A 72,089-nucleotide genomic window follows, 5' to 3' on the forward strand; every position below is an offset into this window, starting at 1 on the left:
GATAAGTGCGGACTGCCGTTAGACAGTGCTGTGAAAATTATTGAAGGGGACAAAATTTCAATTACGGAAGTGTCAAATGAAATCAATAATTTAAAATCAAAATTACGAGAAAGAATTGATAACGATTACATTCCTTTAATTATTCGAAAAGACATCAATAGGTTGGAAGAACAAGGTGCCATTAAACGACCTGATTTTCTGAAACATGTCAAAAAATTTTATAATAACTGCTTGGAATATCTTGAAGAATGGACATTTAAATTCGAAGATATTAAAAATTTTCATTGAGTGACATTAAAAAAGGAGATTTTAAGGGAATATGTGGAAAAATCTTTTGAATATATTAGTAACCATTTTCCGAAAAATAATATTTGCGAAAATGATCTTTTTGATGAGGTGTCATTGGTAAAAAGATATGTTACAGATGAAAAAATTAAATGTTGGTTGTATGCAAATGTGGAAACAGACAAAAAAGGGATGGAGTTATTCCTTCAATTTAAACAGCATAATATTCCTTATCAAAATATTTTGAAAATTGTAGAATTTGCGCTCTCCCTTCCAGGAACAAATGCAGCAACAGAACGTGTTTTTTCTAGTATCAATAAAATATGGACAACTGAAAAAACGCAGTTGAACATTAAAACTTTAAAATCTGTATTAAGTGTAAAATATAATTTGACCAATTCATGTGAAATATTTCACGACATTTTAATAAATGATCCCTCGGATCAAAAATATGACCGTGAAAGAAAATCATAATTTTTTTAAATAAAAAATTTAATTTGATTAAAAATCATGATGTTCAAATTATTATTTTTTACAAATATTTTTATAGTTACCAATAATTAATAATAAATACATTTTTGTACAAGTATATGAATGTATACAATAACATATATAAAACTAAATTGTAATTCTCATTTCATCCCATTTGTCCCGCTTTGTCTCAATGAAAATGTGGTCACTTTATCTTCAGGGCTCAAAGTGTTTATTTTCTGCGTAATTGTGCCATTCTTGCGTATGGTGTTGAGAGTGCCCAGAGGACAAATTACACAGAAAACAAACACTTTGAGCCCTGAAGATGATCTCAATAAAGATCGAAACGTTAGCACGACAAAGAAAATGTTTTTCTGAAACCTCTTAATAATCATCGACAAACGGTCACTAATCACCACACATTTTTCAGTTTTCCTTATTTCCACTTTTGTGAATAGGGAATGATCCATATTCTTCTGATATGAAAGTGACCTATCACACCTGTCAGGAGTTGTTCAATTTGTTGCCTTAGTGGCACATCTGTTCCCTCTGAACAATTATTTTCCAAAGCTGGACAGTTTATTTGGAAAACCAGAAATCGCTTAGAGGATAAATCTACGTTTTTTAAATTGCGTTCCGGAGAAGATGTCGGAGTGTTTCATTGCAAAATTTGGATACATTAATTCTAATAAATTACGGATATGGCTGATTTTAGCTACGTACGTGTTAAACCTTTCAGCAAGAGACAGGAATTGGGTGGGTTATGGATATTTTCTAAAGTATTGAAGAAAAACAGCGAGGTATTTTGAATCAAATTCACAGGCACACAATACTTTAACAATAAACAAACCCCAACAAAAGGTGGGGTTGAGATGGGAAGTTAGTGTCCGAGTGGATCGAAGTCACGATAGCTCAATTGGTAGAGTAGCGGCGTATCAAGCCGAAGGTCGTGGGTTCGAATCCCGCTCGTGACACTGACTTTTTTCAACTAAAAACCTTAATTAATTGAAAGATATTAATTGGTCAAGGGGACCACGAAAACTAGTGAATTTAACAATAGACGTCTTTTATTTAAAAGGGACCGAGAGATCAATGTACAACTATAAATGAAACCAAAGGCAATAATAATTCCTAATAAATGATATTAAAAAAATAAAATAATTTATTAAGTTCCTAATAAAAGTTCTGAAATGGCGAAATTTCAAAAATTACCTTATGTTTCTAAAGTGGCACATAAAAAAATGTATGCTTATGAAAATAATTTGTGGTTTGAGTAATGAATACTCAAAAAACCATCGATGTGTAGAGCGTGGATTCGATGGTAGTACCATCATCGGTGGTGAGGTTCCGATTTTTTTTTACCGACGCTACTTTTTGTTGGTGAGATATTTCTTCCTGAATCCTGAGTACAACCGTCCTTGATGAGGAGGAGGTTACTAGGAAGCTCTGTTTTGGTTTATTAGTCTTTTCCTAGTTTCCACCCACGGGGGATCTCTAGGATCCGATCACCATGCATCACGACTGGGTATACAAGCTGCATTAGATTATTTAAATAGAATACGATTGTCAATTTAGCAGATGAATTTTCACACGAGGTTTACTTGACCTAAAATAACACGATCCTCCATAATTTCCGCGAAACTGCGTCCTGCTACCTTTCACGGTGTCAAAACCGTATAAGACTCAACTCGACCAAATGTCAAATAATCTATAATAAACATATAGAAATGAGTTGGAGCCAGTGGGAAGTTGTCGAGCTTAGACAGGTGCTGGGCTATTGCAATACTGGGTAATGTCATTATGTGTTTTCCGTGTAGTCGTTACGGTGCCGGAGCCATTACAGAGAGCGAGATTTATGAGAAAACCAATGATTTTCCCGTTCCTTTTATTGTTACCGTAACAAATAGGTTATTAGGGACGGTTATGGAATCATGAAAAATGTTCTTGTAACCACGGGATTTACCGCTTTACTTCAATTCCCGAAAGTAATTTCACCGTAATTCGATCATTTCCTCAATTAGAGAAGTTAACCTCTTTTTTCTTTTTTCTAGTCGGTTAGGAAACGTTGATATCGTGAAAAATTAAAAAAGTTAAGCCTGTTGGGAAGACGTTTAATTAGCTATTAATACATTGGTATAATCCACTCTTTCATCCTTTAAAAATTTCGAAATGTAATATTACACGAGATGAAAACTGTTTCCTGAGATGGCAGAAAGTCTGCCTGTTCTGGCTAGAACGTCTCGCTTTGTTGGGTTTGACTAGGTACTTTTCATCAAAGTTTTATTAACTGTTGCTTAAAACAGCAAAATCTCACTGGCACTCTCAACACGACACACAAGAATGGCACAATTACACAGAAGACAAACACTTTGAGTGAGTAGAAATACTTTGATTGAATATAAAAATAAAAAAATATATTTTGCATTGTATAAATTCACTTTTCCACATCCTAAATGTATTTGTTAAATGTAAACAATGTTTGTAAATCCCAGGCCCTGAAGATGATCTCAATAAAGATCGAAACGTTGGCACGATAAAGAAAATGTTTTTCTGAAACCTACATCACACCAGACCGCATCTCACGATTTCTGAATAATTAGCAATAAATAAGGGCGACCTTGGGGTCTGCGTGGTGAAGGACCAGTTTGATATTTTAGGAGCATTTTGGCCTACAATGAACCAGAAATGAAGATGTCGAACAGCCGACAGACCAAAATGATCGGAAACGACCAAAATTACAACTTTTTTAAACTATTTTTATAAATGATATTTCAGTGTAAATTGTTTAGTTGCTTAAAACTAAGTTTATATTTATTTTGCGTTATCGAACATTTTTCTGTCGACAACTCACCACCTGAAGGCTTGAGAATGGCGTGTCTTATTAAAATCAGACAGTTACGCCTTGGCGTGATAGACAATCCGACTGTAACATGAGGTCTCCTTACAAACCAGGTGCAGATAATGGATTCAACCGCTGCTTAACACTGTGAAACAATTTACACGAAAAGACATCGTGTTCGGCATGACATGCGGTAAACTCACTCGTTTATTGTAATTACAGAGTCGTTATGAACCAATTATTTATACGGCACGTCAACTTGTCTTCCTCAGTTCAACATTAGAACATTCGAAGCTCGAGAAGAAAACTGATGGAAAAATAAACGAAAATATGGACACAATTATATTTCCTGGCCGAATAACGTTCACACAAGAACGTCTTTCACAAGTTCCTCAAGCCAGTGCCCGAAGAATCCAGAAGAAATCGATGTTTGGACCACTTTACAATGATTATGTCTGCAAGTTTAGAAACCGTAAAAACAGACTTTTAGTTCAACCAATAAAACTAATACAACGAACATCAAGATCGTGAGGATGAGTTTGAGTTTATTTATAAAAAAATTTATTCGAAACATTTTCCATCACAATGTGTACCATTTTGCATGTAATGCGCGTTTCTGTTCCGCTGACATAAAAATCTTTATTTCGAGTCACAATAGAGGCTTGGAAAGCGTTTTCGGCTTTACCGCGTCCTCTAAAAATGCTATAGAAGTGATCAAAACGCCTAAAAACGTCGAAGTCTGTAGGCGAGAGGTCGGTTGAATATGGAGGGTGAGGTAAGGTTTCATATCTTAAGTCCTTAAGTTTCTGCAGGGTTAGCATTGCGACATGTGGCCTGGCGTTATCGTGAAGAAGAATCGGTCATTGCTTACCAATCCTGGACAAATACGTTGCATTTTCCTTGTATTTTGTCAATTTCTTAGCAGTATTTGTCGATAGATCTGATAGTTTAAATTCGGGAAATTATAGTGAACAACCCCAGCAGTATACTACGAAACAGTCACTATAACCTTGCAGATTCGTGCAGATTTGGTTTCGGGAAGTGTTTTGGCGCATCATCTTTGTCCAACCACTGACCTGTACGCGTCCTGTTATCGAACAGAATCCATTTCTCATCGCACGTGATGATTGGATCGAGAAATGGATCATTTTAGTGGCGCAAGCGAAGAGATGTGCAATTTCAAAACGTCGATTTCTTTGGGCTTCTTAGGCACTTGTCAAGCTTCTTTATTTACTAATTTTCTCCAGGTGGCGAACGACAGTTGAGTGGTCAACACTAAGCTCTTCCGCAATTTACCGTGGGTCTTACATGATTTGTTTCAATCAACGTTTTGAGTTCGTCTTGGTCCACAACGGAAGGCCGACCTTACCTGTCTTCGCGATCGAAATCTCCGAGACGAAATCTCTGAAAGCATCGCTGCACCGTGCCTTGACTAATGCTTCCCCCCCCCCAACTGTATTGATGTTACCCGCGGTTTGGGCCTCACATGAGAACGTGCTGACCATTGTGGTAATCCATACAACCGCCAAGTAATGGGGGACAACTCTAGCTATATCATTATCAAGAATTAACACAAAGTTGCCGCCAATAAATGGATAGAATAAGACTACAACTTGCAGAAGAACTTCATCGATGTACCTTAGTGCAGTCAAAGTTCCATTCTGTACTACCAGTTCGGTATTAGAATGGGTGTTGATTCCACCCCACACCATAACTGACTGTCTGAAAATGTTGTGACTGACTCGTGGCATATGAAGCAAGGCATTCCAGGTCTTCTCCTGTCCTTCCTCACAGGGTCATCTGATTGTCACAAACTATACCAGCACTGACTGATCTGTAAAGAGAACAGCCTCCGTTGTTCAAGTTTGCAAGCGAGATTCTGGTTTGAGAATAGTCGCCATTCTACTCGATGCCTCTCCAGTAATAGAGAAACTGATGTGGGACGTAGACAAGAACGCTATACTCACGAAACTTTCTGATGACTGTTTTTGATCTCTTTTGATCCTACATAAAGTTGACTACCTATGAAGGAAGCCGTTAAATGACGCTTCTGTAATGTGGTAAGAGCAATAAAACGATCGTCTCTAACCATCGTACATCGCGGTCTACCACTGCTTCTCGTCGATGGAAACTTCCGGTGGTCCTAAACCGCTGAAAACCATCGTTGATGGTAGAGCGCGCCATACAAAAGTCTTGGGTTATGTAACGGATGTCTCACGTACACTGTTGCCCAAAGCATCGTGCCCTGATGTCTCGATTTAAAACCATGCTTTTAGGAAAAGAAAAAGTTAATTTTTTACTCAATTTATTGTTTCATCAAAGAAAAGAATTTAAAAAACCATTAAACTCGACAAAATGGCTCTGGAATGTAAGAAATTGAAGTGATTTTCTTTATTTCTGATCTAATGTTTGTATCAATTTTATTATTTTCTTCATTTTTTTAATCTTTATTTTTTGTGTTTGTAAGTTAATGTTAGAAAACGTTTCTTTCTTTAAATACATTACTTATTTACGTTTATTTGGCGTTTCGAAAATTTGCACCCATCATCAGCATCTATATTTTTTATAAAAAGACATAATTTATACATTTATATTAATATTTTACTATATTTTATTAAAAGCTTATCTTATATTGTATTAAATTTATAATTGTATTGGTTTTTTAGGGTGGGGGTGGGGGTTCGCAACAGCAGAGGTCATATCAACCCCCGGGATGTTGGTGTTTTTAAAAAGAAAAGCACATTTGTAAGCAAGTCAGGTTGGAATGCAGGACGTTGGATTCGCACCCGAGACTTTTATCTTAGGGCCAACTGGTGTAATTTTATGACCAAAACCAAAAATATGTACATACTTACTTATCCTACGATGAAGTTTGTCACATCATCTATGTTTTCACACAAGGCACCTCTTTAATCAGATGTGTACCCTACTGATTTTTACGCCAAACTAATTTCAATCTGGGCAAGGGAAACCATGATTGTTGACAAATAAATAAGAGAACAGCCTGTTGGTCAACTGTGACTAAACCAATATAATTTATTGGAAACACCATGTTTAAAAATTGAAGTCAAAGTAAGCTCAGCTACTTCATCTAAGCTCATTCGCATCCTCTATTTGGGCTTATATTTGCTCATTTTTCTGGACCTTATTCAGATGTGGTATATAATGGTAAATATTGTCATTGTCAACTTTGTAAAAACAATTTATTACGATAAAATCTAATACATAGTAAATCTACATTTTGATTCAATTGATTACCAAGCACTTATAAATTTTAACCATTGTCTATAATTCTATGGAAATTTTTGAAAGCTCATAATGTACAGCGGAATTCTGTTAGTCCAAACTAATTGTGATTAGGAGAAATTCAGATTATCTGAATAACTGCAATAATGAAGAATCGGTAAAAAAATGTCAGGTTTAATAAGGAATAAATTTATAGACAAATCGGATCAGCTGGATTAGGGTGAATGCAACTTGGTCTGCCTATCTTCGTTGTTTTGGTCTGTCAGATGGGTTTCAGCTTTTTCAATTTTAACCCTTAAATGTCACAGGTTACTATATCTTGGTCTGCCACGAATTCACTTCTTAATCGCGATTTACTCAGCAACTCAATCCCAATTATTCGGTATTTTTACTAATATTTCTACAATAAAAATTGTAGACATATTTCAATAGTATTAATGGATGATAGGTGAATTATGTAATTGTTTATTTAAAAGATGGAAAGATAGTGGGCATAAAGATGAGTATTTACACGACAAAGTACACGATAAAACTTCTTAATGTATTGACTATGAATCCACATTTTACCCTAAATCAGGCAACTGTTTCAACATGCATGATTCATCAGGTATGTATAAACGCAGGCAGGTTTTGTTGAAGCAGTTAAAAATATAGTTGCACCACACCCAAGGCTGAGCCGACTATGCCCGGAGTCTATGCCCTTGTCCAGAGCTATGTAAAAAGCCACTCAATCCAAGGTTCATGAAGTGAGGTCATGTACACATCTTTGTCAGCAAAGACCCAGGATCCAAGGAGGTTGCAAACATGCTTCATCAGAAAAATCTGAGGTCATTTCTGGCAGAGTCAGGGTAAAAGCGGGCCTGGACTTCAGTCTCAGAGAAGTCTCAGATACAGAGACACAGCTTCAGAGGCAGTCTCTGAGTCCGAGAATGAAATGCCCTGGCACGCATGAGGTGATTCTGCGGATTCTGAGTTTGGGGGTGGAGCCTCCCCGAGGGGTTTGTTAGTAAAAGAGGGCCTCGAGCGATCCACCTCCTTCTCTACGAAGGACCACGCCCAACTATGTTCCTTTCCCACATGAAGACATTACTCTGGGAAATAAAACCAATTGAAAATAAGCAGTGCCACTCCTTAAACTTGAGCGTTTATTTCATTAGGCCTTTTTCCATCAAAATACGCCTGCTGTACCGCATTAGGAAGATATCCTGGGGCATAAGATACAGAGAGATCTGTGCCACAATCACAGCTGCTAAACCATTCTTGCCTTTGAAGCCGATCATCATAACACAATGCCATTTTAAGAGCTACAAGTTGGTGTATGAACCCATCATTAAGAAATAATTTATTTTTTTTAAGTATTACACAAAAGTAAACAATGATACAGAATGCAATCAAATATTCAATTCTTTTATTTGTCTTTCCATAAATTGCAAGGAGGTAATGAAAACTTCCTAACCCAAGAGACCCAAAGGCACATTTTGAAAACGTGTACCTCTTGGGCTACAGTAGTGTCTCACATACTGACTAACATTTAAGAAATGATTAACCTATATCAAACGGAAAACTAAGCTTGAAAGAAAAATCCTAGAAATATTATCTGAGATTGACATGGGCATCTGTCTAATGTGAAACCAATACTTGTGGCAAAACCAGCTACGATGTACCTGTAGCATTGAGCGTCAACATGAATGTTTTTGGGTTAGATTCATAAATTATTTTGCATTAGCATTTTTGTGTCATCGATTTCACATTACCATAATTCAATTTTCTTTTGATGTCTATTTTTTAACAATCAAGCCCACCATTGAAGATGCTGAAATTCTTCTGACAGACCAAAAACGTGAAGGTAACAGACCAAACTAGGTAGAAGAGCTTGGAGTGCCTGAAGCAGGGAACACACTCAACGCTATACGACTCTACCCCGATGCTACCCAACCCCTTGTCAAGTTTTGGTAGGGTGTGCACGTCTATGCGACGTCAAGCGCACGCCATATAGTCACACAGAGTGTATCACAAAAGTATCACAATCGCAACATCTCTTTTGTTCTTAATGCATTATTTTGGGCAAAACCATGTAATAAATTTTTAGTTAAATTCATTATATCAAAAAATGGTATTCTGGTGTCTTGATCAATTTTCTCCCAAACCCTTAAAATTATTATTATTATTTTTTTTTTAATAAAAACTAATGAATTTTTGATCTCAGCTAATTTGGTTTATATTAAAATAAGTAGTTGTAATTAATATAATGACAATAATACATGTAGTTTGAATAAAAATATGAGTGTCCGGTTCTTTTGTCTTCGACTGTACTCGACGCAACCCGACGAAAATCTGGACAGTGGGGATCACAGAGCATAGTGAGGTAGCATTGCATAGCATTGGGCAGATGTACATGGGGGTAGCACAATCTTCCGGAAAATTGGACTTTGGATTTGCGTCGGGTAGCGTCACATAACGTTGCATCGGGTATGTGTGTTCCCAGCATAAGGCCAAAATGACTCACCATTAATTCACATATCACTTAAATTTATCCGAAAAATACAAAAATGCATATTTTGCATGCTAAAAAATTTCCACTTTCCTGACCAAAATGTGTTCGAATAAGGCAGACATTCTGATTAATGGGACTCCATTGTATTTCCTTGTAAGTTAGGCCTAGTACGCACTGGGATTCTCTGAGTCGACTCTTTGAATCTCCGGAGAGTCTCGGCTGCGTCTAGCCTGAGTCCGGGCCACCATGACTCATTGTTGCGATGAATCTGGTGTGTTGCGGGCTAGCATTTTCCGACTCTTTTGAATCCCATCTGATGTGGGATTCTTTGACTCAATGTTGCGCAACATTTGCCAGTGCAGACGTGAATCGGAACAAGCGCTCTTGCTTCATTTGTTTAGTCGATGTTCTAGTGAGTGTTTTTTTGAAGATGTTGGTACTGCCTTGTATAAAGGTATGCTGTGGAGTACTTCGTTGACATTACAGTTTATCGAAGACATGCATTCCCATCGGTGTTTGTGGGATGTATCATTCACGGAATACAGAAATCGGGAATTGAAAAGCCAAACATTGAACGGTTTAACCCAAAAATTCAGTGTTTCCGTCACTGAAATTGAAAAAAAAATGCACACTTTAAAAGGACAGTTTTTTTAATGCACTTCCAATTGGATGCACTACGTCCATTGCAAAAAAGAGCAAGGGAAATTCCTGAGAGCTAGTTCCTTCGTCATTTTCGCAGGCACTGATGAATGTGAACTGAATCTTGGTCTGGACACGGTTCTTTGTCACAGAGCAGAGTCGGGGCTGCATCGCAACAATGAATCTATGCAGCCCTGAATCTACCCCGCAACATGAATCGATTCAAAGAATCTCAGTACGTACTAGGCTTTAGATTCGCCTAATATTGGGTGTACTTGCAATCCCTTTAAGTACAGTTGAATATTATTATATCAACTGTTATTTATGTTTTATACATTATAACATAATAAATGTTTTCTAGTAAAACTATTTATACCTCTGCAGACATTCTACATTTACGCATAAATAAACTCATTCACTTAATAACATGTTACTTTATATGAATTCTCCTGATTTATTATCCTAAAAATTTTTGAACATTTGTGTAATTGACAAAACACTTTTCATTTTGTTATTTGCACGTTTAGCTATAAATCAAATTACATTATTCTTTCAAATTTAAACCATAATCTTTCAGTTAGTATAAGGCTCTTAATGTATAAATAACAAATCCCTGTTCAATCGATTCTTTGCAATTTAACCTTTTCTTAACTTTAGGTTTTACATTTCAGCCATTGTAATCATATACACCTGTGCCCTTTCAGAATATGGGACGTTAAAATGTCCCAACTAATTTAGACAACCCATCCTACCAACTAACATAGTAATAATTATTTATATAAGGACTTAACTATTACAACTTAAATAGGTAGTCTTTTAAAAGTTGAAATTCACTTTCAAAACTTGTCTCCTTCGATATGAATTCATCTTTGATCCTGTGAATGCACAATTGGGATTTTTTCAGTGACATGGCCTGGAAAATTATTAAAATGATAACAAATGTTGAACTTCAGACTAATAGTTAGTATATACCAGATAAGGAAATCGTGAATCACAGGAAATGTCCATGTTGGTAGCTGATTTTCGCTTCAACGGAACTGAGAACTGAGGGAAAACGTCACCCTTGCAAATATCCCAGACGTAAACGCTTGAAAAAATAAATTCAATGTTATGCAAGAAAATAAAGAATTAATTAAAGTATCGGGTGGTAAAATAAATCCATAGCAGTTTTTGACGGTAAATTCATTGAAAATGTCATGTCCTTGTAAACAAATGTAATGAACAATGTATGAACAGTTTCGTTCCACTCCCAGTTGCCATCCATCATGTAATTTACTAATTCTACCCTCCCAAAATTTCTCAGGTTTTGAAATGTGAACTCCTCAATCTGCAGTTCTCAAGCAAAGTAAAGTTTTCCCCATTTTGAGTTTATCAGAGCCTGGAATAAGTGAAAATCTGAGGCAATGTCAGTCATTGGGTGGGGTAGCACATCAGAGCCAACCTCCAACTATTTGTGGTGAATTTGCAAAGAAATATTGGGGCCAGCATTATCCTGGAATAACAATCCCATTGCAATTATCCAATGCTGGTATTTTTGGCCTTATTACTGAATTTAATCACACTGAATGATTGCAGTATTCACTAGAATTAAGTTTCATTGAGAGGAAAAGCTCATAATAAAGCACCCCCATCCAATCCCACCCCTACCTTCTGGGGGTGTAACCCAGCTTTTGGAATTGTTAACATTGGGTCGCTGCATTTTCCCCAGGATTTTCCTCTCTGAACAAAATTCATTATTTTTCGTGGTCCGCTTGACCAATTTATATCATCCAATTAATTAAGGTTGTTAAGTTGAGATAAAAAAGTCAGTGCCACGAGCAGGATTCGAACCCACGACCTTCGGCTTGATACGCCGCTACTCTACCACTTGAGCTATCGTCGCTTCCATCCTCTCGAGTACTAACTTCCCATCTCAACCCCACCTTTTGAATTTTCCCTCCTTTTTGCCATTTTTCAAATGTCATGTAATCTATTTGATTCTCGGCGACAATGAAATGGCCACAGAGAGCTTTAGTGAAGTATACTGCATTTTAATTCATTAAATTCACTATTTTTCGTGGTACGCTTGACCAATTATATCATCCAATTAATAAAGGTTTTTAAGTTGAAATAAAAAAGTCAGTGTCATGAGCGGGATTCGCACCCACGACCTTCGGCTTGATATGCCCCTACTCTACCACTTGAGCTATCGTGGTTTTGATCCCCTCGGGCACTAACTTCCCATCTCAACCCCACCTTTTGAATTTTCCCACCTTTTGAATTTTCCCTCCTTTTTGCCATTTTTCAAGTGTCATGTAATCTATTTGATTCTCGGCAACAAGTGAAATGGCCACAGAGAGCTTTAGTAAGTATACTGCATTTTAATTCATTAAATTCACTATTTTTCGTGGTCCGCTTGACCAATTAATATCATCCAATTAATTAAGGTTTTTAAGGTCATGATAGCTCAAGTGGTGGAGTAGCGGCGAATCAAGCCGAAGGTCGTGGGTTCGAATCACGCTCGTGACACTGACTTTTTATCTCAACTTAGAAACCTTAATTTATTCTCTGAACATTGTAGTAAAGGACCGACTTTACATTCTGAGTTATCAATATTTAAAAAAATGGGTTGTTTACATTGCATTTTAGAAGAGAATCGCAGATGGAGATGTAGTCTGATAAATTGTTCTCAGTCAACATGTGACGAACCCTTACATCCGTCAAACAACCTGCTGCTTTCAGATGCATTGAAATACGTTAAATATTTCTAGAATATTGAAAAATGGTACAGACTTATTTTACAAGCCATATATGGACACATATACAGAGACCTTTCATACATTGATTGAAATAATATTCTTCCTTTGATTAACTGTATTTATTAGCATGAATATTAAAGTATTTGGGTGTGTTTGTGATAGAATGTAACAAGTAGTCTAGGTTATTTAGTTGTATGTACATTTGCAATATAATATCAAAACCCTGATGACTAACCCGATTATGTGAATGTATTTATTTGCGGGAGTGAAGTGTGAAATATAGGCTCAGACCTGTTGAACCAATTAGGTTAAGTAGTGATGGTGAATGTGTGATTTTTACTCTGTATGAATGTATTTATGAATGAAAGGAGGACATCAAGGTGAAAAATGCCCTGCCAACCTCTAACCTTGGTTTAGGTTGTTACTAATTTTAGCATAATTGTAAGGTTGCGGGTCTCAGAAGTATATCGAGAACTGTAATTAAGTCCTGCTAAACTTAGATTAGGCTATCGTTTATGAATTTTAATTGACTTAGGACGATCATGAATGGAAGGATTGAATATAAAAGATAAATGTAATAAAAAATGTGAGTTAACCAAATTGTGACAAGCTGGCCAGGGGGGAAGATAAAAAAATTAATCTCTTGTATCATATTTACCTTGATTCGTTATCCATGACAAAAAATAGACCAACTTTAAATGAACACCATTTTAAATTCACTACTGGACTTCCGACCATTTCTGGGTGTGATGTGAAAGTACGAAGTGGTTTACTTCTGTCAATATTGAACAAAGTTACATTTCCGTCATCATAGCCGACCTAAACAAAAAATATAAATATACGAAATCAATATTTGTAGAACAGCTTCAATTTAAAAAATTTTTACCAAGAATATGTTGTATAAGTGTGAGTTGGGTTCTATACATGAAATACCCAGTGATGTATCTACAAGGTAATGTTTGGCATTAATTCATGCATGAAACACGTTCTAATTAATACTACTAAATGTACGCAGGTGTAATTACCATAATTCCCAAAGAGTTTCGTTTCTGGCACAGAACCAATCGAGTTGCAGTTAATTACATACCCAATATTTGTTCCTAGCAGTATCCTTAAGAATTCCTTATTTGATATCAACGCCATGCAATTTAACTCAAGATAGTCATTTCTTTCATTCCTGATAAACAAATAATTTTTTTTTTGAACGGCACTGACTATTCACTTTAACACTCACTTTACAAGATTTTTCTTCGGGTCTAATACAGTATTGCAAATGAGCTTTATCCTGCCCCAAGGGGCAGTGCAACCTTCTTGAATTTGTCTGTTTAAATTTACATCAGCATTTGGGCAATGTAGAACGGTCCAAATTATGCATTTTGTGTCTTGGCTTAATGTCACAAGCTGAGGAAAATACACGATTGAAAAATTTATGTTGTACTCTGTGGAATAGGTTAAATTACCCTTGTAGGTGGTTTAACACTGGAAGCAAGATCATTTAATTGAGTAAATCCTATAGATTTTATGCTTATGATTGGCCTGTAATGTTTCGCTTCATCATTATCTTCTTGAGCATAAACTGGAAACCAAATTTCACATTATATGACATACAGTGCATTGTGAATGAGATATTTACATGAGCAGTACGTCGGTGATCTTAAAATGAAAGGCATATCCACAGCAATATTCTGCTGGTGCCATTCAGTTCTTTCTGTCAAATCCCAAGCACATATGGTCCTTTAAAATAAATACAAATTTAAAAAACTAGTTTTAAATCAAAATTATAGATATTCTGAGGAGAGAAGAAAAAATAACCACCCATCATTTAATCCAGCATATATCAGGTAATCGTATGAAGAGTCAAAACACAAAGATGTGATTTCATCGGATGCCACGAGAAATTTCAGCGGCTGCGACGGTTGCAAGATATTCCATATGCAAACAATACACCTTCCATAGTACTGGTCAATGAAAGTGCTGCCAAACTAAATTATTAAATATGTTGAATGATACCGTTGTACAGCAAAACAAAAACCAACCTCTATAGAAGTCTGATGACAGCTCAAGAAGATTAATGGATTATGCGGTGAAAACACAAGATTTGTAATGAGCCTTCCTTTCAAAAAGTTGATTTCGTTTGTCATCATTGATATAAAGCCATCACTAAACCCATAGTCAATTTTTCCACGAGTTAATTGATTCTTTTTGGAGGAGATCATTTCTTCTTCCAAAATGATCAACATTACCTGAAACAACAAAACAGTTAATTTATTATATAACATTGTAGCAATAACAATAAACCATGATTTGTACTTAATGGAACTGTACAAGATTTGATGATTCAAGATCTCAAGACACTAGTATCGTTTAATTTTCCAAAAAACATCTGGACATCCAGTCTTCCTCATTGAGATACTAAACCCCTAAGCACGCTAGATCATTATGCAGGACAGGATCTCTTGGGACACTCCTAGTCGGCTCTTTTGGAAAAAGATTGCTGAACTGGAGTGTCTTGACAAAATAGTAGTTGTTTTCTGGGTCATCAGACACATGTAATAGAGGGAAATGAAAAGTTGGGTGAGGCAGCAAAACAGACAAATCAACCTCTGAACTGACTAGCCAATGATGCTAAATATGTAATTTAAAAAAAAAAATCAATGCAGCATCAATATATCAGACCAGCTGAATTCTTGACTAAGGGGCAAAATCTCTGATTGATCCTACTCTGCCTTGGAGAAGAGATGCATATGAAATATGGACGTTTACTATTGTGTCAAGGCCCATATGCCCTTTCAAATAAAGAAAGGTTGTTTAATTTATCCCACACAGCCAAAGATCATGCCTTGCCTCCAAATAAGAGTGCAAGTAGAGGTGGCCATTCATGATCGCTCCTAGCAGTCCACACAGAGCGACACCGTTTCAAAAACCACGTCAATGGCAAAACTGAACTGGCATGCCAGGCTGTGCCAAAAATTCGACCGGTCCAAACTCCATCGCGCCACTCCAAATATCTACGGCACGATGACGGCATGGCGCGTTAGTGAATGGGAAAACCCGGCATGAACGGTGGAATATTGTGGCGCTGGCTTGGTCAAGAATGGGAAAACCCGTGTTTTTTTTTGGCGCAGTCTCCATCTGTCTGTCACTGAGCAAACATTCTCAAAAAGTCAAAAAATTTATTCTTTATTGGCAATGATATCCAATCGAGATTTTATTGTTGAGGTGACTGAATTCTATGAAAGTTTACCATGTTTATGGAAAGTGGTGGACAATGATTACCACGATAAAAATAAAAGAAATTCGATCCTCAACCAATTGGTCGACATTTTCAAAACAAAGAATACAAATGCAACGAGAGATGCGGTATTGATAACCCTTAACAATGATCAGAAATCATAGTAGAGAACTTAAGTTCTTTGGAGTTCATCCCTTTAGCGAGAAATTGTAGTGACTGCCAACCTTTAATGTAGGGTAACAGGCTGGAGTAAATAGAAATAAGCCATTTATCTGTTAATAGTGTCACGAGGGGATTCGAATACACGACATTTGGCTAAATATGCTGCTGCATTAACCACTTGAGCTATTGTGACGATAGCTCAAGTGGTTAGCGCAGCAGCGTATTTATACGAAGGTCATGGATGCAAATCCCGCTCATGGCACTAGCTTTTTCATTTCAACCAAAACCTTACAAAAAAAGATTAATTAATTGAAAGAAGTAATTTCATCAATAGAGCGCTAAATATAATGAATAAATAAGACGTTTCATCCATCCTTAAATAGTTCCTCCAATCAACGGGTTCAAGGGAAAGATCTTTCATCAAATTGATGTGGGTATTACGGCTTCCGTTCAGGAGCCACTTCCTACACCATTTACTCTTCGGTTTTTGCAGTTAATATATAAACAAACAGCAGCACAGCACATGAGATCATCATCCATTTTGAGAAGTTAATTCACTGGCTGACGTTCGGAGTGACTGGCTATGGAGCGGTCGTAAATGCCCCCTCAAATTTCAGGCACTCCAAATGGAGCTATACAGCTTAGCGCGATTCCATTTGGAGCGATCGCACCTTAGGAATGCCACCCCATATGAAAACCATGGTTGAGCACATCATTCCTCTGTTCTATTCTTTAGCAGAATATACATACAGAAAGAGAAAATGAGAACCATTTGAAAACCTGTTTTGAAAAGCAAAAACATACAAGTCGACCACTCACCTGTCCAGCTGATAATATAAAGTTATTTAGCTGCTGTGTGTTATAGTTGTATTTTTTCAACAACCTGTTACGGCCCAATATGGAGTCATACATGTCATCACCACCAACGCCATTTTTATCCTAAAATTTATAAGTTAACCAGTTGAAATAACAAATGCCAATTACATTATTATCATTTATTTCAATTAATTAAGGTTTTTAGTTGAGATAAAAAAGTCAGGGTCACGAGCGGGATTCAAACCCACGACCTTCGGCTTGATACGCCGCTGCTCTACCACTTGAGCTATCGTGACCTCGATCCACTCGGACACTAACTTCCCATCTCAACTCCACCTTTTTTAATTTTCCCTCCTTTTTGCCATTTTTCAAATGTCATGTAATCTATTTGATTCTCGGCCACGGAGAGCTTTAGAGAAGGTATACTTCATTGTTTCACTTTTTATCTCAACTAAAAACCTTAATTAATTGAAAGATATTAATTGGTCAAACGGACCACTAAAACAAGTGAGTTTGATAAGTAAAAATGAAGTATACCTTCTCTAAAGCTCTCCGTGGCCATTTCATTTGTCGCCGAGAATCAAATATATTACACAACATTTCAAAAATGGCAATAAGGAGAGAAAATTCAAAAAGGTTGGGTTGAGATGGGAAGTTAATGTCCGAGTGGATCGAGGTCACGATAGCTCAGGTGGTAGAGCAGCGGCGTATCTAGCCGAAGATCATGGGTTCGAATCCCGCTCGTGACACTGACTTTTTTATCTCAACTAAAAAGCTTAATTAATTGAAATATATTAATTGGTCAAACGGACCACTAAAACTAGTGAATTATCATTTATATAAGCAAAATTGATTTGGGTAGTTTACAACATTTGGATTTTTTCTTTACTTTGTTCAAATCTTATTGTTCAGCCTAGTCCAGATTGTAAAAATTAATTAAGAACTATGTTGCACAACAGTTGACCTTTATTTTCTGATTTGTTTGGAACTGTTTCATATATATACTGAAAAAAAAAAATATATATAATTTCGAAAATTACAATAACTAAGTGGTCGATGGTGTGAGAAAAGGTTTAAATTCAACCTTAAGGGCGTTGAATTGTGCGATCAATCACATGTAAATGGGCGTTTGTGGCATATTATGTTTTAAGCGGGGAACATGCTTACCCGATGCAACGCTATGTGACGCTACCCAATGCTACCCAGCGTGTCACGTTTTGGTAGGATGTGCACATCTAAAGTGTAGTCACACAGCATGTATCAGTATCACAATCGAACGGCTCTTTTGTTCTTAATGCATTATTTTGAGAAAACCACGTAATAAATTGTTTGTTAAACTTAACTGTTTTAAATAAAGTTATTCCGGTGTTTTGATAAATTTTTTTCCCAACCATCATAATTAAATAATTTTTATAAAAACTTACGAATTTTAGATCACGATTAATTTTGTTTACATAAAAATAAGAATGTTGTAACTACTATAAAGACAAAATTACATATACTTAGTTTGAAATAAACTACAAAAAATATGAGTGTCCAGTTCTGACGCTACTCGACGAAAATGGCATAATTTTATGAGCAAACCATGAAATAAATTGTTAGTTAAATTTTATGAGCAAAACTGTGTAATAAATTGTTAGTTAAATCCAATATATCAAAAAATGGTATTTCGGTGTTTTGATCAATTTTCTATCACAAACCATTATTTTTTTATTTATTTTTTTTTTTAAATAAAAACTAATGAATTTTTGATCTCAGTTAATTTGGTTTATATTAAAATAAGTATGTTGTAATTAATATAACGACAATAATACATGTAGTTTGAATAAAAATATGAGTGTCCGGTTCTTTTGTCTTCGACTGTACTCGATGCTACCCTAGAAAATCTGGACAGTGGGGATCGCATAGCGTCGAGTAGGATAGCGTTGCATAGCATCGGGCAGATGTGCATGGGAGTAATACAATCTTATGGAAAATTGGACTTTGGATTTGGTCGGGTAGCATCGGGTAGCGTTGCATCGGGTAGCGTTGCATCGGGTAAGTGTGTTCCCGGCTTTAAGTCTGAACTAGGCGTGGTAAAGAAGTTTGAAATATTTAAAAAACTGAAAATTTAGTTCAAGGCAGTTTTCTATTTAAAAAACTAGTACTTGGCTAGTTATAGTTGGCTTACGTGCAGGTAAACAGCAAGGTCGTTGCCATTGCCCTCCCATCGGTGATATTCGACTGGGCATTGAGTCCATTTGTTTTCTTTGACAATCAAATCTGTCTGAATGTCAGTTGAAATGGAATCATCATTCGTTTGAGTAAAATTCTGATAAAAATTGTATAAAAAAATTAATTTTTAACAATTGTATGATAGTAATTCTTCAAAATCTCATTTTCCCAAACTACCTGCAGTGTATTCTTCTTGCCATACATCCTGATAAACTCATTGTAAGGTATCGGGAGCATGTCATAGATGTGGAAGCTGATCGGCTGGAGAGTAATCATTTCCAAAAGGATCTGGCCTCGTTTCTGTACGGCGTTCCTTTTATTTAAAATTGCCTGTAAAATATTTTAGATGAAAAGCACCGTCGGCGTTACATCTGTATGCTGAGTACCTTTGTAACAGCATCATTCTGCAAAGCAGCCTTAAAATTTAGATTGCTTAGCTGGAAACGTTGAGAAGCTTCTGTTTTCTTGAAAATTTTCAATTCATTTGGTCTTTTTAAACAAAAAAAATACTATTAGTGGAAAACGTAAATATGAAACTTGGGTAAAAATCAAAATCAAATCCAAAAAAGTATCTATAAGCAAGGAATTATGAAATTTTAAAAATAATTTTTAAACATTTTTTTGTTAAATTTACTGAATCAAATCTAAATAAAATAATAGCAAGACCAGGTTAAGTGTAATTAATTGAGAGGGAGTGCAGTCATCTTAATCATACATCTATTCTACATAAACATAGAAAATATTAAAAAGTAACAGCATCAGTTACAAAGCATCATGCTCTTCTACTTGTTAAAAAAACATGATTTTGTTTAGTTTATCAATAGTCTCGGTCATATTATTGCTGACAATGACAAGGAGAGGCTATAGATGTGGGAACATTGATTTTGATAAAACTTTTGTTGGTGCTACTACATCAGTCGAAAAATATTACACATGCATTCTTGCCTATGGGCCCTAGGAGCCAAGAATTTTTTTTTTAAAGTAATGCAAATTGTTTTTCTGTCTTTGTTGTGTTATATATATCGTTTAATTTTTAAAATAATTAAATGTTTTTCAATTAATTAATATTTACGAAAGGTATTGGTTGAGATAAAAAAGTTAGTGTCACGAGCGGGATTCGAACCCATGACCTTCAGCTAAATACGTCGCTACTCTACCACTTGAGCTATCGTGACCTCGATCCCCTCGGACACTAACTTCCACAAATATTAATTAATTTAAAAACATTAATTGGTCAATCGGACCACGAACTGTAATGGATTTAATAATTAAACTGAAGTATATCTTCACGAAAGCTCTCCGTGGCCATTTCATTTGTCGCCAAGAATCAAATAGATTACACAACATTTGAAAAATGGCAAAAAGGAGGGAAAATTCGAGAGGTAAGGTTGAGATGGGAAGTTAGTGTCTGAGTGGATCAAGGTCACGATAGCTCAAGTGGTAGAGTGGCAGTGTATTTAGCCGAAAGTCGTGGGTTCGAATCCCACTCGTGACCCTGACTTTTTTATCTCAACCAATACCTTTCATAAATATTAATTAATTGAAAAATGTTAATTGGTCAGTCGGACCACAAGCAGTAATGGATTTAATAATTAATTAAATGATTTTTATTTTTTATCTAGGAAAAAATTACATACTAAATCATATCAAATGAGATTAGATATATGAAAAGTTACAAGGACTAAAACACAGTACTTCCAGTAAAGTAAGTAAAAAAAAATGATTTTTGGAAAAACAAATACAATTCATATTCGTTTTAAGCACCCAGTTAAAGCACTTACACCCCAATTTTTATGACAAACAAAAAAAATAGTCATTTTTGATGTGGATTAGCTGAGGGAAATTTTTTTAAAATTGGTGTCCTGCTGTTCCACTTAAAATTGCATAACTCCACTGAAATTGATGCAAATTTAGCATTATTATAACGATTGTAAAGCTGGATTATTATACTTTCAGCCTATAATACAACGTTTATATATTATGTCATTATAGGTGAAAAAATATGGATGAAATCTTTGATAAAACCACCTCAAACATTTTATTTTATACCTCCGGTTCTAATTATTAATTTATTTAACGAGGTAACATTTGATCAATATGTGTAGTTTATAAAGGTACTAAATCCTTGTAAAATCTCCATTAGATCGATAAAGTGGTTTTAAAGTTATCACCATTTTTATTTCTGAGAAAAAAAAGAGACACTGGAGGCGAAAATTTTAACAAAAAAATATTTTTGATGAATACTCAAAATTTTGTTTTTAGGGAATTTTGTGGGTGCAAAAAAATGAATATAAATTTTTTACTAGCTTAAAGAATATTTTAGCCTTTGATGCATCGCTTGGGCACAAATTACATGTTTCAATATCAATGAGACAAACCTGCTAAAATATTGTTTATTGTTATTTGTAATAATTCCACCGTTCTACTGAATACTTTATGGGGTTTAGAACCTTATTTACTACAATTAATGGACTAAAAGTTACTTCTGAAAGTAAATTATAACCAAGAAATTGGAGAAAAAAATTCAATTTTAATTCTAATTTATCTCTCTTATAATGACGTTGTTGGCATAGTCTGAAAGAAGACATACTCTACATTAAACTGGTTTCATAATCATTCAATTTAGATAAAATTCAGAGGAATTTTGACTTTCTAAGTGGAATACAAGGCATCATCGAGATAAAAATAACAAAAGTTACCCCTGGCAAATCCATCTTAAAAATATTAATTTTTTATCACAAAGAAAATTCACATTAAAGGGTTTTAAAGAGAGCTTCCAACAATCCAGTTTTTTTTTTTTTTTTTTTTTTTTTTTGACAACTTTGGACAACAAATTGATTGATATAAGTAATTCCTGCTTAGAGGAAAGCTTAACGTCCAACTGTTTTGCAATTTTTAATTAAAAAGCCAGGGGCTGTGTTGGGATTGGGAAGCCCTAACCAATCAGCCATTTGGTACCGTCGATTGATATATAATAACCTTCAAATTACTTAAATTAGCTAAAATATTTTTTCTCGGCTCTGAAGACTTACAAGTGCCTAATATATTTGACCTAGTATCGCAAAAAACGTTTTATCAAAATCAGTGATCCTATATCCAAAGCCTCATCTTATGAGTCAGCCACTAACGGCAAAGTATCTTCATAATTCTGATCTGGGCTACAAATAAAAATAAACTAATAATTATATAAATACTCAATTATACACAATTTTTTTTCAAAATGAAAAATTTGTGTCAGGCGGGATTCGAACCCACGACTTTCGGCTAAATACGCCGCTGCTCTACCACTTGAGTTACCGTGACTTCGAGCACCCATGCCATAAACTTCTCATTTCGACTACCCGATTTTATTCTAATTATAAGCAAATCGCGGCTTCATATAGAAATACTTTTTATTAACGATTATACTAGATTAGCGGGACTGTGTACGATTCACAGGTGTGATTCTTGATTAATACTAAATTTTATCAGCTTCTATTAATTATATAAATACTCAATTAATTATACACAATTTTTTCCAAATGAAAAATTTGTCACAGGCGGGATTCGAACCAACGACTTTTGGCTAAATACGCCGCTGCTCTACCACTTGAGCTAAAGTGACTTCAATCGCCGAAAGTTGTGGTTTGAATCCCGCCTGTGACACAAATTTTTCATTTCGAAAAAAAAATGTGTATAATTAGTTGAGTATTTATATAATTAATAGAAGCTGATAAAATTTAGTATTAAACTAATAATTTTTCAATTTTGAGCACATGGTTTTTCTGAATGTTCTTTGTATTTGATCTTATATGAGCATGGATTATGCGATCGCCCAATTACACTTACTTACAAAGAAGGCTATGAGGCCTCTGAATCTTGAAAAGAATTATAAATTTGGCTTGCTAGCCTTGCCCCTGAAAAAAAGCAAAATGATTTGATGCTTTGGACAATAATTAAAGTCTGAAAACCATTACCCCGAATCAATTAGCTTCATAATATGAAAATATTGTGCTATAGTGCTAGCTACAAACAAATAGTGCACGTGTAAAGTTCTAATTTAACTATTAAAACTTTTACTTTACTGCCTTCTATCCTTCCTTCATCCAGAAAACATAGAAGATTGATGACAAGAATCCTTTACATGAAAGTTAATTTATTTTCTCGTGATAGCCATGGCAAACTACATTTTCTACATGAGAAAAGTTGATGTTAATTACTAGTTTTAAACTACTACTACTGGATATTCTAAGCAAATCAAAGCATGAGAAAAACATGCATTCTAAATGACTTTATTTTTGTAATATTTCAACCTTTCATTGTAAATTGTATTTTCTCTTGATATCGCTTCTTTTATCTCTTTCAGTTGGCTAGATCTGAGAATGTCAGATCTAATCATTTTCGATGAAAGATCATAACTCCCCGAATCCATTTTCTTTTCATCCTCAACGACGACATGCATCCTCTGTGGCTTGATCTTCTTCAGCTCGCTATCTGTGTCGCTCGCCGTCTCAACCGCCGATATTTGGTTCTCATCAGAACTCGTGAATCCAGATTCGGTGTCATCTTCGAAGTCAGATTCGTAATCCTAAGATATAAAAGTTTAAAAAAAAAATTAATTATAATGATCAATTGATTCACCTCGAAATCATCATCGTAATCAACGATTTCTTCGTCATTGTCTGCATCATTCTTCTCAAATTCTTCAGCATTTTTTGGCCTCTTGCCTTCAGCACCCTTATTGACATGTCTCACTTGTCTTGGCGTGCTTGTCCTACTAGAAGCTAGAAAAATTATTAATATTTTTTACTTGAAAGATTAAAGATTTACTTGAGAATATAATTATTATAATCATTAATGAGTCATTGCAGACATTTTAAATTGAAGGAAGCTATTAACAATTCTCTTTTGCACTTTATAATTAAATTCACTAATTTCGTGGTCCGCTTGACCAATTAATATATTACAATTAATTAAGGTTTTTAGTTGAGATAAAAAAAGTCAATGGCACGAGCGGGATTCGAACCCACGATTTTCGGCTATATACGCCGCTGCTCTACCACATGAGCTATCGTGACCTCGATCCACTCGGACATCAACTCCCCATCTCAACCCCACCTTTTGACATTTTTCTTGACCTTTTTATCTCAACTAAAAACCATAATTAATTGTAATATATTAATTGGTCAAGCAGACCACGAAATTAGTGAATTTAATGATTGAAAATGAAGTATACTTCACTAAAGCTCTCCGTGGCCATTTCATTTGTCGTCGAGAATCCAATCTGATTACACGACATTTGAAAAATGGCAAAAAGGAGGGAAAAGTCAAAAGGTGGGGTTGAGATAGGAAGTTGGTGTCCGAGTGGATCGAGGTCATGATAGCTCAAGTGGTAGAGCTGCGGCGTATCTAGCCGAAGATCGTGGGTTCGAATCCTGCTCGTGCCATTGGCTTTTTTATCTCAACTAAAAACCTTAATTAATTGTAATTTATGATTAATTCTTAAATTTTCAAAGTTTATATAGCTTCAAGCTGAATTTATTATGGAATGAAAATGAATCGAGCAGCTTAGATACAATTTATACATTGATTGTATAAGCTGCCACGTATACAATATTTTTGTAGTATGATTTTGATTTTATTAATGTATGTGCTAACATTTTGCCTTGGACTCTGCTATTAATTCCTGGTATGATGATTGTGGTCGTGAGTCTAAAATTAAATCACTCTTGTGTTTTCCTTTGTCTTGTTTTGAATAATCCACCTTGCTGAGCTCCTTTTCCTCTTGAGTGGCTAAAGCTTCGTTTTTTATAGGCACACTTGCCTCAGATTCTGATGGGTCTTCAAAATCCGATTCGTATTCCTGCACAATATATTTTAAGTGAGAATCATATAAAGTTAGATGTAAATCGCATAAGGACACTGTACACACTTACACCGAGTATTTCACTGTTGGCATCAGTTTCGGCGATTGACTTTGCATCTGAATCTTTGATGAATGTACTCTGCCTCGAAAACGATTCACTTAATGACTGTTCTGTGTACTTTTCCTTAGGTGGTGATCTCTTAACAGCAGCCTTTTTGGTTACAACTTTTTTAGGTTGGCCTAATGTGTAATTATATGCAACACCTCCTTTTGCATTAACTGTAAGATTATGAATTACTAATTTTGGAAATGCATTGTTACTAATGATGGCTTACATTTGGAATAACCAGTATATGGCGTGAGGTCAGGATTTGTCCGGTTATTTTTTTTCTCAGCTTTATCCTTCACAGGGTTTTTCTGAATTGACGGTGAGTTTATATTGGATTTGACTTGGCTCGTTGCCCCGGCTTTTTTCAGAACTGGCTTTGCCGCGGGCCGTTTTTCAAATTTGGGACTCGGCTCTGGTGTCGCTTGAACTGTTGTTTTAGGTACAGCTTTCGTATAGCTGGGTGCAGTAGTTTTGAGTTGACTTTTTAGCTTGCTATTCTCTTTGGGTACAGCCTTCGCTGCGCTGGCACCTGTCCTGTTAACAGGCGTTCGTTTTGCAATGGCTTTCACTTGTCTACTCACTCTCAGAGGCTGTTTTAGAGATGGGGCCAAAGAAGTGTCAAAAGTTTGAAATGTCGGCTTACTCGTGGAACCTTCAGCTCCACTCTCGTTTGACTTTTTTACTTTCTTCAATGCAGCTTTTGTACTCTTTCCTACTGGTTTATCGTCGTTAACCTAAAATAAAATAAGAGCTGAGTTACATAATGATCTAAATATTTAAATGTTTGTTATAAACATCACAACAGGAGATTTTTCTGGGTTTTTTAACGAGGGTTCGCAACAGCAGAGGTTATATCAACCTTGGGGTGCCGGTGTTTTTGAAAAAAGCCCATTTGTAAGTATATCGGGTTCGAATGCAGAGCCTCCGGATTCGAACCCGAGACCTTTACCTTACAGAGATGAACACCGTGTCAACACCTAAACCGTTGCGGCCACCGACGCCCCACTAGTTCATACATGAGGCTGATTTTTTTTTTTTAAACTTACTAATTAATTAATGACTATTTAATTAGTTTAGTGTAGAAGGATTGTTATATTTTTAACTAACATTTTAAAGTCGTATTAATAAATTTCAATTAATTATACTTTTATCTAGTCTTGATCAAGATGAAAAAGTGTCATGAGCAGGATTCCCACAACCTTCGGCTAGGTTCAAAACCCCCTTATTTTTTCATCTCAACTAAGACTATATAAAAGTATAATTAATAATTAAATAATAATTATGAGCACTAAACATAAAGGCTTATTAATAAATTTAGTCAAGCCAAATCCAACTGGTTGGTATTATAAATTATGTAAACAGTTGTATAAATTTTTCAAACTAAAAATTTATTGATTTTAATTATGATCAGCATTTAAATGGTACATGCTAACAAATTAATTGTTGATCCAAAAATTATTATTTGAATTAAAAAAATATATTGTTTAAAATTTGGTATTTTCTCACTTGACTTTTTATTTACTTAACATTTCACTTGTAGTATTAAGCAAAGTTTAAACCAATATTCAATATTTTGTAGATTTACATTTTTACTTTATTCAAATTAATTAAAAATATGCACATGCTAGATAATAAATCACACCGTTAAAAACGTACCGAAATAAACCCATTGATGGACTCGATGTCTTTGCTAGGTCGTTTAGCCATTGTGCCAAAAATTCATAAACGAACAAAAAAATAAGGAAAAATAGGACCCCAGAGAGAAATGTGTCAACTAGAGTGCTGAAGATACCATGCGAACATCATTATCTAATGTCTGTTATGTCAGGGAAGAATGCAGCCAAGTTGAAAACATCAATGGCATAATCGAAATTCACATTGTGATACATTCTACACCGTAAATCGCCATATATTCGGTGAACGAATATTGTAAGGTTTCAAATGGGCAAGATAAACAAGGCAACTTGTGAAACTTCTTTGTTGTACTGACTCGCTCCTAGGCAACCCGATATCAACTAGGGCAGTCGAAAATTGTTGTGGCTACAGGGTATATTTATAACACAATTATTAACTGAATTATTCATCTTATTTTACATATTTACAAAATGGGTTGTAATTTTGTTTTAATAATCTGATAGCCATTCCTTCACCTTAAGTTTCCAAATTATACAAAAAGAAAAAATATATAGCACAAAATTAATTTCTGACTAAAATTGAAACATGAAATTAGCTTGATGTGATTGATAACAGTCATAAAATTGTAATTGTACGTAAAAGATAAGTAATAAGGTAAATTTGATTTAAAAAAAAAAAAAAAAAAAAACAGTTTCTTTCTCAACCTTTCGAGGTTTATATTTAGCTTAATAGATTGGCTGAGACTACCATTCTACATAACAATTGTGGTTCAAATCATAGGAAAAAGTTTCAAGACCTGATAAAGGAGATGGATTTATCCCTCAAAAACTTGATCGAAGAACAGAGTGCTTTTCTTTTCTTTTGGCTTTATGATAATTTCTTTTTAACATAACAAAACAACATAAACAAAATAAATCAAATTGTACAACTTAAAAAAAAAATATATATATATAAATCGATGAGTATACCATATTGACTCATGCCTAAGATAATGTTTTTAAGTGATCAGTAAAAGGTATAAAATAAATTCTAAGGAAGAGACTAATTTTTTGGATCATCCTGTAAGTCGAAGAGAGCCGATACTATAATATAATTATCATAAAAAAGAGTAACATTATTTAACAATTAATAAAGAGATTTATCAACAAAACATTCATTAATCAATTTTAGCTATCAAAGGATTAATTAAATAATCATTAAATTCAATCTTTCATACTTAATTTTTTCATATGAGTCTTCAAAACTTTAATATATATACATAGATATCATTGACCAGCAGATTTTTTAATTGCTGTGAGATTTATCAATTGATAAGCTTTCGGCTTATATTTGACCTTTATCATGGCTAAGCTATAATATTGAATTTTAAATTACAATGGATAGAGGGTATTCATATGTATATGTTTTGTTGACAATAATCCTAGTAATCAACTTTATATTTTTTTAACCCTGAAGGAGGTCAAATATTGACCGAAAGCTTGGCAATTGATTGAGCTCAAAGCTGACTGACCACAAACTTGATGCATAGTAAATTAATTCAAGCTGTCATATAATTAACTTCTGATTTTATTTAGAATATTTTTTTTATAAATAAGGATTGTAATTATTGGAAGATTATGAAAATTTTATCTTTATTGATCATTTTGATTCGCCTATCCTTGTTTGGCCAGTCTGTCATTTTTTGTCGATGCGTCTGACCGACCTAGCTAGGATACACCAAGATGGTCGATTACAGATGCATCCTGCAGACCTCAGGAGGAAATTTTTCATCAGGCTGAGACCAGTATGTATAACTCAACTCATAACAAACAAAAAATATTATGTTATATTAAATTTTCCTTTTATCTCCTTATTTGTTTCTATATTTGAATATTTATATTTTATTAATATTTTATATTTTTATTAGTATTAATATTCAATGAATTGTTTAAATTTTAATTTGTTTAAAATGATTTAATAGTGTCTTTGGCATTAATTTGAAAGTATTAAAACTTCTTTTATTAAAAGCGACGTTTTGGCATTTATGACATAATCAACGCCATTTTAACTTTTTTTAAGTCAATTTGTTGATCGACCACGTGCGTTGGTTGTCATATTGAATTCAATATGACCTAATTATTAGTTATAATAAATAAAATGGCAATGATCATGCCAAAATGTCCGGTTAATACCTTCCAATTACGGTCAAAAATACCCCAACTGTCCACATCGAAAAAGGAAAATGAAAGATTTAATTGAATATTGTAAGTAATATTACAAGGTTCACTTAAGATTTTTTAGTAATTTCGGTCTTTAGAGTCTCCATGATTATTCGTGTTTCGGTGAAGTTCAGGTCGAGGACTTAATAAAATGGTACCCGAAAATCTAAATGCTACGCATCGCTTTAAAATTTTATAAACAAACGAAGCAATTTATTTTTATTGTCATTTCTGGTTCGGTTATAAGTAGTGCCTTTTCTAAGTTAACGTCCCAAGCATGGTTGAATTATTAAAATTATTGAAATTCATCGTGGGTCTTCCTCTGGACCATAGTCAGCTAGTTGGAGGTCAAATTTTTTCCTTCCTACCTCATCATCCGTGTCCAGTTCAAAATCCGACTCGTATGTCGGCAAAACCGTCTCACAATCGTAGTCGATCAGCAAGCCTTCTTTACCAGATTTTTCCATTGCGGCATCACGTCGTAACATTCTGGTGGTATTCAAATGACGCCAATTCGTCTTTGAACGACGATATCATCGTACTGCTCGCTCGATACACCTCTCGGCTTGATTTGTTTTACCCGACGATTTTATGCCAACTGTCACCTATGAGTTACGACCTAACCACTCTAACATTAAATAGATAACCTTAGGAAAAAAATAAACCTTTTGTTTTCTCTTTTCAGTGCGATTTTGGTGACAATTTAAGCATTTTCGGGGGGACGAACAAATCCACAATCTATAATATTTTTATTATTTAGTATTGAAATGAAAGTGAAACAAGTCTTATTTAATCAAAAATAATTAATTCATTCTATTAAAATTGCCAAAAGAATTTCTTCTGACACTGGTATCTATTTAGTAGTCACAAATGTATAGCAGATAACCGATAAAACTGTCATCAAACCAAACGATTATCGTCAAAAATAATTTTGATTGTTTCTTTAAATAATGTTTTTGGTCTCTATATTTTGTTTAAATGAATAAAACAGAAAACGCCCAACTTCGCTAACCCAGATAATAAAGGCCATACTTAGGGCTACAAAGCCACAAATTTCCGCGTAAAAATAATTTTGCTAAAAGAGTGAGCTAAAGTTTCTGTACGTCTCGTCACTACTGTCTGCGATATTTAAAATACTGCTTTTGCCTAATTTAGGTCAATTAATACCATAAGAGCAATTTTGTTTTCAAACCTCATTATTAAATGAACAATCGGTTCGCCCTGCAGACCTCAAGAACCTCAAACTACAGAATAGTAAACTGATCGTCTGGAACAATTCTCACAAAGCTGCCATCTGACAGAACCAATTCTTTTATTGCCATCTGACCAACTCAACAAGAATAGGCATAACAAAATGACTTAAAATGACCAAACTACAGATTCATAACTTCATAACCATAACCTTAAACCTTACTTCTTTTGGTCATTAAACATGAACATGAATACTCATTATAAATTTCTTATAGTTCATACTTATTGGGAGTGCAATTGATTCCACGTGGTAAAGAAACAAATATTCCTGGAGGATGAAAACAATTCATTTTCTATAAATTTTATTACTTAAAATAACACTGTATTTAAAATAACCCACATTGTGATCATGAATAGTGTACATCCTATGGTTTTTAAAAAAATATATTATTAATTAAGGTTTTTAGTTGAGATAAAAAAGTCTGTGTCACGAGCGGGATTCGAACCCACGATCTTCGGCTAAATACGCCACTTGAGTTATCGTGACCTTGATCCACTCGGACACTAACTTCCCATTTCAACCCGACCGAAGATGATTCAGCGAACCTGAGAAAAATTACTATCGGAATCAGTTTATTCCTTTACAAAAATTTAAAAATTTAGCCTTTCAGAAATTATTTAATCTACCCAAAGAATGTTACCTTAAAAAAAGTGGACTAGTGTGAAAAACGAAAAATGCTTAAAAATAAAAACTACGAATTCAACATTGTTCAGGAAAATGGACAGATTGGTAATTTATAAACAAATGACCAGTCGAGAAACACCGCTTATTTTTATCGGGCATACAATGGGAAAGAGAATATGGCAAGTGTTCGTTCAACCATGCTAAATTTCCCCAAACGAGTCAGTAACACTAAGTGAATTTATGCGACTTTACGAAACTTTATGTATTTAATTCCATTAGATTTCGAGGTACGATTGACCAAATAACATCTTTCAATTAATTAATCTTTATGTAAGGTATTGGTTGAAATGAAAAAGTTAGTCACGAGCGGGATTCGAACCAGGACCTTCGGCTAAATACGCCGCTGCTCTACCACTTGACTTCGACTCGGACACCAACTTCCCATCTCAACCACACCTTTTGAATTTCCCCTCCTTTTTGCCATTTTTCAAATGTCATGTAATCGGATTGGATTCTCGGCGTCAAATGAAATGGCCAATGAAAAATGGCAAAAAGGAGGGAAAATTCAAAAGGTGGGGTTGAAAGTTGGTATCCGAGTGGATCGAAGTCACGATAGCTCAAGCGGTAGGCGTATTTAGCCGAAGGTCGTAAGTTCGAATCCCGCTTGGTTCACTGACTTTTTTATCTCAAACAAAACCTTAATTAATTGAAAAGAATTTATTTGGTTAAGCGGACCACGAAACTTATCATTTATACATTTTGTGAATTAAAGAAATTTAACATATTTCGATGAGGGGATTACAATTACGAGGAGTAAGATAAAATGTGTGTTATGACTCGTTAGACAACATGTATTTTACTAAAATTTTTGGTTAAATTTTAGACTTGGAGTCCTAATATCAGATTTTTTTAAATCAGCATTTTTACACCATGTAATTTGATAAGTTGATTTATAAGACAATATTTATTACAAGATAATGTTCTCTCTATGGTAAGTTTTCATTTTAAAATAGTATTTAAAATAGTTAAAATTAATAGTTTAAAATAGGTAAAGAAAAAGCGTTGTTCGGTACTGGTTTCTTCCACAAAATGTCCTCTCGGTTCTTTCAGGTATGGATACTCTAACGATATCTCGATTACTATCGAAGTATCGATACTTTTCATATGATCGAGACTTTTTTACCGATTCCTTTGACAATAGTTTTTAAATGTTCAGTATTCTAAATTCACAAAACATAATCCCAGCTCATCAATTTGGTTTTCGCAACCGCCACTCAACTGTCCAGCAGTGTCACCGCGTGGTAGACATTATTTCATCCTCCCTTGAGATGGGACAGTACTGTCCGGAGCCTTTCTTGACGTAAGCCAAACTTTTGATCGAGTTTGGCACCCGGGCCTGCTGTTCATGCTCAAGGACATCCTCCCATCCACCTACTATCTCGTACTGCACAGTTACCTCACTGACCGATTCTTCCAAGTCATCGAAGGCCATTCCCTCTCATCGTATTTTCCTATCCATGCTGGTGTTCCTCAGGGAACCGTTCTGGCCCCTACCAGGTTTTCACAGCTGACATGCCATCTCATCCCGAAACCATCACATTCACATCTGCAGACGATACGGCAATTCTCTCTAGCAACTCCGATCTTGTCATTTCCACTCGTAACCTCCAACAACACATCATACTACTAGAGTCTTGGTGTAAAAAGAACAGGATAAAATTTAACACAGAAAAATCCACCCACATTACCTTCACTCTTCGTAAAAAGATCTCCCCTCCTGTTTTCTTAAACAATACTCCCCTCCCAACTGCGGACANGTTGTTCGGTACTGGTTTCTTCCACAAAATGTCCTCTCGGTTCTTTCAGGTATGGATACTCTAACGATATCTCGATTACTATCGAAGTATCGATACTTTGCTGTGACCGATACTTGTATCGTTACTTTTTACCGATAATTTTGAGTATCGCTTTTAAATCTTCAGTATCGAATTCAATTTATCAAAATAAAAAATGAGTTTAAAAAAAGTTAAATATAATTGCTTAAGAATTAATTTTGTTATTATTTGTTATTAATTTGTATGATTACGGAACTTCCCCCTTTCCACCACTATCCTCCTTCATAGCCAGGACCCGAGACCCGGAGTCATCGCCCTCCAAGATTCTCAACCGAAAAAAAGGGTATAAGACTAGCCTGTTCGATAGACCGGGAGTCAGTTTTAGTTGAGATGAAGTCAGATTTAGCGGCAGTCAGAAAGAGTTGAGTTCGAGAGTTGAAGTGAAGTTGAAGAGTTGGAGTCAGTGCCAGTTCAGGTTATAGTCAGTTATATTGAGATCAGTCACCTGAGTACGTCCGTCACCAGAAGAGGACATCAAGCCTTCAAGGCTTAAACATCCTGCCCGATAACATTCTTCCCCTGCATGAAGAATGTACGATGAGCAATAAAACTGATTATAAACCAGAGGCGCCGGAGGATTTATTCACTTAAGCCCTATATCCGAGAAGAGAGATCACAGTATACACAAAACGAAATAAACACACAATAAAACAGATTTCTCCAAAAATGTGAACAGAGTACCAAAATACTCATTGCCGCGCTCAAGCAAAATTGTCATGCCCGGTGGCATCCCTCTCCTGGCTACGTAAAGCCAAGATACCTTTCAATTAAGTGGTACACATGTTTATCTAATTGCCGGAACATTGCGGGCTTTGGCTCAAAAGTAAGTGTCCTTGTGACCTATTCTTTCTCGGGTCTTGATCTTACTTCTCTGACGATTTGGCTCACTCTTCCAATTCCATTTAATCGTTGTTTTTTATAGTATTTTTAGCGTGTGGTTAGGACCGGAGGTTGGGAAGTCCAGACCTAGTCAGGCTTTTCGTTACCTTCAGTCCTATTTTTCCAGGGACGCAGACAACCACCGTTTTGCTAAGACGTTCCAGTTCTTAGTATCTCTCCAACAGGACCACGAAGTTGACGCTACACATTAAATATTTCTTTGTATTAAATTATTATAATATTTGCTATTTTTTTTAATCATATTTATAAATTTACTTATGTATTTCTATGTGCGTTATTTAAATATGCTTATTGTTAATCCTGTCCAACGCCTGTCCGTCATATACAGCGAAAATATGAGGATCAGGGTGCCAGAAGATGACCTATCAACGAAAATATTTTTTTTAAAGTTAGCAATTTACAAATAAAAAACAAACAGTATTATAACACTTATATTTAGTTATCATGCAGTAAATTTATATTAATTAATTAATTGTTACATTAATTTAATGTTTAAATCTAAAGTGCAGCTTGTTGTTTTGTTCATTTAAACACATTTTTTTTATGTTTACCCTGTTTACAATCCTTTCGTCAACAGAAAGTTTACGTCAAATTTTTAAATGTTTGCCAGTTGGTTAAATCTTCCTTCCGATGTCTCTCCATTCTAACAAAAGATTGTAGGATTCAACAATAAATCCAGCAGTCCAAATCTTTATTGGTCAGCATATCTTGGGTGAATCGTGTTTCACAGCAAGCTCCCTTTACCGTTATGCGCCGATTATCTTTGATCAAAAATGGTAATTTGTCGTTGAAATGATTACCAGTTAGCTGGCATTTTATAGAGGGTGGTTCACTCTAAGAAATAAAAAAATTGAATGATTCTGAGATTGTAAATGAAGTGGGATGCCGCAAAAATGACTTTCTAACTCACTCTATATCACACTTTTAAAAAAATTTTCGTCAAAATAAGACTTGTTACACACACGCACACACACAAAACTAATGAAATTTAAAAAATATTACAAGATATTTGACGACGAATTGTTTTTATTAAAGGTAAAAATGAATGGAAACTATTAATTAAAGTAAAGAGAAAAATCACTTAAAAGAATGAAAATAGCTCAAGGGGTTTGGAACATTTTTGTTTCTTAAAGGGGTCCATACACGCACAATATTATTGCACAATGTGGGTTGCACAATATTTTGACGGAGGCTCTACACTGCTCAATATTATTGCGCAATATTTTGATTTGGGCAATAAATTGTATCGTATGCAGGCAATATTGATAGTTGTGCAATATATTGCACAATCGCGAGCAGAGACGGACAACCTTCAAGGCAATATATTGTGCAATTAGTTCCAACCAGAATTTCATGTAGTGAAGTCATGTTGAGTGATAGTGATTTGTGTTGTGTGATTATCGCTGTGGGTGCCAGTGCGAAAAAGAAAAAGAACTCGCAAAAAGGCAGAAAATGGACCAAACAGTGGCTAATTGATAGGGAAAAGTACACAATCCTCGTTGCTGAGATTCACAATACCATCCTCAGATACGTCCATCGTGCTGATTGAAGGAGTAGGGGTATCCTGAGTTTGTAGAAACCTCATTTCTTCGAAATACCAAAGCAAAGGCTCCACATCCTCCGCACATGCACCACTTTTCTCCGCATCACGAATCCGTTTTAGTTCTTTTCGGAAGTTTGTTCTCAAAGAATTAATTTTTTCACTACTTCTTGTTTATCAGCCTCCGGATATTTTTCGCGGTATTTTTCTAACAACACTTCATACTGCTCCCCCTTCTTCGCACGATTAGTATAATCTTTACACTTCACATCCCACAGAGCTGGAAGGCCACGATAAACGTCAATCAATTCGAAAATGAATTGCCTATCAGCTTCCTTGGCAGCCATGACGACGCGTACTCTACCACTGTTGATACTGACTGATGGGATATTGCGCAATATTGCCTACAGACGGCACAACCTTTTCCCGTTTGCACAATATATTTTCAAGGATTTGAATTTAGCACAATATACTGCACAACCTTTCAATTTCGACTACACACGATCAACTATATTGCACAAACCTAAATATTGCGCAATAATATTGAGCGTGTATGGGCCGCTTTATATTCGGGACAAGAGGTATCTTTAGCGGCCCATAGATCAATATTATTGCACAATATTTTGGGTTGTGCAATTTAATTGATCGTATATAGACAATATTGAAAGTTTGTGCAATACGTTGCATGATTGACGAAAAGTTGAAAATATATTGTACAACCTGGAAAACAATGCACGGTCTGTTGGCATTATTGCGCAATATCAGTCAGTTTGTGAATTATCAACAAGTGGTACAGTTCATTGCACAAACAAAATTTTGTACAATATTATTGAACGTTAAGGGGCAACCGTTCAATTATTGTGCAATCTATATTGTACAATAATATTGACCGTCTATGGGCCGCTTTAAGCTCCTCCAATGTTTACATTTTTTAGGTTTTTGCCAGCGACACGGCTTTCAAGCAAATTGAAAGGGTTCAGTACAAAGCTGATTCTTTAGACAATTTAAAAGAGGTAGGGGAAAAAATATGTTCTTGTATGTACTAAATCCTTTTTTTCTGAAAAAATCATATCTTTTCTACAAAATGAGATAAAATATATTTTCGCGGCGACTTTCTCCATTTAACAATCTATTATAAGCACAAGACACATCTTTAGAAATTTAACAAAGGTAAAAGAAAATATATGTTTTGTTTGTAATAAGTGCATTTTTTCCGGGAAAAAAAGAATATCATATATTTTCTGTAGAGTGAGATAAAAAACAGTTTTGCGACATTTTTTTACATTTGACTGTCTACTGTATGTAAAAGACTCGTTCTTTAGACAATTTAACAAAGGTATGTAGAAGCTATGTTTGTAGCAAGTTAATTTTTTTCTAAAAAAAAAGAATATCATTTCTTTTCCACAGAGTGAGATAAAAACCATTTTTGCGGTATTTTTTTCCATTTTACTGTCTACTGTATGTAGACAGCTAATTATTTAGACAATTTAACAAAGGTAAGGGGAAAATATGTTTTTTATGTAGTAAGGTCGTTTTTTTCCAGAAAAAATCATATCTTTTCGATGGAGGGAGGTAAAAAACCATATTTGCGGTTTTTTGTCCATTGTACAGTCTACTGTATGTGGAAGACTAATTATTTACACACTTTAACCATGGTAAGGGAAAAATATGTTCCTTTTTATGTAGTAAGTTTTTTTTTCCAAAAAAATCATATCATTTCGACGGAGGGAGGTAAAGAAAAACATTTTTGCGGATTTTTTCTCTATTTTACAGCCCACTGTATGTAGGCGCCTAATTATTTAGACAGTTTAACAAAGGTAAGGGAAAAATATGTTTTTTATGTAGCAAGTTCGTTTTTTCCAGAAAAATCATATCTTTTCGATGGAGGGAGATAAAAAAAACATTTTTGCAGTATTTTTCCCCATTTTACAATCTACTGTATGTAGACGACTAATTATTTAAAAGAGGTAAAAAAAAACAAATTTGCGGTTTTTTCTCCATTGTACAGTCTACTGTATATGGAAGACTAATTATTTACACACTTTAACAAAGGTAAGGTACAAATATGTTTGTTTTTCCAGAAAAATCATATCTTTTCGATGGAGGGAGATAAAAAAAAACATTTTTGCTGTATTTTTCCCCATTTTACAATCTACTGTATGTAGACGACTAATTATTTAGAAGAGGTAAAAAAAAAATTTGCGGTTTTTTCTCCATTGTACAGTCTACTGTATGTGGAAGACTAATTATCTAAACACTTTAACCAAGATAATGGAAAAATTTGTTTGTTTTTATGTAGTAAGTTTTTTTTTCTCAGAAAAAATCATATCTTTTCGACGACAGTCCACTGTATGTAGAAGTCTAGTTATTTAGGCACTATAACAAAGGTAAGGGAAATAGTTTTTATGTAAGCAAGTCCTTTTTTGAAGAAAAATATATCTTTTGGATGAAGCGAGATAAAAAACCGTTCTTTGCGACATTTTTATCCATTTTACGATCCACTATCACCCACATCTGTTTTGTATTTCGTAGCAAATCAACCTGTATAAAGCTCAGCATCATATTTCTAATGCGGACAGGGTCTCTCATTGCCCGTAATGTGGACCCAAATAAGTTATCTGGTTTACACCATAGCCACTACAGCAAATCTAGCTAATTTTTTACAATAAATGTTAGCAAAAAGTAAAGTTATTGAATATTTACAAAGGATTAAACTGTTTAAAATTTGCTCAATAATATTGATCTACTACGATATTATTGGCAAAATGAAGTGACGTACTCCACAGGAAAAGCTTTTTTCTTAAAATTTGTGCCAAAATTGTATTTCTGTGACTGCTCTGTGGATTTCAAAACAACTACTTAACTACCAACAGTATTTTTTTTTTGTAATGTTTCATAGACTACGTCAAAAATTTAACGATTATCTGTTATTTTCTCTATTGACCACTTTTTTCCTGTATGTAGGCTATTTAACAACATAAGGTACCAATACACCAAGAAAATATGTCTCTTAAGCATTATATTATTTTATTTAAGAAATTATTCATGGCTTTAAGCGAATGCTGTCAGTTGAATAGAAGCTTCTGTATTAATTATCATTTAGTTCTTATTTATGGAATTAACCGATAAAATTGACCCATGTTAAATAATTTCAACTATTAGCAAATTTGGGCAAATTTAATTTTTACTTCTTTTGATATATTTTGGAATATCATGATCGTTTTTAACTTAGATAGCATATTTTTGTATGTTGATGTTACAACTGGCATAAAAAGACGAATATCGTACATAAGTCGGATTAGTTTGGATGTAAAGGTTTATGGACAATTTCTAAAGCTGTGAAAATAAACCAAAAGGTAAAACTTGGGAGTAATAATTTATTGAAGCCATCTGATAAATAACAATTTAACTGATATTATAATGTTCTTTTCCCATCGACGGTCGTAATGTTTGTGTTTCATGTATTTTGGAGAAACGACGGAAAGGAAGTAAACATAGCACGCAGTGGCTTTTGGTAGATATTTCCAGAGATTATTACCATTATTTTTAACGGTGTTTTAGCACACGGATACACCATGATATTGAACTTTATGTATTTTAAAACAGTACTCACCGCCTTCCACCAAAACGTCCTAACCAATCTAACAAGCCAAGGTGGCAATTTCAGGATGCAAGATTTTTTGGTAGGGTAAGTGTACTTGTTCGGATCAAACCCACTGGAAAAGAGCAAAATAAAGAAGCTGCAATGATTTCGATTGGCCCAAATCAATTTCTTAATACAAAACCCCCCTGTCGTATGCAGAAGGGATAAAGATTTAAAAAAAGAAATGAGACGTGAATAGTTACCACTCGAAGGCCGCAGCTTTCAGAAATACGTTATCCATAAAAGCTCTGACATTAAAAGGGATATAAAGCGAAAAAATATAATTTTTGATTAGGAATTTCGTCCAAGAAGGATAAAAGAAAGAATTTTACACTCTACTCGTCCACTTCACTTTCTACACTGCCATATGATTAGCATTAGAACATTTTAACGAGTTATCCAAATTTTAAGCGATAAAGAAGAAAACGTGTGGACACGAGAAGAGCGTCTCGTGTGTATTTGGAAACCGTAGCGCTCTGAAGAAAGAGAAAATGAGTAAAATGCCAAATCTGCCCTAGACATGAATACGGACTTACATAGCCGAATGCTAGATCCCATTGACTGTGCCACTTGTACGAAAATTTCTGCTCCACCATAATTTTGCATGCTTAAGAAATCTGGTATAATTTTTGTGTCCTAAGCCAAAAGTAAAACTAATGCCCTTTAAACGTTATCAATGATTTTGTGAATGACTACATGAACATATGCGAAAAAGGCAAATTTATACACAAACACATATTTTATTCTACAATCTCATTAGGCTTCTGGTAAAAGAAAGGAATTATCTAAGATAAAGTTAGTGATCGGCCTTCATCATAGCAATTATACAATAAATTATTAATAATCTGTACCTTTGCAAATCAGTAATTACAGTTTCATAATCCTGATTAGACGAATTCTTCCAAAGCTGGAAGTATTTTCTTTCTAATTGTTCCATCCCCCGATCGTCTTTTGAAATAAAATTAAAGGAAAGGGAATGCATTTCTAAAGAAATCATGCAGCAACGGCTTTGTGTTATGAAAAATAAAAATATTTCTGTTAGTTAGGAATGAAAATATATTTTAATTTTTTTTATATTTATTGTTTATTACAACTACTTTCAACTAGGTAGCAAGTAACGACAATATATAGATATGTACACAATCTAAACAAGAATGGAGACTCCAGGTATTACTCCAATGAGACGACAATTTTTCTCTATTTAATCGAGGCTAGTGTCACCAGTGAGGGGTTTGATGTAATTCGTCGGGAGTTTTTGTATTTGAGAATTTATATTTGTCGGGAGGGTTTATGAAATTTGCCGTATGTTACGTGGAACGTACATCTTGGACAAAAGATTATTTAGATTGGTGTGGGTTGTTTAGTTGGACTCATTAATTTTTCAAGGATTTTTCTGATGATTATTTACCGGGCAGTTTAGATGATGCCAGGGACATGTCGCAATACCAACCCTGCGGAACTTAGGACATGAAACCTTACCTCACTCTCTATATTCAACCGACCTCTTGCCTACAGACCTCGCGTTTTTAGGCGTTTTGATCACGTCTTGACGGATAACATTTTTGGAGAAAACGCCTTCCAAGACTCTATGTAAATCGAAATAAAGATTTTTATGTCAGATGGATAAAAACGCTTATTACAGCTGGGAGCACATCCGATGCAACGCTATGCGACCCAACGCAAATCCAAAGTCCATTTTTCCATAAGATTGTATTACCCCCTTGGATTTCTGCCCGATACTACGCGAGCTACCCTACTCTACGCTCTGCGATCCTCACTATCCAGATTTTCGTCGGTTAGTCGCGAAAATGCTCTGTGGGGATTCCACATTCAAGAGTTTGTCCATGTACAGTCTTAGATTGTCCATAATTGGAGAGGAATATTATTAATAGACTGGAATGATAGTGAAGGTTTGTCAGTGGATTTTTCTGGATTGAATATTATTCTCTCCTTTTCAAATCAAGGCCCCAGTTGGGTGAGATGTTAAAAGTTTCATATGGAAATTATTGGATCAGAGTTACTTGAGAGGGTCGCTGTATCGCCAAAGGTGGTGGTTTGAGGATGGGAGGTCAGCTGTGTACACGTGGTACAGAGTAGGTAACATACTGACGGATCTGTAGGACGTTGGATGAAATGTAGATTTTGGTATCATACGGATGGCTGAGTGTACATTATTATTGTGTTGGTGCAGAATTAAAGCAGTTTTGAAAATTTGTTATGTTTTCGCATGTGCTTGTCATGTAAACAAAACTAAATCATCAAATCAAATTTATGGATTATTATTTGGAGATCGTGAGATGCGGTCTGGTGTGATGTAGGTTTCAGAAAAATATTTTCTTTATCGTGTCAACGTTTTGAACTATTACCAACGCTTTTTCCCTTCGTCGGCTCTTTTCACCTCAAAGACGCCGACTCCTTATATAAAAATGTCTTTCTATACTGGCTTCCTTTCCCACCCCTTCAAAATCCAACGTATATAAACATAAAACAGAAATATCTCACTGGCACTCTCAACACAACACGCAAGAATGGCACAATTACACAGAAGACAAACACTTTGAGTGAGTAGAAATACTTTGATTGAATATAAAATATATTTTGCACTGTATAAATTCACTTGTTTCCACATCCTACATGTATTTGATAAATTTAAACAATGTTTGTAAATCCCAGGCCCTGAAGATGATCTCAATAAAGATCGAAACGATGGCACGATAAAGAAAATGTTTTTCTGAATAGTCATCGACTAACGGTCACTAATCACCACTCTTATGGTGATTGTTTGATGGTGTACTGCTGGGGTTGTTTACTATAATTTCTTCAATTAAAACTGTTAAAACTATCGAGAAATACTGCTGAGAAATTGACAAAATGCATGGGAAACTGCAACGTCTTTGTCCAGCATTGGTAAAGATGGAACACACCCGCCGTTGCAACGCTGTGCGGCGCTACCCGATGCTACCCGACGCAAATCCACAGTCCAATTTTCCATAAGATTGTATTACCCCCCTGCACATCTGGCCAATGCCGCGCAAAGCTACCCTCCTCAACGCTCTGCGATTCCCACTGTCCAGATTTTCGACGGTAACATCGAGTACAGTCGTTGACAAAAGAACCGAACTCATATTTTTATTCAAACTACATGTATTATTGTCGTGATATTAATTTCAACATTCCTATTTTAATGTAAACCAAATTAAACAAGATCAAAAATTCATTCGTTTTTATTTTTAAAAAAATTGTTTTTATTGGTTTGGTAGAAAATTGATCAAAACACCGGAATACCATTTTTTGATATAATGAATTTAACTAACAATTTATTAAACGGTTTTGCTCATAAAATTTAAATAACACTTTATTAAGTGGTTTTGCTCATAAAATTACACCATTTTCGTCGAGTAGCGTCAGAACAGGCCACTCATATTTTTTGTAGTTTATTTCAAACCATGTATATGTAATCTTGTCGTTATATTAATTACAACATTCCTATTTTAATGTAAACCAAATTAAACGAGATCAAAAATTCTTAAGTTTTTATAAAAATTATTTAATTTTGAAAATTAGGAAGAACATTATCAAAATACCGGAATAACTTTATTTAGAACAATTAAATTTAACTAACACTTTATTACATGGTTTTGCTCATAAAATTACACCATTTTCGTCGAGTAGCGTCAGAACAGGCCACTCATATTTTTTGTAGTTTATTTCAAACTAAGTATATGTAATTTTGTCGTTATATTAATTACAACATTCCTATTTTAATGTAAATCAAATTAAACGAGATCAAAAATTCTTAAGTTTTTATAAAAATTATTTAATTATGAAGGTTAGGAAGAAAATTATCAAAATACCGGAATAACTTTATTTAAAACAATTAAATTTAACTAACAATTTATTACATGGTTTTGCTTAAAAAAATGCATTAAGAACAAAAGAGGCGTTGCGATTGTGATAGTGATTATTATGATACACGCTGTGTGACTGCACGTGCACTTGACATCGCATAGATGTGCACACCCTACCAAAACGCGACAAGGCGTCGGGTAGCGTTGCATGGGGTAAGTGTTCTCGGCTTTTGGCATTTCGATCACTTCTTAAGGTATAAATTTTTTAGAGAAAACGCCTTCCAAGACTCTATTATAAATCGAAATAAAGATTTTTATGTCAGAGGGATAAAAGCGCTTATTACATGTTGGCAACGATCCATAGATTGTGATGGAAAATATTTCGAATAAATTTGGTTTATTTTATAAAAATTAAATTTATTTTGACTGCTATTTCAAAACTTGCAATATTTTTGCACCATTACTACAAATAAAACCAAATATTTTACACAAATTAACAAAAGTAATACTAATTTTGAACAAAGCATTCAAACAGAAACTGTCAACTTCCACACTCCTAGTGTTTCCGCATCGTTTCCATACTAATTCCGGAAAGTGGTTGAAAAACCCGAAATTGACTCGTCGGTGTGGGAAAAGGCATATTGGCATTTTCCATTTCTCTGAAAAGAAATTCATGTTTGGCGTCAGACTGATTGACGAGCGGCAGGGCTAATGCGATGTGTGAAGGGTCAGTAAACGATATTCTGACCGAACGCCAACCTGTCAGGTTTATTTGAAAGGTAAAGGCTCCCAATTTTAAATAAAGGATGACTTCATCTCAATCCGACTTATTTTGACCAATTTTCTTCTCGGTTCCAGCTCAATTATTAGCGCAGACAAAAAAATATGAGCCGGAATGGCAGAACGGTTGATAATTTATTTAAAAACAAAAAAGTTGAAGTAGGAATAGTTGCTAAAGGGATATTTTATTCAGAGAGTTGAGTATAATGTTACTTTTTCCCTCACTCGGAGAAAAGTTTATTTTTATTTTTATAAACAATGGTATTCTTTGTGAGTCCTACTGACAGGATAAATCAAAATATCCTAACAAAAATATTTTGCAAGAATTTTTATACTAAATATTGCTTAATTATTTAGAAAACCTTTTTCGTAAAAAATATTTAAATTCAACCCTTGAAAGTGGAACCCTTTAGATTTTATTAACTTTGGTTATTATATTATATAAGCAAAGTTCACTGTATTTACTGTATTAAAATAATACAAAAAAGAAGAAACAATTTCATTTTTTCCTCTTTATTTCCAAATTTGGACTGATTTCATAGGGTAATAACCGCGGAATCATATTGAAGATGTTATTGTGTATTTAATTTTTTATTTTTTATTACTTTTACGAGGGTCGCAACAGCAGAGGTCATATAAACCCTCAGGGTGCCGTTGTTTTTGAAAACAAACCCATTTGTAAGTATGTCGGGTTCGAATGTCAGGGCCGCTGGATTCGAACCCGGGACCTTTACCTTACAGTGATGAGCGCCGTGTCAACGCGCAAACCGTTGCGGCCACCCACGCCCCCTATTGTGCTATTAAAATAACCAAATATACGTGAACAACCTACGTAGATGATCATATTCAAAATGGGCTAAAATGTTCGCAAAGGCCATTCGTAGGTTTTTTAATAATTTTTTAAAGTTCTTGCTCATGACTTCTACAAGTTATTCTACAAAGAAATGTGTGGTGATTAGTGACCGTTAGTCGATGATTATTCAGAGATCGTGAGGTGCGGTCTGGTATGACTTAGGTTTCAGAAAAAAAATTTCGTTATCGTACCAACGATCTTCGATCTTTATTGAGATCATCTTCAGGGCTAAAAGTGTTTCTTTTCCGTGTAGATGTGTCATTCTTGTGTTCGTGTGAGGACATTCTCAACACGAACACAGGAATGGCACAATTACGCAGAAAACAAACACTTTCATCCCTGAAGATGATCTCAGTAAAGATCGAAACGTTGGCCCGATAAAGAAAATGTTTATCTAAAACCTACCTCACAGCAGACCGCGTCTCACGATCTCTGAATAATCATTCTACAAAGAGTACTTTTAAAAATTTAGGAAATAACATACCGGCACAACGATTAATAGACCTCAAAACGTGGTCTTATTGGACTTTCGTCACAAACCTCTCAATTTGAACAAACCTAGCACGATTAGAACAGTTAGCATTATTCTGTCTACAATGATATAAAATTAATATCTCCTCAACCATTTTCATAGTTAACACGAGAACATACAATTCACGTATGAAGTTGAAAACAGTGGCTGGATTCCTTATATAGTAGAAGTGGAAGTGATCAGAGGGCACTGTGATGCCCTTAATGCATAGGTGGTATACAAAAGAAAATAGGTCGGACAAATATTTCAAGTATATTATATACCCCCACAAAAAAACTCAACCACCTGGTTTGGCCAACTTTTTTCCTTCCCATTTCACAGGTGTTGTGGCAGTTTGGCTTCGAATAACGTATTGATACTTGGTTTATCGGTAAAATTTTTGTACAATTGTTGTTGTATGGTAAAATCGAGAAAGAGAGTGATCAATTTTTTACATGAGCACGTAAAAAACCACGTTTTTTGTCCAAAAATAGCGAACAACTCAAACAAAATGGAAGATGACCAATTTTTTTCCTATCGATTGCTATAGCGCGACGCTCCAGGACGATTTCCTTGCTTCACACCTCAATTTGAAGTTTTCTTAAAAAGTGCAAAATTTAACATGTTCCCGAATTTTGAAATTTACTGATGAATTACTGAAGCTAGAAAAAACATTTTAAAAAACCCATCTTGTTCACCGTAAAATTTTCTAAAAAATGCGACCTAGTGTAGATCTGTGTCTTAAAAGGCTGAGAAAATATACATTTCCGAAGTTGGCCATTTTTTCATACAAAATCAGATAGTTGGGGTTTTTCTATTGATCAAAAATTGAATCGTACTAATAGTTTTGTCCCTCTGGAAAGAAATTAAAAAGCGAGCTTTCGGAATTTCAAGAAATAACAACTACCTAAAGATTTTTAGACATTTATGAGAAGAAGTTTACATACGTGAATAAACCGATAGAAATTCGAGTCCACAACGTATCTCCCCAGAGATTTCGCCCAAGTTAAAATATTTGATAAAAACATACATACCCGACATCAATTCTTGTTACATTAGTAAACTCAAAGATAAGGAAGACAAGCTGAATTTATCGAATGTATCGAAGGATTTCGTGTAGTGAATCAAATCAAATTCATCAAATCCATTGCTTGAACGAAACAGAGAATAAAAAATATAATTTATGGTCATTTTCTTATTGTGGCAACTGATCCAGAAATGATACTGAACTCTCGAAACATTCAATAACAAGAAGGTATCAATTTGACTTTTCGAATATTGAAATAATTGATAAATATTCGCGATAACTCAGAAGAAGAATAAAAGAGGTTCTAAATATTAAAATGAACAATTAAGTCTTAAGTACAATTTATGAAGGCCTTATTTGTTTTAAAATGAGGATGTTTTTAAGGATAAGGTTGCAATTCTGTCCTTGGCAAGGTTGGTACTGGTGCTTTTATTCTTTTTACCTTCTCTTTTTCAATTTGAATTTTTACGTCTTTCCTGATTTATTTGTGAACACTCCATTTGAGAGTTCATTGAGAGAAACATTGAGAGTTCGTCTCAAGTGGTAGAGCAGCGGCGTATTTAGCCGAAGGTCGTGGGTTCGAATCCCGCTCGTGACGCTGACTTTTTTTATCTCAACCAATACCTTACATAACGATTAATTAATTAAAAGATCTTATTTGGTCAATCGGTCCATGAAATCTAATAAATTTAACATCTAACATTGGCCCTGGCCTGTTAGATCGAGCAATGTTAACTACCCGATTCTTAGAAGTCTACGTCATAATTTTTCTCGATGTAACAGGACCTAACGGACATAACAGGGTTAACACAAAAATCGTGAATACCCCTATTAACTATTTGGAAGTGCCTTGATGGAAATTGTTTTAGGAATTGACGTTTATCATGTACTTTTGTCTGTTTTTATCTGTATTTTCTCAATCTAACTGGTTTACATTTTTCAGCATCGTTTGTTTGTTAATAATAAGTAATTATGAATTAACCTAATCTGAAAAGAGTATACGAAGCGGCACATTTTCACACCGCTTAAGAAACCACAGATCGTTTTAATGTCGCGTATGCTATGAGTGCCAAAATAGCACACTTGTATCACAAAACATACCAACTTTAACATATTTAGCACAATTGGCGTTAATACCCGTTATGTCACTATTTTTTGGTTTGTTTTTAAGTTTTCAGAAAACGTGAGATGCGGTCTGGTGTGGTGTAGGTTTCAGAAAGACATTTTTTTATCGTGCTAACGTTTCAATCTTTATTGCGATCATCTTCAGGGCCTGGAATTTACAAACATTGTTTACATTTAACAAAAATGTGAAATACAAAAAATACATGTAGGATGTGAAAAAAAGTGAATTTATACAATGCAAAATATATTTTTTATATTCAATCAAAGTATTTCTACTCACTCAAAGTGTTTGTCTTCTGTGTAATTGTGCCATTCTTGCGTGCCGTGTTGAGAGTGCCAGTGAGATTTTGCTGTTTTATGTGTATATACGTTGGATTTTGAAGGGGTGGGGAAGGGAGTAGGTAAATTTTGTATAAATATATTTTGCATTGTATCAATTCACTTTTCCACATCCTAAATGTATTTGTTAAATGTAAACAATGTTTGTAAATACCAGGCCCTGAAGATGATCTCAATAAAGATCGAAACGTTGGCACGATAAAGAAAATGTTTTTCAGAAACCTACATCACACCAGACCGCATCTCACGATTTCTGAATAATTATCGATTAACGGCCACTAATAACCACACATTTGTTTATAAGATATGCTCAATAGTCACAACTTATACTTTACTTATTTTATTGTTATCCAAACCATCTCGGTCAACGCAACAGCAGTAATACGCAGGTCATGCTTATTATACCAGGATAATGTAAACAGTTCATAACAGTAACAAACACATTATCACACAAAAATACAAGTTGGACAATTAAACATTCCTTCACTAATCCCAATATTTTATGATTGTTTTGTTAGAACGTTTTTAAAATTGATCCAGTTTGGTTTCAGTTTCCAAACAATAGTAGACAAAAAATATCGTTTTATGTTGGTAATGTTAGTCCAAAAATTAAGCTTAGGTTGTTGGCTATGATAAATTATTAAGTTTGCAAAACAATTATTCCTTGTAATCATTGAGAATATGTATATATTTAAAAACATAGAGTAAAAGTGTTACAATTTATTGCACATAAAAGACAAATAATCTATTATGAATACACAGTATTACATGTTGGATAATCTAATTAATGGAAAGTGTTATTAATCAATAGAAAACGTTACAAATTTTTTTAAACTAATATTTAATGATATTAAAAACGTAATGATATTCATTTTTGATAAATTAAAACTCATAATTAACTGGATAAGTACTAATTTCATTGGTACGGAGGCGGAGTTGGTGACACCGTGAAACGTCTTACAGCTTTTCCATCATCCAAATTCTGCAAGTCTTGCAACTCCTCCTGAACTGTCGAGGCGGGCGATAAAGAGTGTTGAATTTGTAAAGTCGTATCTGAAAAGTTAACTGAATAAAAACCATTGGCCGAATTGCAATTATGAAGGGTCCTAAATTGAGCAACCTGGACTCCAAGGTGGTTGACCGTCAGGAGGCAACTGCGCCGACAGCTGTACAGTGATTTCCTTGAGCGACGGGCGTTGTTTCATGTTCCCCATGCCAGGCGACCAGGTGTGCAGGTGGGACCGGGTTAACTGAATAATTGCGGATTTAATTATAGCAAGTTCAGACAGGATAAAAAAAGCAAAAAGATATGACTTTTGAAAATACATACCTCGTTGAAAATACCGTAATGGCTCAAACGTCTAAGAATACCCACGGGGAGATCATCTTTAGCAAAGCTGTCTCCAAATCTAAAAAAAATATTTCAGGTTTTTATTTTGCTGTCTTAAAATCAAGTCAGAAATGAATGTAAACCGTATAAAGCAAAATAGTAATATACGAAGACACCCCTACTGTTCAGCTCAACTGCAATCTCTCTTCAACGAAAGGTCAACTTTATCATTAATAAGTTACCATATTTTTTCGTTAAATGAAATGCAGCGTGATATTCTCAACGTCAACTCACGTTTAAAAAGGTGACTTTAAGACATACACACAAGTAGCGCTTATGTTGTAGAATAAACAATAAAACGCCAATGATGCACCAAAAAAAAATCCACACCTTACCAGTTTAATTCTGCGTCCTGTCTATACTGGTATATATGCTGAAAGTACACCAGCTGCCAGATACTTATCAACTTCGCATCACACAGGGTAAGAACTTCAGAATTTCATTTGGAATGAGTACTAGCATCACGTTTATCAAAAATTAAAAAAATCACTTATCGCCATTTTTAAAATATTTTTTTATCTTATTTAATATTAGTTGTACCTTCTATTTAAGTCGATTATTTTAGGTGTTTTTTATAACTCTGCTATCTCCATGACCTACCGCAACACCAAATAGCAAATGACATAGCTGCACATAACCTCTACGCTAAATCTACCTAAGAAATCACATATTCATATCTTTTTGAGATTGGAGGCGCGAGAAGTGAAAAACATCAATCAAACCCAAAACTCATCTTTTATTAAAATTAAATTGATAATTCCTTGACCCCAACCTCAGGAAATGAGCGATACCAGCTAAGTAGTATTCCTGTCATACAGGAGGTCTTAACGACTAACTACTATTGGGTTTCGAGAACGAAGGGGGTCACACTACATTACAATACATTTTTCATACTATTATCAATTAAATACCGGAGGGATCTGCCAAGATGCGAACCCAGAAACGTTAGCATGGAAATACTAGTCGGACGCCCTAACCACTCGGTCGCCATTGGGCTCAGGGTATCAGTGCCTATACCGTGATTATAAACTGATATGGTTTACACATATAAAATATCTGATGGCAAAGGTCTTCAAAGTCGTGTGCTTGCCTACACTCAACAGGTTAATATACCAACTATTTGTCCAATTTGGAACTCTCTGAAGTAAGTACCTTAACATTCCAATAGCCACTGTGGTCAAGTTGGTCGTGCTGGTTGACCTGCGACATGTAGACCAATAGAAAATGAGAGAGAGAGAGAGAGAGAGAGAGAGAGAGAGAGAGAGAGAGAGCCGGATATATAGATATATAGATAGAAATAGATAGACAAATACATGGATAGATGGATAGAGAGAAATAGAGAATACCTCTCTCCGACAAAAAGATATATTGAAAGATAGGCAGATAGGGTGATCTACGTGATTGATGACTGTTTCCAGTTTACATAAACCAGCGGGAATAAACGGATCCAGACAGTTGAAATGACATATTTGAACAATTATTAATCAATATTGGAAAACTTGTTGAGATTTCTTACTTTTCCGTGATCGTATGAGCTTCTTCGTCCGTCAGTGGTTTGTACTCCCTTACCATTTGTATCGGATTCCATGGCACATTGTTTTCCTCTTTCGGCGTCACATCTTTCACCTGAAATAGCGATTTTTGCAAAAGTGAGCTGATATTTTTGGTCTTTCGGGCATGTCATTTACCTTCAGTATGATGATTCCAGTGATAAATATGAATATTATATTGAGCAAGGTTAGGCAGATGCTTATCGCACCTAACGTGATGAACTCCGTCGTCGGATGAGGAGACCAAAGGATCTCGTGCGTTTCGAACGACACGGATTTGTGGTAAAACTGGTTGACGACTGCCAATGCCCAAAACAGACCCTGAGGGAAAAAGTTATTAACAGGTTGTTCAAATAGGGCAGTCACACGAAAACTTACGGCGTTGACTGCGGGAGGTAGCAGCGCTGCAGATATCGCGACTCCGATCACAGATTCCGTGTTGTCACTGAGGATCGCCAATGCGATCGCACCGCCAGACAAAACGGCTATCATAGTACCGACCCAAAGTGCTCTCAGCTCTCCTCTGAAATCGACAGCGATTTACATTATTTCATCAAATTCCAACTAACATGTCTTTATTTTATTGAAGCTAGTGCTTGAACAGCAGTCCGAGTTCGTATTGTTGGGTACGTTTCCGTTCAATTAATCGAACACTGTATAAAACTGCTGCTAAGTTTTCTATATTTGGCCTTTCCAAGGGCACAAATTCTAGCCCTAGTGTCTACGTAGTAGCCCTAGGTAGTACCTCGTAAATTGCTGGGTCAGCACTGGACATGCTTTTCTATAGTGACGTAGGACAAGAATTTGTGCCGTGAGGAAGGCCAAATATAGAGCTGTAAGCTTGCCAAGTTCATATTGTAGTGTTGGATTAATTGAAGAACAAAATACCCAATACTCTCATATCAAAAGAATAACCGAAGTTAATCAATAAGAGAATAACCTCGAAACATGATCAGCACACCCCTGGCGTTGATTTGTATAATCTCAGAGTGAGATACGTTCTGGGAAAGGAAGAAAGGTCCTGGGTGACTATCAAAGGATACAGATAAACTGTAGCAAGATGAGGACTCAAATCCTCTCTCGAGTAATCATGTACTTACGATGGAATGTGGAGTAACATGACATGGTTAGTTGCCATATTTATGAAGTGAGGAGAAGATAAAAACAGCAAAAAATGCTAACTTGTCATAAAAAAAAGATTTGCTGGCCAAATGCTAATACCCGTAAAAAATGAACGCTTTTCCTAGTGCTACAAATAGTCATTGTGAAAAATCAATGCTGTTCGTTTTTTGAACTCTACTCCTTACAATTAGAAAGAATTTCAGCTTAGATACAACTACACGCTTCATCTAAGATTCAGGATAATTTAGAAGTTCGGCATGGGAATGAATCTTGCCACATCCATCTTATATGCCAGAACTTGCTCCGTCTGACTATTCAGTTTTATTCCTGGTTTCTTTAAAGGAAAAAAACTGTTTTGCAGAAGTAATTTTGGTGGAAAACACAACGGGTTTTCGACGTTCATCGCAAGATTGCTAATACCAGACCACAATGGGCAGAATTTCGAATGTTTTATTACGGTATTTTTCTTTTAATTCTCTAATATTTTCAATTTCAATTAATTATGCTTGTTAATTAACTATTAACTTAGCTTGGGTTATTTGAAACTGTAATTTGTGTATTTTTAACTTAATGGAAATATGACAATTAATTAAGGTTTTTAGTTGAGATGAAAAAAAGTTAATGGCACGAGAGGGATTCGAACCCACGACCTTCAGCTAGATACGCCGCTGCTCTACCACCTGAGCTCTCGTGACCTCATCAACTCCCCATCTCAACCACACCTTATGAGTTTTCCCTCCTTTTGCCATTTTTCAAATGTTGTGTAATCGGTTTGGATTCTCGACGACAATTGAAAAGGCGACGGAAAGCTTTAGTGAAGTGTACTTCATTTTTAAATCATTAATTCACTACTTTCGTGGTCCGCTTGACCAATTAATGGGGCGTTGATGTCCGAGTGGATCGAGGTCACGATAGCTCAGGTGGTAGAGCAGCGGCGTATCTAGCCGAAGGTCGTGGGTTCGAATCCCTCTCGTGCCATTAACTTTTTTACATCTCAACTAAAAACCTTAATTAATTGTCATGTATTAATTGGTCAAGCGGACCACGAAATTAGTGAATTAATGGAAATAACTTGATTTCTCAAATGTACACATTCACTCATGTTAATACTTTCAACTGTTTTCTAATTGCTACATTGAAACTAAACTTGATATATTATCTATTTTATAAGTTCTGTTTTTATCTAGATTGATTATGGAAAAAAGAGTTCTGGTTAAACTTTGGGTCACTTTTACACGACGCTCTACAAAAATGTGAAGCATTTCGTTGGATGTGCATATCACCAAGTGTAGGGTTGACGCAAGTCTTTGATTTTATGAAACGTAAAGCAATAGAATAAAACTGTCAAAATATTAGACATCACCTTGTGGTCATCTCTGTCGTAGGCCAAATGTCGTCCTGGTGGGTTTCCAAAAGGTCGACGCAAACGCCAAACAGAAATCCTATGAAGACGCACAGAAGGAGGCTCAACAAGCCGTTTAAGACGCCAATCTTTTGAAGTTTTTTATCCGGTATGACCGTACCGAACATCCCTGCAATTACAGGGCCCTGGAACAGATGCGAGTTTTTGAATTGTCGTGATGTAATCTTTTTAAACTTCTCACCATCATCGGAGAGATGAGCATGCTTGCCACTAAAATGACCGTACTATCCTCGACCAGTCCTAAAGCAGCTGTTAGCCTGGAAAATTCGCTTTATATAACGTTCATTTATATTTACAAAAAACAGACAAACTTTACGCAGCAATTAGTAGTAGAACTAAATAATCAAAAGTTAGGGTCGCCTTGTAGTGGACAGATTCCAGGACCTGCGAGACTATTATCCTGGGCTGGACCGACTGGACAAATTTATCCCAAGCTGTATCGTTTGCGATATCACTGTGATTTTAATAATAAAAAATAAATGGTATTTCAAATAGGAAAAATCACAATGACCCTTACTATTTCGATTTCGATGACAAAACGTTCTTCCCTTTCGGAGAGCGGATCGTCCCGTCCTTTTGATAAAAGAGCGAACACGGTAGTATGCTGGAACAAACGTTAAATAAATCGGGAGAATCCGACCACGGCAAACGGTCATCTTTACCTAACGCACGAGTTTTTTTTCGCACCGATTTCATTGTCCGACAAAACCTTTAGTACCGTGTTGTAGTCTTCGCCGGAGCAAACGAAAAACGATACCTAAAAAAATTTCCAAAAAAACAAAAACTCACACGTTTGCTCGCAAGGTCTATAGAAATGGATCTGTAATGATTTACACAAAACATGTCCAAGAAGTAGTGAATCTTTCCTGGAAATACTTTGCATGTTAACAACACAAATAAAATAACCTTACAGATTGTACTATAGGAATGGGTTGAAAATTCGTCTAGATCTTTTTTATAACTAATTATTATCAAACAAAAATATAACTTTGTTTGTAATATCATAATTTATGATTCTATAACTGATATTTTTGGTTTTGATACTTTACATTTCTATTACTGATAATCAATTCGAATGCATTAGTTATGCTAAGGATTAAGGAGCGAGACAGTCACTATTTAATTAATAAACTGAACAGCCATTTTTTAATAGTCAAGTTGGTTCAACTTATGTTAATTGCAATAAAATACTAATAAAGTGTGGCACTCTCAACACGACACGCAAGAATGGCACAATTGCACAGGAGACAAACACTTTGAGTGAGTAGAAATACATTGATTGAATATATAAAAAATATATTTTACATTGTATAAATTCACTTTTCCACATCCAAAATGTAATTGTTATATGTAAACAATGTTACATGTTTGTAAATCCCAGGCCCTGAAGATGATCTCAATAAAGATCGAAACGTTGGCACGATAAAGAAAATGTTTTTGTGAAACCTACATCACACCAGACCGCATCTCACGATTTCTGAATAAATACTAATAAAATTAAAACTAAGTAAATGTTTCTACACTCTCACTATTGGAAGAAACGATATATTTCTGGCGCTTGTGTCAAGACCATTCACCGCTTAAACAACCAAATGAATTTTTAGATAGATAGAGAGAAAGAAAGAGAAATGACAGAGAAAGAGTGAGATAGTGAGTGAGCGAACGAATTAAGAAAGAGTGTGAGAATGGGAGTGAAGATGGATGAGTGAGCGAAAGAGAGAGAGAGAGAGAGAGAGAGAGAGAGAGAGAGAGTGAGTGATTGAGCGAACTAAATTAAGAAAGAGTTTGAGACTGGGAGTGGAGGTGGGTGAGTGAGCGAAAGAGAGAGAGGAAGAGAGAGAGAAGAGAGAGAGAGAGGAAGAGAGAGAGAGAGAGAGACATTGAGTGAGCGAACTAAATTAAGAAAGAGCGTTAGACTGGGAGTGAAGGTGAGTGAGTGAAAAGGAGAGAGGGGAGGGAGAGAGAGAGAGATTGAGTGAGTGTGAGGGAGTGAGAAAGAGAGTGAGTGACCTAATTAAGAAATAACGTGAGGCTAGGATTGATGGTAGGTGATTGATTGAAAGAGAAAGAGAGCGAGAGAGAGAGCGAGAGAGAGAGTGAGAGAGAGAGTGAGTGAGTGAACTAATTAAGAAAGAACGTGACGTGGGAGTGAAAGAGAGAGAGTGAGAGAGAGTGATAGAGGGAGAGAAATTGTTAAGTTAATTTTCTTTTTCTTCGTACTAGCAACCTAACGATAACAATTTTTTTAAATCCATAGTTTTTACGTAAGATTTTAATGTTTGCAATTCTTTATTATAGTTAGCAGGTGTTAAAGCTACTGGATTCATTTAGCTCAAAGAACGCATGTTGAAACTCCCCGTAACACCTGCTAATTATAAAAAAGAAATTAAAACCTTAGTTAAAAACAATGCATATCAAGAAATATTATTGATAGGTTGCTAGTAAAAAGAAAGAAGAATAACAAAATTAACTTTTAAAAAATCAACAATCGCATTCAACCACACCACCAAAAATGAATCTTTAGGTTTTTATTACTTACCATTGGTGAACTATAGCAAAAGTAGGTAAAATACTTAAACGAGAAGGTTTTAGACGTTGGTGTTCAATTAGAAACTTCCTCTCAAAACATAAAGACAAGGTTGACAATTCGTCAAAAAGCAAAGTTTACCAACTTAATTGTAACGATTGCGATATTAAATATGAGAGAAATGAAAACGAGAGTTAAATAATAAAGAAATAAATATAAAAAAAAACAAATTTTCTTAATTTAAGGGCCACCCAAATGAAACAAAACACAAGTTAAATTTAGGAGGAAACTAGATTGGTTTGAGAAATTTTAAATAAAAAAATTTAAGATTAAACATCGAGATACAGGCATAAATAATATAATAGATTTCTATTTACCTCTTATTTTAAACTTAATATATGTCATACAAATGAACCACTGAATTTAAAATTATTTTCTTACAGTAGTTATCGGGATAAAATTTGTCGTGTTGTAATTCACGTTTTTCGCAGGTTCAAAATTGAGCGGCATCAAAAAACCAACTTCTCATTGTAACGTCGCGTTGGTGGTTGATCGGCGGGTTCACTCTTACGTTTCAAGACGACAGAGGTGTTTGTAACTCCTTCAACCTGATGATGAGCGTCTTGTGAGTAGAACCATAATTTTCAAAAATCACTTCTCCTTTGGCAATACATTCCTACTTAAACTTTACAGTATACTACTTAAATATAGCTCGTTAATACTTCCTAGTAAATGCTAAACTTTTTTTTATAATAACTCTGATATCCCCGGGCTAATGTGAAGACGACAAATAACAGGACTAAAACCGATATCGTATTTTGTTTAAGATAAGAAAAAAGTTGTTTACCTGTTTATACCTTAAACTTTTATCAGTGATCCAGATCGGATTAGCCACGTTCAGCTCCGATATGATTTTAGTTAATATCTGAAATATGCAATTTTACGTTTAAAATAAATAAAATGCCTTTACAGTTTACTCACAGTCAAAAATCAAATACTTGTTCCATTGTTATCGGCGTTGTTTTAACTGTTTTGTCGTTTTCCTGATAAGCCAGATTATCATTTCCCTTTTCGTTGATGCTTGCAGCTCGAATTTCCCGCTGGAACCCAAACAACGATAAATGGAAATAATTAAAAACTAATATATTTTCGAATTATGGTTTATGTTTATGACTTAGGCATTATTATTTTTAGTTTTGTACACGAATGTTCCTGCCCTTAGATTCTTCAATGGCAGATGAAAAGTCAACGTTCATTAAACCTCCCTATCTTTCTTTCATTATGTCTCCTTATTTTTCAGTCTTGTTTTTTTTATAAACCCCATTTCTCCTTTTCTTACTTCCTCCTGTTTAACATCTCTCTCGTTTTACATAAATAATTAACCATTCTACCACGCTCTTCAATATTCATTCTACCATTTCGTTTATAAATATACTTCTTGAATACATGAGAAAAAAAATATATAGATATATATAGAGAGAGGCCAATAGACAGACAGATCAGATAGACAGAGAGTGAAAGGAAGAGATAGGACGAGGGAAAGCGAATAGATAATAATAAATAGAATATATAGATAGATAAAAATAGATAGAAAAGTGATAGAAAAGAATGTGATGGAGAAAAATAGAGACAGAAACAAATTTATATGAATAGAAAGATAGATAAATAGATAGATAGATCTTGTGTGTGTATTTGTTTGTGTGGGTGTGTATGTGTGCTGTGTGAGAGATAGAGATTGAAAGAAAGAGAGAGAGAGAGAGAGAGAGACAGACAGACAGACAGACAGAGAGTGACAGACAGAGACAGAGACACAGAGAATAATAGAATAATTTTCTATTATCAAATTGATCAAAATTTAAGTTAATCTAAGAAAATCAGATATTAGATTATAATCTGGGCTGGTTTAGCGTTTCCAAACGTATTATTGTTATCCGTCTTTCATAGGGGATAGACTAAACGTGAGGACATCATATAAAATTTTATCACAGAAATTAACTGGTGATCTAGCTTTTATCTGAATATTTACCCAGCAGGGAAATAACAAGAAAAGATAGAGAAACGAGGAAAAATTAGAAAGCTTTCGATGAAGTACAACAGGCTATTTGTCCATTACGGGAGACTGGCAAACTGTTTATAAACCAAAATGTTTCGAAAGCATTGATTGTTCAGATAAAGAATATATCAGAAGAGGGAAAAGGTAACTGAATGAAAACTATGGGTAAATAACCAAAATTCGAAAACATGGTTAGAATTGTAAATGTTTTTAGTCAATGTACATTTATGTCTGTATATGTTATTTATACATGTATTTTGTAGAACCCTTGTACTCTTCTAATAAAATATGCTAGGAATAAACCTTTGATTATAATGAAAACATATCTTTCGATGGAAGAAGAAATTGATTTTGAACTTAAGCTTTAAATTTTGTGAAAAATTACTATTTATAATGCATTATATGCTTATCTAAATGATAAGAACTGGGATAAATTGTGTAATATTTTCTTAAATTAGAAGTTCAATTATAAATTTATATTAAAAATCAGGGATGCGACCAATCTAAAAGAAAATATTAAGTTCTTCGGTCGAGAGCTTTCTAGTAATATTCTAGCCCTTCATCAGGATATTGAAACTTTAATTTTTAATTTAAGAGGTTTAGGCTGCAATTTTTATACGATTCCTTGTATTACAGAACGCTTTATGAACGGGAAATAAACTATATTTGATTTTGATTGTCTATAATACTTTTCTTTACTGTCACAAAGTGTATAATTTAATAAAATAATAAAAAATTTAATAAATCGATACTAAACATTAAAATCCGTCACTATGTTTATAAAGTAAAGATATTAATGAGATAGATTTCTAGATTTTTTCAGATTATTAGGACAAATTGTCCAAATTATTCTATATGATTGATGTAAATAAACTTTTATGGGATTAAAATAATAAATCCGTTACCTGGTCGATAATTCGCCGTTCTTCGGCGGTCGATGGGATGGAGACGACAAACTGAACGCGGGACATGTTCATACTGATGATGTAAACATGGGGTCCCGTCGCAAATGGCCAGAGCAAATGCTCTGTAATCAACGGAAAAATAAACACCAGGAAAAAATCCTTTCAATTTCACCTTCGGATTACTAGTCGGTAGTACATCAAAACACTGCACGCTCACGGAGCTGATCGAACGTTTCCCAATTTCAAGGTTTTGAAGCTGACTGCGATATGGTCCGGGGGGAAGTGCAAGGTGCAGCAGGGAGGAAAATTCTCCGTTAAGCCCCTTCCAGAGACGGGAAGGCTTATGATTTTTTTCCCGTGCAATTGGGATAGGCTTGCTAATTCCAATTTTCGATTTCCTTCCGGGAACAGGTAAATTAAGTCAGTAGATTGATTTGTGCTCGGCCATTTTGAAAATTGGCTTATTCTGTGACTTGTGATGCGCTTATAATACAAGGCAGATAATCTATTAAGATAATATGACGTCTCCGCTGAATCGGCAAACTAACTAAATAGCGAGATGTTAGATTTCTCATAAAACTGTGGAGCACTGACGAAAACTTTATCTACTAGATACATTACCATAGTATTTTCAATTGCCGTATTTTTTCTTTGAAATTTATCCTTTCGAAAATTTTCTGTCGAACGATAGGATATATGTATTTGAAACTGACTGGAAACAATATAATCAAATTTTTTTAAGTAGAGATCTTTCTCTTAAGATCTCTTCTATCTTATCCCTTTCTGTTTATTTCCATTTCTACCACTGTTTCTCCTCTCACATAAATCTGTGTCTGTCTACGTTTCTCTCTCTCCCTGTTTCTATCTCTTTTTCACTCACCCTTTATCTCATCCTTCTCTACTATCATTTCTCTCTCTCTCTCATTCACTCTCTCTTTCTCTCTCTCTTTCTCTCTCTCTCTCTTTCTCTCTCTCTCTCTCTCTCTCTCTCTCTCTCTCTCTCTATCTCTCTCTATCTATCTATCTATCTGTCTACCTATCTATTTATCTACCTATCTATCTATCTGTCTATCTATCTATCTTACTCACACCCGTCCTCTTTCTCTTTTCCAATTTTACACCTCTCTTTATGTATCCTCTCTTTCCTTTTTCCGTTTCTACTCTGGTTCTCCTCACATACTTCTCTCTCTAAATCGCTTTTTATCTCTCCTCTTTTTACTCTTTCTCTTTTCTTCCCTCTCTCCCTTCTTCTCTCTCTCTCTCTCTCTCTCTCTCTCCCTTTCTCCCTATTTCCTTTTTCTCTCACATTCTCATTATCTCTCCCTCTCCAAAATAACATATAATATATTTGTTAAGTGTTGTAAAATTTCTTCTTCTTCGTCATAGGATCCTGTTATTTTTTATTCTTAAAACTTTTAATTGCTCTTTTAAATGCACATTTTTAGCGCAAGTAAACTAATAATAATTTCTTATTAGATCGTGCTAACTTCTATAAAAATGTATGAACTCATATGAATATTCATATCAAGTATAGATACCAATTAATAAAGGCACCAGCCCGAAGGGGCGACGGCCGTTAGTTAAAAGTCATTTTTCTGTTCCAAATCGTGTATTCCCATAGTTGTACACGTACATAGACCTTCCTGGCCGATCCCTGATCTGTAAACCTGGTTTCCAATGACATCCGCCGTCCGGATGACGTTGTGGCTTATTGTACACCGGAAGAAGGTAACTTCCGGCGCGGCCAAACAATCACCCGGCCTTCTCCATTTCCGGCCACCGTTCGGTCACAATGGTGGTGGAAAAAAAAGGTAATATACCCCCTTATAAAAATATACGACGGATCTTTATCTCGGTATAATCGCCAGACCGAATTTTCGAGACTTTCCCCACTTCCAGTTATGCGCGGCGACCGTAAATCCCCGTGTAAATGAATTACACTAGTGTAAATAAACTAATAAAAGCCCTGGTTATAATAAGTTAGGTGAGACGGTTATGATACCTCCACGGTCGTAACTCGCTCCTCGGAAGGCACAGTGAATTATTAAGTGACAAGAGGAAAAGGAGATGCCGAGAGCAAGGAGAGGAAAGGTGGAAAATTAGACTCATGGGAAATATGAGAAAAAGGACTTCGGATAACTGATCCTCTGAATCACCCGAAGGACATCCGGTCTCAATACTGTCAATACAAATGCAAAAATTGATGTGCTGCTACCTTTCGGTGACCTACAATGCTAAAAGAGCAATTCTCACATCCCAAAATTGAAAGCTAATATTATTCTACTACGGTATCTTAAGAAAATAACTTTAATAAATTAACTATTTTTACGTATAATATTCTTTATTTAAAAAATCACGTTCTACAAGTACTGCCTAACTTTTATTACATTTTAATTATCACATTTAGAAATTAACCCCCTGCCACTAATTTTCGTTACATCTAAGGGTATCAATTTGAAATTTATAAACAAATACATAGTCAATAAATACTTAGAATTATCACAGATCGAAGCTGTCCTGGAACAAGTTTAGATTAAGCCTGTTTACCACTCTTTATCCCAGCTGGAAGTGTATTGTTCGGTTCGTTTGATGCAGTTTTTGGTAGAACTTCCTGAACCTGGCATCAATTTAGTCTTTTATGGTTGGGACTTCAAACTCATGATAAAGCTTTACATTTTTGATTACCCAGGATGCATTGCTATTCGTTAGGGCTTTATTTTACAAAATTTGGATCTTATTTATCTTTGAACAGGCTGTGGCTCCTAACACTTTGCTAGTATATAGTCATAGGTAATAATCGACTTGTATACCAAGGTAGACCTTTGTCGTTTAGCAATGGATAAAAGTGCATCCCTCTAGAAGTCTTCGGGTTCGGATACCTATTTTTTAAATATGTTTGCCCTGTCAGCTTTCTACCCATATGGATATCTAGATAATTTATGGTTTTATTATTATTCCATATGATAATTTGATTGCAGATGTTCAGTTTTGAGAGCTCAAGTTGAACATTTTGGCTAAGAATACTTGTTTTTGCATAATAACGATTATATTTTTGAGAACGTGTGACTTATTTCTCGCTGGGTCAACGTTTACATTTAGTGTAGATGACCTAATCAAGATAGTTGAGAGTTCAGGCGGTTTTGTATTTCTCACAACTACTTTGATTGAATCTAAAATTTTGTAGCATTGTATAAATTCATTTTTTTACTCTAAAATTTTCTAGCATTGCATACATTCAATTTTTCACATCCTACATGTATTTGTAAAATTTGAAGAATGCTTATAAATCCCAGGCCCTGAAGATGATCTCAATAAAGATCGAAACGTTGGTACGATAAAGAAAATGTTTTTCTAAAACCTACGTCACATCAGACCGCATCTCACGACCTCCGAATAATCATCAAGTAATGGTCAGTAAACACCACACATTTCTCCCAACGTTTATAAAAACGCTAAATTACAGCAGCGATAGTACTGAGCTGTAATAGATTAAAAGGAGAGGTGTTGTCGTTTATCCTGATCAGTTGTCCATGGTCCTTTAATTTTTGCAATGTTAGAGGTGATTATGGTGATTGTGAAGGTGATGATGAGGATACTAGGAAGCGGGGTTTGTGCTCCCCAGGCATTGCAGCCTTCTGCCTTATTGTACCTTTCTAGTTCACCAGTTCAGTGCAATATATTCAATCCTTCTTCTCAGAAGTATTACGCCTTTGACTGTTATATATATTATGCAGGGTGGGCGACCAAGACCCGAGGGGTTAAATGCCTGGGTAGACTCGTACCCTATCCCTAAAAGGTCCAGGACTTGGTCGGCTCACGTGTCCTGCATAAACCTCTTGGACTTGTTCACAAACCCCAAGATTTTGGACCATTTTATCTCGCGGAATGATTTGGTGATGTCCTCTTCTTCAAAGATTTCAAATCTAGACCTAGCATACCTATCACATTCTGCGAGGTAGTGCCTTGCCGTTTCTTCTTTTATTTCGCAGAAGCGGCAAAAGGGATCTGGTAGGATACCCATTACGAAGAGGTGTCTTCTCAGTGGGCAGTGGCCCTTCAAGGGCCTTTGACTGTTGTTGCTTGAACTTCATTCCCTAGGATTTTTTCTGTATGCTAGGTTATGTATCCATTGAGCCGTTACTTCGCAAGATGATATGGGTTTCTTCCTCCCCATTACATAATCTGCAAATGCGATCATCGTTGTATATGCCCATGTTATGTAGATGTTTTCTCACATGCCAGTGAACGATTAATAGTCCTATCTCTCTGAGTCTGGCCCTCTCCAACTGCACCAGTGAGTTTGCCACTCAGTTCGTAAGGGATGATTGAGGTGATTATGGAATTCGTGTAATGATCGTACAATGATTTTTATGCTAAAACTCTACAAAAAGTGCATTTAATCTCGTTAGATATGTTCTTTTTTAAAATTTAAATGTGTATTTTCTATTGTGTTTTACTACCAAAAGATTTTGGATCGTGGCAGCTGGCAATTCATAACTAGAGGTTTCTTGCTCCTTGCTGTTTTTCGAAATGCATCTGTTGGCCATTAATTTCCTGCCCTTCTTCGATTCTTTCTCTGTTAATTTTTTTGACGTCGGTATTTCCTCAGCCATGTTTTCTCAGATTAGCTAGGGGGTATATGCTATGTATAATTTACAAATCTGACATATGCATCTCCATAAACTTCTACACTGCATTTATTAAGAAACTGCACCATCAGTCCATTTCTCTGTTACAATTATTGTATTTATAACTACTCCATTTATTCTTTACCATACTTAATAATTAATATTCTTAATGAAGTAAATACGCGGGATTATTAGATCACCAGATTGAAATTCCATTGGAAATCCATAGACGGAAATGTTTATCCACTTTGAACCATCCTTCCTCAAAATAACTTATCTCTTCCCGTTTGATTATTCCTTAAACACCAATTTAAAAATCATGTATTTGCAAAAAAAAAACATCTTTTATTATAGTTAAAATGACCTCTCATTGTTGGAAGATCTCGGGGTAAATCAGTTGCTTTCTTTTGTTTTCTCCCAGCTTTTACGTTTCTTCTTAAATTACAGAAGTACAACGTTTATTTTCTATTATTATTTAATCGTGCTAGCACTCAAAAAACTAATATTTTCAGCAAAGAGAAACCAAAGGAAAACAATTCAGACCTTTTCCGACGGCTTTGGCTGAGGGAGGATCTCTTGGGATAAGATGAGTCTTATGTTTTAATCTTCTTGTTTACAAATAATCAAGTGCTTGAAGTCTTAAGCATTGTTTTATTCTCAAAATTAAAGCTTTTTTTTAAAGCTCTTTTGGTCTGCAACTGAGTAATTTTAATTTTTACTTGTATTTGTAACAACATTATGTAAACATTAAACCGAGTTCACTAGTTTTCGTGGTCCGCTTGACCAATTAATATATTTCAATTAATTAAGGTTTTTAGTTGAGATAAAAAAGTCAGTGTCACGAGCGGGATTCGAACCCACGATCTTCGGCTAGATACGCCGCTGCTCTACCNGGGAAAGTTGGAAAAAGAATGAATGTATAATTAGTAATATTTTTGCATGACAAGCCTGCATGCCTTTTTATATTATATATTGGGTAAGTAAATGAAAGGAATTAACGAAATAAGACAATTTTACACTGGATAACAAACAACAGACCTGCTGTGTTTACACATTAGTAAAGTTTCGATATAGTTTCCGCTTTATTTATCATTGCAGAGTACACAGATTTGGTCAATTTCGGACAATAAATCGATTTAATTTCGAACACCTTGACAGTTCAATCAATCTCAATTTCTGGAGGGCTCCTCCGCTCTTTAAGAAAATGGAGACAAATTGGTAATAAAACGATTCGATTTTTTAATAGACAGTTTGATATGTCAATTTAAAATTTATTTCCTGATGAACTTGCATAAGTGGTTGAAAATTCAGAGACGTCATTGTCAGAGAAGCGCATTAATTTCACAAAATCCCTTTCGACCCGGATTTAATTGTCATTTCCCAGGTGCCAGTAGGTTTCGAACCTCCGTCTCTCCGGTGTCTAATTATACAAGAGCGAAGTTTGTCACGTTTATAATAAATAATATAATCTAAAACGGCGTACGTTAGTAATCTAATGAGACGGACTGACTTGAGACTTGAGAGGGCGATGAATTATTGAACTCCTTGTGGTACCTTCTCATTGCAATTCCCTTTCTCCTTTATATTTCAGGCATCTTCCGTTGTTTCGGACGTTAGGAAAGTTGAAATCATGTCTTTTTCAAGCCTCCTTTCAGGATGAAAACCCCCCACGGCCAAGCTGTTTTGTTCTTTCCCGGGTTTGTTATTATTATCAATTATTCAATAGAATTCAGAATTCAATATAATTGAAATCTGTCCTTCTTGTACAAAACTTTGACTTAGACGAAAAGTCAAACGTGAATTTTTGTTAGTACACTATTTATATAAATCTAAATATGAAGTTCATTCCACATGGGAGGAGTAACCCATTATTTATACTCCTATCACATCACTGTTCAATTTCCCCACCAGTGAGGATATTGGTTCTTTAGGTATTTTGAGACATCGTGGGAAGAGTTCGGGATGGAAGATGTTGCACTAAGTGGTTGGAATGACAGTCCAGGATTTTAGGCCCGTTTCGTTTTGAGGATAAATGGGATCTGAATGTCTGTGTGAATACTAGGTTCTATACGACATTTGAGGCTTTGGCAATGGTTCGAAGGATTTCGTATGGAGTGAATGGATTCTTTGTGGAAGAACATTTTGTTTTACCCCTCAATTCAATACAACCTTGATTGGTTGTAGTTGTAATGAGGGGTTTGATTTTGTAGTGAGAAATTCGATCTGTTCTCAAGTCTTTTGAGCAGATTTTATCAACTTTATTTCCATTACTAATTCAATATAAAGTCCTCAATAGCGGTCGACATTAGTTGCAGGGAGAGGAACAGAGGAGTAGATTGACGCTGAAGGGTGATGGCGGCAGGCTGGAGGATACTCAGGATGATACTGCCATCCAGGGGATTCGTTTTGTTAGTTCTGATCCTCTGTTCTTGAACTATCCTTCCAAACGGAGATTTACCCCTGGAGTACTGAAGGCCACTTCTGAGTGTAATGAAAGGATCGTCAACATATGTGAAGAGTACTGTATCGGGATTGATTGGAATGTTTGCAGTGTATACTGATTATAGAATGGGACCGAGGACACTGCCTTGCAGAACACACGCTTTGGGATAGTTGTTGGGGGAGACGGATCGTACTTAAAAGTACCCATCGGATACAAATTTTGCAATTATATATTATATTTTCATTAAAATTAATAGTCGTTAGATAAAAACTACATAAAATGTCATAAATGGTTCAATGTTACAACTGAGATCCCTGATCACTTCTAAAGTGATTCAGTAACGTGATGAAACAAAATCCGAAAAGACTTAATTTAAGATTCATTTGCAATAAATCTTTTTTAGAAAAAAGTTGTTTCAGCCTATTAAAAACTGGTAGATAGGGGAAAGATTAGTAGAACAAGGAGGAAAACTTTGGTCTATTTGGTCAATTTCATGCCACATCGTTGATTTGGATCGAAAAACATGAATGCATACAAAAAATAAAATCAATCAAAGACCAAAGAACACTTGCAGTCACTAGTTTGCGTCCCTAGCTCGAATGAAAGTTTTGGCGGCTGATCGTCAAAATCTCTGCAAACTCCTTCTGGTTCCTTCATAATAACGTTATTTACTTATTACTAATTAATCATAATATTAGGTTAATCATAATAATATTACTACTTAGTGTCCGAAAGTTGGTCCATTCAAGACCTTAAGCCAACTATCGTACTGTGATTATACGAACCTAAATAGCAAATAGGCCGGTACAAATCTTGAGCCTGTGTAAAACCAGAAAAGCATTACGCAGGAATAAACAAACTTCGCCATTTCAATAATCGAGTTATCACTCAGATTGAACTATAAAAAAAATTGGGTCAAAGTTAGTGTCACGAGCGGGATTCGAACCCACGACCTTCGGCTAAATACGCCGCTGCTCTACCAGTTGAGCTATTGTGACATTTGTCGCCGAGAATCGAATCCTAGTTACACGACATTTGAAAAATGTCAAAAAGAAGAGAAAATTCGAAATATAGGTTGAGATGGGAAGTTGGTGTCCGAGTGGATCGAAGTCGTGATAGCTCAAGTGGTAGAGCAGCGGCGTATTTAGCCGAAGGTCGTGGGTTCGAATCCCGCTCATGACACTAACTTTTTCATTTCAACCAACACCCTACATAAAGATTAATTAATTGAAAGAAGTTATTATTTGGTCAATCGGACCACGAAATATAATGGATTTAATAAGTAAAACGAAGTATATCTTCACTAAAGCTCTCCGTGGCCGTTTCATTTGTCGCCGAGAATCGAATTCTGATTACAAGACGTTTGAAAAATGGCAAAAAGGAGGCAAAATTCGAAAGGCAGCATGAGATGGTAAGTTGCTGTCCGAGTGGATCGAAGTCGCGATAGCTCAAGGTAGAGCAGCGGCGTATCTAGCCGAAGGTGGTGGGTTCGAATCTCGCTCGTGACACTTTTTCATTTCAACCAATACCTTACATAAAGATTAATTAATTTAAAGAAGTTATTTGGTCAATCGGACCACGAAATATAATGGATTAACAAATGTTTGAGTTCAACGCCTTATAAAAGAGGAAAATGAGTAATCTCATTCTTATACCACCACAGTCACTAGGTGGTGTTACTAGTTTGAATTCTTTTAGTGGCTGATCGCCAAAATATGTGCAGCTTCCATCTTTTTTCTTCCGAGTAGTACGTTAGTATGTTTTATTGTCGAACTGGATTTGTGGATTTACCGATTCAAGTGAACCAAGGGCTCAGGGAGAAGAGGTTCAAAGACCTTAAAAAGCAGACTATAGACGCTTTGGTCCATAAAGTTGTATATTGTCTTTCTGTTTTCCTAGCTAGTAATCATAATGATTGCGTGTTTCGTCTTGCGTGGGTAGAAGGTAGTGCGCTGGATTGAATAATAAATGTAACGTACTCTACTCCATTTGTCGGAAAATTGGTTATACTACTATAATAGTTGATAATACGAAGTTGGACAACCTTGCAATGTTTTTTTTTTTTTTTTTTAAATAGCAACACGCATTTCATGTAATGAATGGATGGATTATTGAGGAATTGTGTGTGGTGTATATATTATTCATAATGTCCAATAATCTCTCATTAACATTTGTTCTTCTTACAGTACTGTTGGTAGTTTTCACGTCACTCAGGCTGTGCAGTTAAAATATAATGAAATAATAAAGTAATTAAACTTGTTCCGTTATATTGTTGGGCCATGTGATTCAGAAAAACTCATATGATTTATAACTTTCAAACATGAACAACAGCACATAATACTGAAACAACTATCTCAAAAAAGAAGCTATCATTTGAAAAAATACTGTTCACGGCCGACGGAAATGAAGCAACAAAAAAAAGTCATTTTGCTTCGTCCTACGAACAAAGCCAATGTTCCTCTCTCTCTGTGGCACTCTGCTCAAAATTTGAAAATGTTGAGGGTGAACAAGAACAAGGAGTCTGGAGATAATACATCTATAAAGAAATGTAAAAGGAAAGGTAATATATTCATTTTTGTAGAACACCTGGATACGAACGACCTTGAACCGTTCACATTGCTGAAATGGTACTTTGATTATGAATACAATATACAATAGCAAATAAATCTCTAAAAATCTTGTGGTTGTATAAAACCAAAAAATATTGAGCTGGAATTTACAACTTACACCATTTTCATCATCTAGTTATCAATCAGATTGGACTCTAAAAATATTAAATTCACTAATTTCGTGGTCCGCTTGACCAATTAATATATTACAATTAATTAAGGTTTTTAGTTGAGATAAAAAGTCAATGGCACGAGCGGAATTCGAACCCACGATCTTCGGCTTGATACGCCGCTGCTCTACCACTTGAGCTATCGTGACCTCGACCCACTCGGACACCAACTTCCCATCTCAACCCCACCAAAGATAACGCCGATACACAGTGTATCGCACAATTACCCCCACCCCTCACGTTCTTATAAAAGAAACTTAACTTTATAAAAATCACACAGACCCAACACTTGGGTATTGCCGAACCTAAACGCGCTGACAGAAGCGTGGTTTGCCTATCTTCGCTATTTTGGTCAATCGGTTTACCTTCTCCAAAAAAGACGACAGGGAGGCCAAACTTCAATTTCACCACCCCGCATACTTCAAGAACAACTAACAGCCTTTTTTTCAAATGTAATTTATACCTAAACCAACATAGTGCGGTGATGAGTATTACATCAGCTATAAAAAACAAAATATTTTTCTATAAACGTTTAAAATTTATTAATTTACAGTTTTTATAAACATATTTTTTTATTTTTGCACTCAGGTCGCCGAAGGAGGACAATTAAAGCGAAGGTGTACGCAAGAATCGCTTCCAATGCACTGTCTCCAAAACGAAAATCGAACGTTGGGCTAACAAAATCTAAAAATGCCTCATCGACTAGTGTGCCCATCGCAGCGAAGAGCGAAGACTCCATCAAAACAACAAAAGTGCTCGATTTGAACAAAGAGTTTCTCGGTGACAACGCGCAACTGGAAGAAATGCCGGAAGAGTGGGTCCGCTGCCTGGAATCGCACTATCGCAAGCTTACCGACGCGCAAAACGTCCTCGCGCTTTTAAGGAAGTCCAAACAGTATCCTATTAAGGTGAAAATCGTCAAAAAGAACAAGCGTTTGAAGAAAAACGCGGTGAAATAAGCCAACTAGAACCGCACGGGGGGCTTCATCAAATTTCCTGTTCGCGAGGTCAACCTGTGACTTTTCATGCATCGTCTATCCCGTCGGACACGCATCTTTTATACTTCAGTTATTCTGTTTTAACTCTATACTGTAAATAAATATGTCATCTCACGTTTATTTCAATCAATCTGACTTTATATTCTTTCTTGTACGACTATTCAGTTCTAAATTTTTAATTTCCCATATGGGTCACATGCAGACCACTTTTTATATTGAAGATAACATGTGCAATTTGGCACAAAAGTAGTAATATAAAATAACTTTTAACATATCATAAAGATACGGTGTCCTTAAATTACTGTAATGACTACTGTATTATGTTCTTTATATAATATCACAGTTATAATAATTAAGTTTTGCTGCAGATTTCTGCGGTCTGCGGGGTGATGAACCTGTAATCTGATCGTTGATCATCATTTTGGTCAGAGGCGTTTATCCATCTTCAGTAGCTACTATACCAATATGGTTTAAAAAGAAAAACGTCCGACCATCACGAATACCGATCAGAACCTAATAAAAGAGCCTTGACTTTATAGAAATCGCACAGACCCAACACTTAAGATAGCGAAATATTGAAAAATGTCTAACAGTCTAAGATAGCCTTGTAAGACAGACCAGGATGATTAACGGTATTACAATGAAAGCTTCATGTTAAATCAATTAGGACTAAGTCGCTTATTACAAATTATATGATAAATAACGATTTAATAGTTTTTTTCATTTTAATTCACTAGTTTTCGTGGTCCGCATGACCAATTAATATCTTTCAATTAATTAAGGTTTTTAGTTGAGATAAAAAAAATGGCAAAAAGGAGGGAAAATTCAAAAGGTGGGGTTGAGATGGGAAGATGGTGTCCTAGTGGATCGAAGTCACGATAGCTCAAGTGGTAGAGTAGCGGCGTATTTAGCCGAAGGTCGTTGGTTCGAATCCCGCTCGTGACACTGACTTTAATTTTAATGTTGACTTAAAATTTGGAGTGATGTTTTCGCTTCTGTCTGGTGTATGTTCTTGGCTGCTGCTTTTTTATATATACAAATTCTTCATAACAACCTCGGCAGGTGGTACATCATTATTCATGTTATTATGCCCATTATGCAGTATGGTATTTCGTTTATCCTCACTACATGGATTTTTAAAGTTCCTCGGGTATGAAATCGGGATGAAGAACTTAAAATTAAAAAAAATCTGGAGTAGACGTACAGCGAAATAATGAGATTTCCTCGTGGGGTCCTCCATAATGAACCTGTAGTCTGGTGGTTTCCAAACATTTTAGTTTACCAATCCTCACTGTTTTGGTCTGTCAGTCTCGTTTCAGCTTTTCGACATCTTCAGCCAATCAATTAAATGACTACAGTGTAAGATTCAGATCGAAGTCACGATAGCTCAAGTGGTTAGAGCAGCGGCCTAATCAGCCGAAGGTCGTGGGTTCGAATCCCGCTCGTGCCATTGACTTTTTTTTATCTCAACTAAAAACCTTAATTAATTATAATATATTAATTGGTCAAGCGGACCACGAAATCAGTGAATTTAATGATTTAAAATGAAGTATACTTCACTAAAGCTCTCCGTGGCCATCTCATTTGTCGTCGAGAATCCAATCCGATTACACGACATTTGAAAAATGGAAAAAAGGAAGGACAATTGGAAAGGTACGTCCAGATGGGGAGTTGGTGTCCAGTGAATGGAAATCACGATTGCTCAAGTGGTTAGAGCGGAAGATCGTGGGTGATCCCGCTCGTGACACTAACTTTTTCATTTCAACCAAAACCTTACATAATTAATTAATTGAAAGAAGTAATTTGGTCAATAGACCACTAAATGAACGGATGTAAGATTAAGGTTAAAAAGGCACCGCGACCAATATTGGCCTATTCTGAAATCTTCATTATTACCTAGAACTTTGCGTTGAGATGTTTTACCAGATCCCAAAGTAAGTTTGTTAAGACTTACTGTGTATTTCCTTCACATCCTTCAGGTCTGGGTCCTTTTGCAGGAGCAGGAATCTCAGCCTGTACAAGCCTTCGCACCAACAGAGGACGAGTTCCGCAGTTTCTTGTTCTTCCTGGCAATATCTGCTACAAGTCTATACATAATACTTCCAGAGTCTGCAATTTTACTAGCTAGTATTCTAGTTCTAACGTGTCCTAGGTTTTACCATTTTAAGGGAGTATGGTTTATGCTTCATAGCACAACAGTGACATAATGCGATACATAATCATTGTTGTAGTTTGAGCGTATTATTTGATTTTGAATCATTTTGGTCTGCCTATCCGGCACAAAACCACCACTGAAGATGACGAGAAGATGAAACGTGTCTGACACATCAAAACAGTGAAAATATGGGGACCAAACTAATTGAAACGACCAACCTACAACTTAAATCAAGAAGACACATTGCAGTGAAATTTTGTATTTAATTTTGAATAAACTAAATTGCTTATAAATAAAAGAAAAAAGGCTATTTGGCCGAATTTCATCATCATTTACATCAAAGATAAATTAAATTCTATACCGTTGTTTTAATGACTGATGTGATTAATGATTAAAGTGTGATGCCAATTTTCTACCCTTATTGAAAAACAAATCATCGGGATGGTAGATCTCTGTCAGGTTTTCATCTAAAAACGTTTTCATACTTTTAAATAAAGTTTAATCTCACCATAAAAATTACATATTCTTATTAAATCCTACATGAAAATTTTCAATTCCAGCTCGAAAATTGTATTTCTCAGCATTTCGTTTGGACAAATCTCAACTAAATAAAGCGGAGATTCTATTTCGTGTTATCAATTTGCATTTCAGGACAATATATAATAACAAAACCGGATGAGAAAGTCCACGAATGTTGAGGGCGAATTGATCAAAATACATCTTTGATCCGCAATATATTCTCTGCTTGGTTTATAAAAGAATCTTGCAGCTAAATCTTAATTTTGCACGAAATAAAATTTAAAAATATAATAAATAATAAGTAATAAACGAACAATTTTTGGCATTAACTCGCGAA

General features: G+C 35.2%; 3 protein-coding genes and 2 non-coding genes across 10 annotated transcripts; 3 read left to right on the plus strand and 2 right to left on the minus strand.

Moving 5' to 3' along the window:
- Nucleotides 1-1,657: 1,657 nt before the first annotated feature.
- On the plus strand, nucleotides 1,658-1,730 carry Trnad-auc. The gene has a single exon. It is a non-coding gene; the product is annotated as a tRNA-Asp (tRNA).
- An 8,677-nt stretch (nucleotides 1,731-10,407) lies between these two features.
- On the minus strand, nucleotides 10,408-39,599 carry LOC106670427 (WD repeat-containing protein 60). Of its 4 annotated transcripts, XM_014400755.2 has the most exons (22): nucleotides 39,314-39,591; nucleotides 38,981-39,253; nucleotides 38,748-38,850; nucleotides 25,317-25,824; nucleotides 25,052-25,260; nucleotides 24,774-24,978; nucleotides 23,757-23,899; nucleotides 23,429-23,703; nucleotides 19,523-19,625; nucleotides 19,314-19,466; nucleotides 19,093-19,233; nucleotides 16,926-17,045; nucleotides 14,749-14,955; nucleotides 14,528-14,694; nucleotides 14,346-14,446; nucleotides 14,173-14,288; nucleotides 13,947-14,113; nucleotides 13,738-13,889; nucleotides 13,599-13,657; nucleotides 13,371-13,531; nucleotides 10,947-11,061; nucleotides 10,414-10,887 (listed from the first exon to the last, which is right to left on the minus strand). In XM_014400755.2, the coding sequence occupies exons 2-22, from the start codon at nucleotides 39,016-39,018 to the stop codon at nucleotides 10,768-10,770; spliced, it is 3,363 nt and encodes a 1,120-aa protein (XP_014256241.1). In that variant the 5' UTR covers nucleotides 39,019-39,253; nucleotides 39,314-39,591; the 3' UTR covers nucleotides 10,414-10,767. The 4 variants fall into 4 exon arrangements, with proteins under 4 accessions (XP_014256242.1, XP_014256244.1, XP_014256243.1 ...); XM_014400756.2 differs by lacking the exons at nucleotides 38,748-38,850; nucleotides 38,981-39,253; nucleotides 39,314-39,591 and adding an exon at nucleotides 29,292-29,569 and having other exon boundaries at nucleotides 10,408-10,887; XM_014400758.2 differs by lacking the exons at nucleotides 38,748-38,850; nucleotides 38,981-39,253; nucleotides 39,314-39,591 and adding an exon at nucleotides 26,747-27,033 and having other exon boundaries at nucleotides 10,408-10,887.
- Nucleotides 39,600-47,965: 8,366 nt separating this feature from the next.
- On the minus strand, nucleotides 47,966-58,569 carry LOC106670435. 3 transcript variants are annotated; one of them, XM_014400769.2, is made up of 14 exons: nucleotides 58,231-58,569; nucleotides 56,271-56,372; nucleotides 56,120-56,197; nucleotides 53,408-53,502; nucleotides 53,263-53,349; nucleotides 53,062-53,199; nucleotides 52,927-53,002; nucleotides 52,686-52,870; nucleotides 50,579-50,723; nucleotides 50,339-50,521; nucleotides 50,167-50,276; nucleotides 48,591-48,669; nucleotides 48,381-48,510; nucleotides 47,966-48,313 (listed from the first exon to the last, which is right to left on the minus strand). In XM_014400769.2, the coding sequence occupies exons 1-14, from the start codon at nucleotides 58,300-58,302 to the stop codon at nucleotides 48,177-48,179; spliced, it is 1,617 nt and encodes a 538-aa protein (XP_014256255.1). In that variant the 5' UTR covers nucleotides 58,303-58,569; the 3' UTR covers nucleotides 47,966-48,176. The 3 variants fall into 3 exon arrangements, with proteins under 3 accessions (XP_014256255.1, XP_014256256.1, XP_014256257.1); XM_014400770.2 differs by lacking the exons at nucleotides 56,120-56,197; nucleotides 56,271-56,372; nucleotides 58,231-58,569 and adding an exon at nucleotides 55,714-56,072; XM_014400771.2 differs by lacking the exons at nucleotides 53,062-53,199; nucleotides 53,263-53,349; nucleotides 53,408-53,502 and having other exon boundaries at nucleotides 56,130-56,197; nucleotides 58,231-58,568.
- A 9,008-nt stretch (nucleotides 58,570-67,577) lies between these two features.
- LOC106670412 lies at nucleotides 67,578-69,208 on the plus strand. The gene is made up of 2 exons (XM_014400715.2): nucleotides 67,578-67,861; nucleotides 68,669-69,208. Exons 1-2 carry the CDS (start codon nucleotides 67,705-67,707, stop codon nucleotides 69,037-69,039), a joined length of 528 nt encoding a protein of 175 aa, XP_014256201.1. The 5' UTR covers nucleotides 67,578-67,704; the 3' UTR covers nucleotides 69,040-69,208.
- A 1,246-nt stretch (nucleotides 69,209-70,454) lies between these two features.
- Trnai-aau lies at nucleotides 70,455-70,528 on the plus strand. Its single transcript has one exon. It is a non-coding gene; the product is annotated as a tRNA-Ile (tRNA).
- Nucleotides 70,529-72,089: the final 1,561 nt, after the last annotated feature.

The sequence above is a fragment of the Cimex lectularius genome, unplaced genomic scaffold (genome assembly GCF_000648675.2).
Source record: "Cimex lectularius strain Harlan isolate CLEC.00 unplaced genomic scaffold, Clec_2.1 scaffold103, whole genome shotgun sequence".
Classification (NCBI taxonomy): Eukaryota; Metazoa; Arthropoda; class Insecta; order Hemiptera; family Cimicidae; genus Cimex; species Cimex lectularius.

What these genes read in the sequence shown, in the direction of transcription:
- LOC106670427 (XM_014400755.2), bottom strand. Translation starts at nt 39,018, where the DNA reads ATGGATAACGTATTTCTGAAAGCTGCGGCCTTCGAGTG. An exon ending in GTCATCAGACTTCTATAGAG is followed by an intron (nt 14,695 to 14,748) that starts GTTGGTTTTTGT and finishes TTAATAATTTAG; the next exon opens with TTTGGCAGCACTTTCATTGA. An exon ending in GAAACTCTTTGGGAATTATG is followed by an intron (nt 13,658 to 13,737) that starts GTAATTACACCT and finishes ATTACCTTGTAG; the next exon opens with ATACATCACTGGGTATTTCA.
- LOC106670435 (XM_014400769.2), bottom strand. Translation starts at nt 58,302, where the DNA reads ATGAACATGTCCCGCGTTCAGTTTGTCGTCTCCATCCCATCGACCGCC. An exon ending in CGCCGATAACAATGGAACAA is followed by an intron (nt 56,198 to 56,270) that starts GTATTTGATTTT and finishes TGCATATTTCAG; the next exon opens with ATATTAACTAAAATCATATC. An exon ending in TACCTCCCGCAGTCAACGCC is followed by an intron (nt 50,522 to 50,578) that starts GTAAGTTTTCGT and finishes TTTTTCCCTCAG; the next exon opens with GGTCTGTTTTGGGCATTGGC.
- LOC106670412 (XM_014400715.2), top strand. Translation starts at nt 67,705, where the DNA reads ATGAAGCAACAAAAAAAAGTCATTTTGCTTCGTCCTACGAACAAAGCC. An exon ending in AAAGAAATGTAAAAGGAAAG is followed by an intron (nt 67,862 to 68,668) that starts GTAATATATTCA and finishes TTTTGCACTCAG; the next exon opens with GTCGCCGAAGGAGGACAATT.